Consider the following 71,756-nt stretch of genomic DNA (forward strand, 5'->3'; position numbering starts at 1 on the left):
GACACCACGCAACATCATGGAACCATGCGTCCATTGTGACACAGCGGGGCCTCATGGAAACAAGGGGACCATTGTGGCAAAGCAGGGCCTAATGGAAGCATGGAGAGCATTGTGACACTAAGGAAACTCCTGGAACCAAGATGACCACTGGCACATAATGGAACCTCATGGAAGCAAGCCTCCACAATGACTTTGGAGGGCCTCAGGGACCACAGGACCCATTGTGACACAGCAGGACCTGGTGGAACCAAGGAGCCTTTGTGATACTCCAGATCCACATGGAAGCCAGGGTGCACTGAGACACAGCGGGGCCTTGTTGGAACCAAAGACACCTCTGCAAAAAGCAGGCTAGCTCATAGAAGCAAGGAGTCCATTGTTACAACATCAAACCTATGGAAGCAAGGGACCATTGTGACACTGCGGGGCCTCATGGAACCAATTGTCCATGATGACAGTGCGGATCAAAGGAGACCATGGTGACACTGCGGAACCTGATGGAACCAAGGAGCCATTGTGACACAGTGGGGCCTCATGGAATCAAGGAGACCATTGTGACCCAGGTGTTGCATGGGAAGGCAAGGAGCCATTGTGACACTTTGGGCTTCTTCCCTTGAGCTCTGCAGCTGGCTGTCCCAGCCCAGCGCACCATGTGCCACCTGCTCTCCTCAGGGCTCTGCCTGCACACAGCCCCAGGAGAAGTTTTCCTGTTTGCAAGGAAAGAATGGAAAAGCCTGAGCAGGTTTCCTAAACAACAAACCCCACTCAGGAGCCACATGCTCAGTACAGGCTGCCTGGAACGATGTCCCCTTTCTACAAGGGTCAGTGTGAGCAGGAATGAATGATCTCTGGGAGCAGAATTCTCGGAGTCTTTCCACTGAATTCTCTGTCCCTGTGTCTTGGGGTGACTTTATTGTGTGTATCCCCTATTGCTGCTCTATGCCCAGAAGTGAACTTTGTGCGTTTCTGTGCCTTTCAACTGAGCCTGAGAGGGGGGAGAGGAAAAAAAACCGGACAAACTTCTCAGAGCGTTTGTTCAAGGACACACTTACACACTCCTCTGCATCCTGCTTGCAGCAAGAGCAGAGGAAGCAACTTTGTTTCTTTTTAGCCAGTTTTCAGCTCCTTTTCTCTGGGAGGAGATGGAGAGTTGAACTTTGTTTTCCTGGGACTTCGGGGGTTTTTTTTCCCTTCTTCTCTTCTTGACTCTTTCAACATCAGAGCACATTGGGAGAATTTTCTCCCGAGGTGGGGGCCCTGAATGTGGGCCCATGAGCCAGCTGCAAGGAGGAGGAGAGAGACTACACCTACGGAAGTGTTGGGGTTCCTCCCCCCTGCCATGAGGTCATGGGAGAGGGGACCCTGGGGTAGAGGCATGGCCTGGGCACGGGGGTCTCCCTGCTCCCTGCTCACATGTGCCCTAATCCTGTTCAGCACTGCTTATTTTGTGTTGCCTTGTGCGAGGAGGGCCCTGGTTGTGCTGTGATTGCTCAGTTCTTTGGCAGTGCCCCGCCCATGTGGCTGGAGAAGAAAGAGCTCTGAAACTTCTCTCAAGAATCGCTCCCTGTTTCTTTGCACGGGCCTCGCTGTCTATGGATGTTTCAGGAGACCCCACCGAAACACAGAAGGACTCTCAAATTATCCCAGCTTTCTCTGCACAGCGAGAGCTTTTAATATTTAGCATTGCTATCCTTTTCCTGTGTGTTTGTTAAAAAAATAGTTTTTATCTCTTTCACTTTCTTCCCAGGAAAGTTCTTTTTTCCAAAAACCTGGTGGGGGAGGGCTGGGTGTAACCTGCCTTCTATCAGAGGATATTTTCCTCCACATTTGTCCAAACCGGCACAGCCTGTCCTTTCCTGGGTCTCTGTTGCAGATGGAAGCTGCTGGTGCCATTGTCAGCTTGAAGCCCTCTTTTGATGCAAGCAGATGTTGCCAGGTGTGTTCAGCAGCTGTTGCTCAATGCTTATGCCAAGCTATTGTGTTCCTCATGGAACCAAGGAGCCATTGTGACACTGCAGGGGCTGATGGCATCAAGGAGGCAATTGTGACAGTACAGAACCTCCTAGAAACAAGGCTCCATTGTGACACCGTGGGGAATCATGGAATCAAGGAGCCCATTGTGACACGGCTGCATGGAACCAATGGTCCATGGTTACACTGCGGATTCAAGAAGAGCACGGTGACACCACGCAACATCATGGAACCATAGGTCCATTGTGACACAGCGGGGCCTCATGGAAACAAGGGGACCATTGTGGCAAAGCAGGGCCTAATGGAAGCATGGAGAGCATTGTGACACTAAGGAAACTCCTGGAACCAAGATGACCACTGGCACATAATGGAACCTCATGGAAGCAAGCCTCCACAATGACTTTGGAGGGCCTCAGGGACCACAGGACCCATTGTGACACAGCAGGACCTGGTGGAACCAAGGAGCCTTTGTGATACTCCACATCCACATGGAAGCCAGGGTGCACTGAGACACAGCGGGGCCTTGTTGGAACCAAAGACACCTCTGCAAAAAGCAGGCTAGCTCATAGAAGCAAGGAGTCCATTGTTACAACATTAAACCTATGGAAGCAAGGGACCATTGTGACACTGCGGGGCCTCATGGAACCAATTGTCCATGATGACAGTGCGGATCAAAGGAGACCATGGTGACACTGCGGAACCTGATGGAACCAAGGAGCCATTGTGACACAGTGGGGCCTCATGGAATCAAGGAGACCATTGTGACCCAGGTGTTGCATGGGAAGGCAAGGAGCCATTGTGACACTTTGGGCTTCTTCCCTTGAGCTCTGCAGCTGGCTGTCCCAGCCCAGCGCACCATGTGCCACCTGCTCTCCTCAGGGCTCTGCCTGCACACAGCCCCAGGAGAAGTTTTCCTGTTTGCAAGGAAAGAATGGAAAAGCCGGAGCAGGTTTCCTAAACAACAAACCCCACTCAGGAGCCACATGCTCAGTACAGGCTGCCTGGAACGATGTCCCCTTTCTACAAGGGTCAGTGTGAGCAGGAATGAATGATCTCTGGGAGCAGAATTCTCGGAGTCTTTCCACTGAATTCTCTGTCCCTGTGTCTTGGGGTGACTTTATTGTGTGTATCCCCTATTGCTGCTCTATGCCCAGAAGTGAACTTTGTGCGTTTCTGTGCCTTTCAACTGAGCCTGAGAGGGGGGAGAGGAAAAAAAACCGGACAAACTTCTCAGAGCGTTTGTTCAAGGACACACTTACACACTCCTCTGCATCCTGCTTGCAGCAAGAGCAGAGGAAGCAACTTTGTTTCTTTTTAGCCAGTTTTCAGCTCCTTTTCTCTGGGGGGAGATGGAGAGTTGAACTTTGTTTTCCTGGGACTTCGGGGGTTTTTTTTCCCTTCTTCTCTTCTTGACTCTTTCAACATCAGAGCACATTGGGAGAATTTTCTCCCGAGGTGGGGGCCCTGAATGTGGGCCCATGAGCCAGCTGCAAGGAGGAGGAGAGAGACTACACCTACGGAAGTGTTGGGGTTCCTCCCCCCTGCCATGCGGTCATGGGAGAGGGGACCCTGGGGTAGAGGCATGGCCTGGGCACGGGGGTCTCCCTGCTCCCTGCTCACATGTGCCCTAATCCTGTTCAGCACTGCTTATTTTGTGTTGCCCTGTGCGAGGAGGGCCCTGGTTGTGCTGTGATTGCTCAGTTCTTTGGCAGTGCCCCGCCCATGTGGCTGGAGAAGAAAGAGCTCTGAAACTTCTCTCAAGAATCGCTCCCTGTTTCTTTGCACGGGCCTCGCTGTCTATGGATGTTTCAGGAGACCCCACCGAAACACAGAAGGACTCTCAAATTATCCCAGCTTTCTCTGCACAGCGAGAGCTTTTAATATTTAGCATTGCTATCCTTTTCCTGTGTGTTTGTTAAAAAAATAGTTTTTATCTCTTTCACTTTCTTCCCAGGAAAGTTCTTTTTTCCAAAAACCTGGTGGGGGAGGGCTGGGTGTAACCTGCCTTCTATCAGAGGATATTTTCCTCCACATTTGTCCAAACCGGCACAGCCTGTCCTTTCCTGGGTCTCTGTTGCAGATGGAAGCTGCTGGTGCCATTGTCAGCTTGAAGCCCTCTTTTGATGCAAGCAGATGTTGCCAGGTGTGTTCAGCAGCTGTTGCTCAATGCTTATGCCAAGCTATTGTGTTCCTCATGGAACCAAGGAGCCATTGTGACACTGCAGGGGCTGATGGCATCAAGGAGGCAATTGTGACAGTACAGAACCTCCTAGAAACAAGGCTCCATTGTGACACCGTGGGGAATCATGGAATCAAGGAGCCCATTGTGACACAGCCAGGCCGCATGGAACCAATGGTCCATGGTTACACTGCGGATTCAAGAAGAGCACGGTGACACCACGCAACATCATGGAACCATAGGTCCATTGTGACACAGCGGGGCCTCATGGAAACAAGGGGACCATTGTGGCAAAGCAGGGCCTAATGGAAGCATGGAGAGCATTGTGACACTAAGGAAACTCCTGGAACCAAGATGACCACTGGCACATAATGGAACCTCATGGAAGCAAGCCTCCACAATGACTTTGGAGGGCCTCAGGGACCACAGGACCCATTGTGACACAGCAGGACCTGGTGGAACCAAGGAGCCTTTGTGATACTCCACATCCACATGGAAGCCAGGGTGCACTGAGACACAGCGGGGCCTTGTTGGAACCAAAGACACCTCTGCAAAAAGCAGGCTAGCTCATAGAAGCAAGGAGTCCATTGTTACAACGTAAAAGCTATGGAAGCAAGGGACCATTGTGACACTGCGGGGCCTCATGGAACCAATTGTCCATGATGACAGTGCGGATCAAAGGAGACCATGGTGACACTGCGGAACCTGATGGAACCAAGGAGCCATTGTGACACAGTGGGGCCTCATGGAATCAAGGAGACCATTGTGACCCAGGTGTTGCATGGGAAGGCAAGGAGCCATTGTGACACTTTGGGCTTCTTCCCTTGAGCTCTGCAGCTGGCTGTCCCAGCCCAGCGCACCATGTGCCACCTGCTCTCCTCAGGGCTCTGCCTGCACACAGCCCCAGGAGAAGTTTTCCTGTTTGCAAGGAAAGAATGGAAAAGCCTGAGCAGGTTTCCTAAACAACAAACCCCACTCAGGAGCCACATGCTCAGTACAGGCTGCCTGGAACGATGTCCCCTTTCTACAAGGGTCAGTGTGAGCAGGAATGAATGATCTCTGGGAGCAGAATTCTCGGAGTCTTTCCACTGAATTCTCTGTCCCTGTGTCTTGGGGTGACTTTATTGTGTGTATCCCCTATTGCTGCTCTATGCCCAGAAGTGAACTTTGTGCGTTTCTGTGCCTTTCAACTGAGCCTGAGAGGGGGGAGAGGAAAAAAAACCGGACAAACTTCTCAGAGCGTTTGTTCAAGGACACACATACACACTCCTCTGCATCCTGCTTGCAGCAAGAGCAGAGGAAGCAACTTTGTTTCTTTTTAGCCAGTTTTCAGCTCCTTTTCTCTGGGAGGAGATGGAGAGTTGAACTTTGTTTTCCTGGGACTTCGGGGGTTTTTTTTCCCTTCTTCTCTTCTTGACTCTTTCAACATCAGAGCACATTGGGAGAATTTTCTCCCGAGGTGGGGGCCCTGAATGTGGGCCCATGAGCCAGCTGCAAGGAGGAGGAGAGAGACTACACCTCCGGAAGTGTTGGGGTTCCTCCCCCCTGCCATGAGGTCATGGGAGAGGGGACCCTGGGGTAGAGGCATGGCCTGGGCACGGGGGTCTCCCTGCTCCCTGCTCACATGTGCCCTAACCCTGTTCAGCACTGCTTATTTTGTGTTGCCTTGTGCGAGGAGGGCCCTGGTTGTGCTGTGATTGCTCAGTTCTTTGGCAGTGCCCCGCCCGTGTGGCTGGAGAAGAAAGAGCTCTGAAACTTCTCTCAAGAATCGCTCCCTGTTTCTTTGCACGGGCCTCGCTGTCTATGGATGTTTCAGGAGACCCCACCGAAACACGGAAGGACTCTCAAATTATCCCAGCTTTCTCTGCACAGCGAGAGCTTTTAATATTTAGCATTGCTATCCTTTTCCTGTGTGTTTGTTAAAAAAATAGGTTTTATCTCTTTCACTTTCTTCCCAGGAAAGTTCTTTTTTCCAAAAACCTGGTGGGGGAGGGCTGGGTGTAACCTGCCTTCTATCAGAGGATATTTTCCTCCAAATTTGTCCAAACCGGCACAGCCTGTCCTTTCCTGGGTCTCTGTTGCAGATGGAAGCTGCTGGTGCCATTGTCAGCTTGAAGCCCTCTTTTGATGCAAGCAGATGTTGCCAGGTGTGTTCAGCAGCTGTTGCTCAATGCTTATGCCAAGCTATTGTGTTCCTCATGGAACCAAGGAGCCATTGTGACACTGCAGGGGCTGATGGCATCAAGGAGGCAATTGTGACAGTACAGAACCTCCTAGAAACAAGGCTCCATTGTGACACCGTGGGGAATCATGGAATCAAGGAGCCCATTGTGACACGGCTGCATGGAACCAATGGTCCATGGTTACACGGCGGATTCAAGAAGAGCACGGTGACACCACGCAACATCATGGAACCATAGGTCCATTGTGACACAGCGGGGCCTCATGGAAACAAGGGGACCATTGTGGCAAAGCAGGGCCTAATGGAAGCATGGAGAGCATTGTGACACTAAGGAAACTCCTGGAACCAAGATGACCACTGGCACATAATGGAACCTCATGGAACCAAGCCTCCACGGTGACTTTGGGGCGCCTCAGGGACCACAGGACCCATTGTGACACAGCAGGACCTGGTGGAACCAAGGAGCCTTTGTGATTCTCCAGATCCACATGGAAGCCAGGGTGCACTGAGACACAGCGGGGCCTTGTTGGAACCAAAGACACCTCTGCAAAAAGCAGGCTAGCTCATAGAAGCAAGGAGTCCATTGTTACAACATAAAATCTATGGAACCAAGGGACCATTGTGACACTGCGGGGCCTCATGGAACCAATTGTCCATGATGACAATGCGGATCAAAGGAGACCATGGTGACACTGCGGAACCTGATGGAACCAAGGAGCCATTGTGACACAGTGGGGCCTCATGGAATCAAGGAGACCATTGTGACCCAGGTGTTGCATGTGAAGGCAAGGAGCCATTGTGACACTTTGGGCTTCTTCCCTTGAGCTCTGCAGCTGGCTGTCCCAGCCCAGCGCACCATGTGCCACCTGCTCTCCTCAGGGCTCTGCCTGCACACAGCCCCAGGAGAAGTTTTCCTGTTTGCAAGGAAAGAATGGAAAAGCCGGAGCAGGTTTCCTAAACAACAAACCCCACTCAGGAGCCACATGCTCAGTACAGGCTGCCTGGAACGATGTCCCCTTTCTACAAGGGTCAGTGTGAGCAGGAATGAATGATCTCTGGGAGCAGAATTCTTGGAGTCTTTCCACTGAATTCTCTGTCCCTGTGTCTTGGGGTGACTTTATTGTGTGTATCCCCTATTGCTGCTCTATGCCCAGAAGTGAACTTTGTGCGTTTCTGTGCCTTTCAACTGAGCCTGAGAGGGGGGAGAGGAAAAAAAACCGGACAAACTTCTCAGAGCGTTTGTTCAAGGACACACATACACACTCCTCTGCATCCTGCTTGCAGCAAGAGCAGAGGAAGCAACTTTGTTTCTTTTTAGCCAGTTTTCAGCTCCTTTTCTCTGGGGGGAGATAGAGAGTTGAACTTTGTTTTCCTGGGACTTCGGGGGTTTTTTTTCCCTTCTTCTCTTCTTGACTCTTTCAACATCAGAGCACATTGGGAGAATTTTCTCCCGAGGTGGGGGCCCTGAATGTGGGCCCATGAGCCAGCTGCAAGGAGGAGGAGAGAGACTACACCTACGGAAGTGTTGGGGTTCCTCCCTCCTGCCATGCGGTCATGGGAGAGGGGACCCTGGGGTAGAGGCATGGCCTGGGCACGGGGGTCTCCCTGCTCCCTGCTCACATGTGCCCTAATCCTGTTCAGCACTGCTTATTTTGTGTTGCCCTGTGCGAGGAGGGCCCTGGTTGTGCTGTGATTGCTCAGTTCTTTGGCAGTGCCCCGCCCATGTGGCTGGAGAAGAAAGAGCTCTGAAACTTCTCTCAAGAATCGCTCCCTGTTTCTTTGCACGGGCCTCGCTGTCTATGGATGTTTCAGGAGACCCCACCGAAACACAGAAGGACTCTCAAATTATCCCAGCTTTCTCTGCACAGCGAGAGCTTTTAATATTTAGCATTGTTATCCTTTTCCTGTGTGTTTGTTAAAAAAATAGTTTTTATCTCTTTCACTTTCTTCCCAGGAAAGTTCTTTTTTCCAAAAACCTGGTGGGGGAGGGCTGGGTGTAACCTGCCTTCTATCAGAGGATATTTTCCTCCACATTTGTCCAAACCGGCACAGCCTGTCCTTTCCTGGGTCTCTGTTGCAGATGGAAGCTGCTGGTGCCATTGTCAGCTTGAAGCCCTCTTTTGATGCAAGCAGATGTTGCCAGGTGTGTTCAGCAGCTGTTGCTCAATGCTTATGCCAAGCTATTGTGTTCCTCATGGAACCAAGGAGCCATTGTGACACTGCAGGGGCTGATGGCATCAAGGAGGCAATTGTGACAGTACAGAACCTCCTAGAAACAAGGCTCCATTGTGACACCGTGGGGAATCATGGAATCAAGGAGCCCATTGTGACACAGCCAGGCCGCATGGAACCAATGGTCCATGGTTACACTGCGGATTCAAGAAGAGCACGGTGACACCACGCAACATCATGGAACCATAGGTCCATTGTGACACAGCGGGGCCTCATGGAAACAAGGGGACCATTGTGGCAAAGCAGGGCCTAATGGAAGCATGGAGAGCATTGTGACACTAAGGAAACTCCTGGAACCAAGATGACCACTGGCACATAATGGAACCTCATGGAAGCAAGCCTCCACAATGACTTTGGAGGGCCTCAGGGACCACAGGACCCATTGTGACACAGCAGGACCTGGTGGAACCAAGGAGCCTTTGTGATACTCCAGATCCACATGGAAGCCAGGGTGCACTGAGACACAGCGGGGCCTTGTTGGAACCAAAGACACCTCTGCAAAAAGCAGGCTAGCTCATAGAAGCAAGGAGTCCATTGTTACAACGTAAAAGCTATGGAAGCAAGGGACCATTGTGACACTGCGGGGCCTCATGGAACCAATTGTCCATGATGACAATGCGGATCAAAGGAGACCATGGTGACACTGCGGAACCTGATGGAACCAAGGAGCCATTGTGACACAGTGGGGCCTCATGGAATCAAGGAGACCATTGTGACCCAGGTGTTGCATGTGAAGGCAAGGAGCCATTGTGACACTTTGGGCTTCTTCCCTTGAGCTCTGCAGCTGGCTGTCCCAGCCCAGCGCACCATGTGCCACCTGCTCTCCTCAGGGCTCTGCCTGCACACAGCCCCAGGAGAAGTTTTCCTGTTTGCAAGGAAAGAATGGAAAAGCCGGAGCAGGTTTCCTAAACAACAAACCCCACTCAGGAGCCACATGCTCAGTACAGGCTGCCTGGAACGATGTCCCCTTTCTACAAGGGTCAGTGTGAGCAGGAATGAATGATCTCTGGGAGCAGAATTCTCGGAGTCTTTCCACTGAATTCTCTGTCCCTGTGTCTTGGGGTGACTTTATTGTGTGTATCCCCTATTGCTGCTCTATGCCCAGAAGTGAACTTTGTGCGTTTCTGTGCCTTTCAACTGAGCCTGAGAGGGGGGAGAGGAAAAAAAACCGGACAAACTTCTCAGAGCGTTTGTTCAAGGACACACATACACACTCCTCTGCATCCTGCTTGCAGCAAGAGCAGAGGAAGCAACTTTGTTTCTTTTTAGCCAGTTTTCAGCTCCTTTTCTCTGGGAGGAGATGGAGAGTTGAACTTTGTTTTCCTGGGACTTCGGGGGTTTTTTTTCCCTTCTTCTCTTCTTGACTCTTTCAACATCAGAGCACATTGGGAGAATTTTCTCCCGAGGTGGGGGCCCTGAATGTGGGCCCATGAGCCAGCTGCAAGGAGGAGGAGAGAGACTACACCTACGGAAGTGTTGGGGTTCCTCCCCCCTGCCATGAGGTCATGGGAGAGGGGACCCTGGGGTAGAGGCATGGCCTGGGCACGGGGGTCTCCCTGCTCCCTGCTCACATGTGCCCTAATCCTGTTCAGCACTGCTTATTTTGTGTTGCCTTGTGCGAGGAGGGCCCTGGTTGTGCCGTGATTGCTCAGTTCTTTGGCAGTGCCCCGCCCGTGTGGCTGGAGAAGAAAGAGCTCTGAAACTTCTCTCAAGAATCGCTCCCTGTTTCTTTGCACGGGCCTCGCTGTCTATGGATGTTTCAGGAGACCCCACCGAAACACGGAAGGACTCTCAAATTATCCCAGCTTTCTCTGCACAGCGAGAGCTTTTAATATTTAGCATTGCTATCCTTTTCCTGTGTGTTTGTTAAAAAAATAGTTTTTATCTCTTTCACTTTCTTCCCAGGAAAGTTCTTTTTTCCAAAAACCTGGTGGGGGAGGGCTGGGTGTAACCTGCCTTCTATCAGAGGATATTTTCCTCCAAATTTGTCCAAACCGGCACAGCCTGTCCTTTCCTGGGTCTCTGTTGCAGATGGAAGCTGCTGGTGCCATTGTCAGCTTGAAGCCCTCTTTTGATGCAAGCAGATGTTGCCAGGTGTGTTCAGCAGCTGTTGCTCAATGCTTATGCCAAGCTATTGTGTTCCTCATGGAACCAAGGAGCCATTGTGACACTGCAGGGGCTGATGGCATCAAGGAGGCAATTGTGACAGTACAGAACCTCCTAGAAACAAGGCTCCATTGTGACACCGTGGGGAATCGTGGAATCAAGGAGCCCATTGTGACACGGCCGCATGGAACCAATGGTCCATGGTTACACGGCGGATTCAAGAAGAGCACGGTGACACCACGCAACATCATGGAACCATAGGTCCATTGTGACACAGCGGGGCCTCATGGAAACAAGGGGACCATTGTGGCAAAGCAGGGCCTAATGGAAGCATGGAGAGCATTGTGACACTAAGGAAACTCCTGGAACCAAGATGACCACTGGCACATAATGGAACCTCATGGAAGCAAGCCTCCACAATGACTTTGGAGGGCCTCAGGGACCACAGGACCCATTGTGACACAGCAGGACCTGGTGGAACCAAGGAGCCTTTGTGATACTCCAGATCCACATGGAAGCCAGGGTGCACTGAGACACAGCGGGGCCTTGTTGGAACCAAAGACACCTCTGCAAAAAGCAGGCTAGCTCATAGAAGCAAGGAGTCCATTGTTACAACATCAAACCTATGGAAGCAAGGGACCATTGTGACACTGCGGGGCCTCATGGAACCAATTGTCCATGATGACAGTGCGGATCAAAGGAGACCATGGTGACACTGCGGAACCTGATGGAACCAAGGAGCCATTGTGACACAGTGGGGCCTCATGGAATCAAGGAGACCATTGTGACCCAGGTGTTGCATGGGAAGGCAAGGAGCCATTGTGACACTTTGGGCTTCTTCCCTTGAGCTCTGCAGCTGGCTGTCCCAGCCCAGCGCACCATGTGCCACCTGCTCTCCTCAGGGCTCTGCCTGCACACAGCCCCAGGAGAAGTTTTCCTGTTTGCAAGGAAAGAATGGAAAAGCCGGAGCAGGTTTCCTAAACAACAAACCCCACTCAGGAGCCACATGCTCAGTACAGGCTGCCTGGAACGATGTCCCCTTTCTACAAGGGTCAGTGTGAGCAGGAATGAATGATCTCTGGGAGCAGAATTCTCGGAGTCTTTCCACTGAATTCTCTGTCCCTGTGTCTTGGGGTGACTTTATTGTGTGTATCCCCTATTGCTGCTCTATGCCCAGAAGTGAACTTTGTGCGTTTCTGTGCCTTTCAACTGAGCCTGAGAGGGGGGAGAGGAAAAAAAAACCGGACAAACTTCTCAGAGCGTTTGTTCAAGGACACACATACACACTCCTCTGCATCCTGCTTGCAGCAAGAGCAGAGGAAGCAACTTTGTTTCTTTTTAGCCAGTTTTCAGCTCCTTTTCTCTGGGAGGAGATGGAGAGTTGAACTTTGTTTTCCTGGGACTTCGGGGGTTTTTTTTCCCTTCTTCTCTTCTTGACTCTTTCAACATCAGAGCACATTGGGAGAATTTTCTCCCGAGGTGGGGGCCCTGAATGTGGGCCCATGAGCCAGCTGCAAGGAGGAGGAGAGAGACTACACCTACGGAAGTGTTGGGGTTCCTCCCCCCTGCCATGCGGTCATGGGAGAGGGGACCCTGGGGTAGAGGCATGGCCTGGGCACGGGGGTCTCCCTGCTCCCTGCTCACATGTGCCCTAATCCTGTTCAGCACTGCTTATTTTGTGTTGCCCTGTGCGAGGAGGGCCCTGGTTGTGCTGTGATTGCTCAGTTCTTTGGCAGTGCCCCGCCCATGTGGCTGGAGAAGAAAGAGCTCTGAAACTTCTCTCAAGAATCGCTCCCTGTTTCTTTGCACGGGCCTCGCTGTCTATGGATGTTTCAGGAGACCCCACCGAAACACGGAAGGACTCTCAAATTATCCCAGCTTTCTCTGCACAGCGAGAGCTTTTAATATTTAGCATTGCTATCCTTTTCCTGTGTGTTTGTTAAAAAAATAGTTTTTATCTCTTTCACTTTCTTCCCAGGAAAGTTCTTTTTTCCAAAAACCTGGTGGGGGAGGGCTGGGTGTAACCTGCCTTCTATCAGAGGATATTTTCCTCCACATTTGTCCAAACCGGCACAGCCTGTCCTTTCCTGGGTCTCTGTTGCAGATGGAAGCTGCTGGTGCCATTGTCAGCTTGAAGCCCTCTTTTGATGCAAGCAGATGTTGCCAGGTGTGTTCAGCAGCTGTTGCTCAATGCTTATGCCAAGCTATTGTGTTCCTCATGGAACCAAGGAGCCATTGTGACACTGCAGGGGCTGATGGCATCAAGGAGGCAATTGTGACAGTACAGAACCTCCTAGAAACAAGGCTCCATTGTGACACCGTGGGGAATCGTGGAATCAAGGAGCCCATTGTGACACGGCCGCATGGAACCAATGGTCCATGGTTACACGGCGGATTCAAGAAGAGCACGGTGCCACCACGCAACATCATGGAACCATAGGTCCATTGTGACACAGCGGGGCCTCATGGAAACAAGGGGACCATTGTGGCAAAGCAGGGCCTAATGGAAGCATGGAGAGCATTGTGACACTAAGGAAACTCCTGGAACCAAGATGACCACTGGCACATAATGGAACCTCATGGAAGCAAGCCTCCACAATGACTTTGGAGGGCCTCAGGGACCACAGGACCCATTGTGACACAGCAGGACCTGGTGGAACCAAGGAGCCTTTGTGATACTCCAGATCCACATGGAAGCCAGGGTGCACTGAGACACAGCGGGGCCTTGTTGGAACCAAAGACACCTCTGCAAAAAGCAGGCTAGCTCATAGAAGCAAGGAGTCCATTGTTACAACATCAAACCTATGGAAGCAAGGGACCATTGTGACACTGCGGGGCCTCATGGAACCAATTGTCCATGATGACAGTGCGGATCAAAGGAGACCATGGTGACACTGCGGAACCTGATGGAACCAAGGAGCCATTGTGACACAGTGGGGCCTCATGGAATCAAGGAGACCATTGTGACCCAGGTGTTGCATGGGAAGGCAAGGAGCCATTGTGACACTTTGGGCTTCTTCCCTTGAGCTCTGCAGCTGGCTGTCCCAGCCCAGCGCACCATGTGCCACCTGCTCTCCTCAGGGCTCTGCCTGCACACAGCCCCAGGAGAAGTTTTCCTGTTTGCAAGGAAAGAATGGAAAAGCCTGAGCAGGTTTCCTAAACAACAAACCCCACTCAGGAGCCACATGCTCAGTACAGGCTGCCTGGAACGATGTCCCCTTTCTACAAGGGTCAGTGTGAGCAGGAATGAATGATCTCTGGGAGCAGAATTCTCGGAGTCTTTCCACTGAATTCTCTGTCCCTGTGTCTTGGGGTGACTTTATTGTGTGTATCCCCTATTGCTGCTCTATGCCCAGAAGTGAACTTTGTGCGTTTCTGTGCCTTTCAACTGAGCCTGAGAGGGGGGAGAGGAAAAAAAACCGGACAAACTTCTCAGAGCGTTTGTTCAAGGACACACATACACACTCCTCTGCATCCTGCTTGCAGCAAGAGCAGAGGAAGCAACTTTGTTTCTTTTTAGCCAGTTTTCAGCTCCTTTTCTCTGGGAGGAGATGGAGAGTTGAACTTTGTTTTCCTGGGACTTCGGGGGTTTTTTTTCCCTTCTTCTCTTCTTGACTCTTTCAACATCAGAGCACATTGGGAGAATTTTCTCCCGAGGTGGGGGCCCTGAATGTGGGCCCATGAGCCAGCTGCAAGGAGGAGGAGAGAGACTACACCTACGGAAGTGTTGGGGTTCCTCCCCCCTGCCATGAGGTCATGGGAGAGGGGACCCTGGGGTAGAGGCATGGCCTGGGCACGGGGGTCTCCCTGCTCCCTGCTCACATGTGCCCTAACCCTGTTCAGCACTGCTTATTTTGTGTTGCCTTGTGCGAGGAGGGCCCTGGTTGTGCTGTGATTGCTCAGTTCTTTGGCAGTGCCCCGCCCGTGTGGCTGGAGAAGAAAGAGCTCTGAAACTTCTCTCAAGAATCGCTCCCTGTTTCTTTGCACGGGCCTCGCTGTCTATGGATGTTTCAGGAGACCCCACCGAAACACGGAAGGACTCTCAAATTATCCCAGCTTTCTCTGCACAGCGAGAGCTTTTAATATTTAGCATTGCTATCCTTTTCCTGTGTGTTTGTTAAAAAAATAGTTTTTATCTCTTTCACTTTCTTCCCAGGAAAGTTCTTTTTTCCAAAAACCTGGTGGGGGAGGGCTGGGTGTAACCTGCCTTCTATCAGAGGATATTTTCCTCCAAATTTGTCCAAACCGGCACAGCCTGTCCTTTCCTGGGTCTCTGTTGCAGATGGAAGCTGCTGGTGCCATTGTCAGCTTGAAGCCCTCTTTTGATGCAAGCAGATGTTGCCAGGTGTGTTCAGCAGCTGTTGCTCAATGCTTATGCCAAGCTATTGTGTTCCTCATGGAACCAAGGAGCCATTGTGACACTGCAGGGGCTGATGGCATCAAGGAGGCAATTGTGACAGTACAGAACCTCCTAGAAACAAGGCTCCATTGTGACACCGTGGGGAATCGTGGAATCAAGGAGCCCATTGTGACACGGCCGCATGGAACCAATGGTCCATGGTTACACGGCGGATTCAAGAAGAGCACGGTGACACCACGCAACATCATGGAACCATAGGTCCATTGTGACACAGCGGGGCCTCATGGAAACAAGGGGACCATTGTGGCAAAGCAGGGCCTAATGGAAGCATGGAGAGCATTGTGACACTAAGGAAACTCCTGGAACCAAGATGACCACTGGCACATAATGGAACCTCATGGAAGCAAGCCTCCACAATGACTTTGGAGGGCCTCAGGGACCACAGGACCCATTGTGACACAGCAGGACCTGGTGGAACCAAGGAGCCTTTGTGATACTCCAGATCCACATGGAAGCCAGGGTGCACTGAGACACAGCGGGGCCTTGTTGGAACCAAAGACACCTCTGCAAAAAGCAGGCTAGCTCATAGAAGCAAGGAGTCCATTGTTACAACATCAAACCTATGGAAGCAAGGGACCATTGTGACACTGCGGGGCCTCATGGAACCAATTGTCCATGATGACAGTGCGGATCAAAGGAGACCATGGTGACACTGCGGAACCTGATGGAACCAAGGAGCCATTGTGACACAGTGGGGCCTCATGGAATCAAGGAGACCATTGTGACCCAGGTGTTGCATGGGAAGGCAAGGAGCCATTGTGACACTTTGGGCTTCTTCCCTTGAGCTCTGCAGCTGGCTGTCCCAGCCCAGCGCACCATGTGCCACCTGCTCTCCTCAGGGCTCTGCCTGCACACAGCCCCAGGAGAAGTTTTCCTGTTTGCAAGGAAAGAATGGAAAAGCCTGAGCAGGTTTCCTAAACAACAAACCCCACTCAGGAGCCACATGCTCAGTACAGGCTGCCTGGAACGATGTCCCCTTTCTACAAGGGTCAGTGTGAGCAGGAATGAATGATCTCTGGGAGCAGAATTCTCGGAGTCTTTCCACTGAATTCTCTGTCCCTGTGTCTTGGGGTGACTTTATTGTGTGTATCCCCTATTGCTGCTCTATGCCCAGAAGTGAACTTTGTGCGTTTCTGTGCCTTTCAACTGAGCCTGAGAGGGGGGAGAGGAAAAAAAAACCGGACAAACTTCTCAGAGCGTTTGTTCAAGGACACACATACACACTCCTCTGCATCCTGCTTGCAGCAAGAGCAGAGGAAGCAACTTTGTTTCTTTTTAGCCAGTTTTCAGCTCCTTTTCTCTGGGAGGAGATGGAGAGTTGAACTTTGTTTTCCTGGGACTTCGGGGGTTTTTTTTCCCTTCTTCTCTTCTTGACTCTTTCAACATCAGAGCACATTGGGAGAATTTTCTCCCGAGGTGGGGGCCCTGAATGTGGGCCCATGAGCCAGCTGCAAGGAGGAGGAGAGAGACTACACCTACGGAAGTGTTGGGGTTCCTCCCCCCTGCCATGCGGTCATGGGAGAGGGGACCCTGGGGTAGAGGCATGGCCTGGGCACGGGGGTCTCCCTGCTCCCTGCTCACATGTGCCCTAATCCTGTTCAGCACTGCTTATTTTGTGTTGCCCTGTGCGAGGAGGGCCCTGGTTGTGCTGTGATTGCTCAGTTCTTTGGCAGTGCCCCGCCCATGTGGCTGGAGAAGAAAGAGCTCTGAAACTTCTCTCAAGAATCGCTCCCTGTTTCTTTGCACGGGCCTCGCTGTCTATGGATGTTTCAGGAGACCCCACCGAAACACGGAAGGACTCTCAAATTATCCCAGCTTTCTCTGCACAGCGAGAGCTTTTAATATTTAGCATTGCTATCCTTTTCCTGTGTGTTTGTTAAAAAAATAGTTTTTATCTCTTTCACTTTCTTCCCAGGAAAGTTCTTTTTTCCAAAAACCTGGTGGGGGAGGGCTGGGTGTAACCTGCCTTCTATCAGAGGATATTTTCCTCCACATTTGTCCAAACCGGCACAGCCTGTCCTTTCCTGGGTCTCTGTTGCAGATGGAAGCTGCTGGTGCCATTGTCAGCTTGAAGCCCTCTTTTGATGCAAGCAGATGTTGCCAGGTGTGTTCAGCAGCTGTTGCTCAATGCTTATGCCAAGCTATTGTGTTCCTCATGGAACCAAGGAGCCATTGTGACACTGCAGGGGCTGATGGCATCAAGGAGGCAATTGTGACAGTACAGAACCTCCTAGAAACAAGGCTCCATTGTGACACCGTGGGGAATCGTGGAATCAAGGAGCCCATTGTGACACGGCCGCATGGAACCAATGGTCCATGGTTACACGGCGGATTCAAGAAGAGCACGGTGCCACCACGCAACATCATGGAACCATAGGTCCATTGTGACACAGCGGGGCCTCATGGAAACAAGGGGACCATTGTGGCAAAGCAGGGCCTAATGGAAGCATGGAGAGCATTGTGACACTAAGGAAACTCCTGGAACCAAGATGACCACTGGCACATAATGGAACCTCATGGAAGCAAGCCTCCACAATGACTTTGGAGGGCCTCAGGGACCACAGGACCCATTGTGACACAGCAGGACCTGGTGGAACCAAGGAGCCTTTGTGATACTCCAGATCCACATGGAAGCCAGGGTGCACTGAGACACAGCGGGGCCTTGTTGGAACCAAAGACACCTCTGCAAAAAGCAGGCTAGCTCATAGAAGCAAGGAGTCCATTGTTACAACATCAAACCTATGGAAGCAAGGGACCATTGTGACACTGCGGGGCCTCATGGAACCAATTGTCCATGATGACAGTGCGGATCAAAGGAGACCATGGTGACACTGCGGAACCTGATGGAACCAAGGAGCCATTGTGACACAGTGGGGCCTCATGGAATCAAGGAGACCATTGTGACCCAGGTGTTGCATGGGAAGGCAAGGAGCCATTGTGACACTTTGGGCTTCTTCCCTTGAGCTCTGCAGCTGGCTGTCCCAGCCCAGCGCACCATGTGCCACCTGCTCTCCTCAGGGCTCTGCCTGCACACAGCCCCAGGAGAAGTTTTCCTGTTTGCAAGGAAAGAATGGAAAAGCCTGAGCAGGTTTCCTAAACAACAAACCCCACTCAGGAGCCACATGCTCAGTACAGGCTGCCTGGAACGATGTCCCCTTTCTACAAGGGTCAGTGTGAGCAGGAATGAATGATCTCTGGGAGCAGAATTCTCGGAGTCTTTCCACTGAATTCTCTGTCCCTGTGTCTTGGGGTGACTTTATTGTGTGTATCCCCTATTGCTGCTCTATGCCCAGAAGTGAACTTTGTGCGTTTCTGTGCCTTTCAACTGAGCCTGAGAGGGGGGAGAGGAAAAAAAACCGGACAAACTTCTCAGAGCGTTTGTTCAAGGACACACATACACACTCCTCTGCATCCTGCTTGCAGCAAGAGCAGAGGAAGCAACTTTGTTTCTTTTTAGCCAGTTTTCAGCTCCTTTTCTCTGGGAGGAGATGGAGAGTTGAACTTTGTTTTCCTGGGACTTCGGGGGTTTTTTTTCCCTTCTTCTCTTCTTGACTCTTTCAACATCAGAGCACATTGGGAGAATTTTCTCCCGAGGTGGGGGCCCTGAATGTGGGCCCATGAGCCAGCTGCAAGGAGGAGGAGAGAGACTACACCTACGGAAGTGTTGGGGTTCCTCCCCCCTGCCATGAGGTCATGGGAGAGGGGACCCTGGGGTAGAGGCATGGCCTGGGCACGGGGGTCTCCCTGCTCCCTGCTCACATGTGCCCTAACCCTGTTCAGCACTGCTTATTTTGTGTTGCCTTGTGCGAGGAGGGCCCTGGTTGTGCTGTGATTGCTCAGTTCTTTGGCAGTGCCCCGCCCGTGTGGCTGGAGAAGAAAGAGCTCTGAAACTTCTCTCAAGAATCGCTCCCTGTTTCTTTGCACGGGCCTCGCTGTCTATGGATGTTTCAGGAGACCCCACCGAAACACGGAAGGACTCTCAAATTATCCCAGCTTTCTCTGCACAGCGAGAGCTTTTAATATTTAGCATTGCTATCCTTTTCCTGTGTGTTTGTTAAAAAAATAGTTTTTATCTCTTTCACTTTCTTCCCAGGAAAGTTCTTTTTTCCAAAAACCTGGTGGGGGAGGGCTGGGTGTAACCTGCCTTCTATCAGAGGATATTTTCCTCCAAATTTGTCCAAACCGGCACAGCCTGTCCTTTCCTGGGTCTCTGTTGCAGATGGAAGCTGCTGGTGCCATTGTCAGCTTGAAGCCCTCTTTTGATGCAAGCAGATGTTGCCAGGTGTGTTCAGCAGCTGTTGCTCAATGCTTATGCCAAGCTATTGTGTTCCTCATGGAACCAAGGAGCCATTGTGACACTGCAGGGGCTGATGGCATCAAGGAGGCAATTGTGACAGTACAGAACCTCCTAGAAACAAGGCTCCATTGTGACACCGTGGGGAATCATGGAATCAAGGAGCCCATTGTGACACGGCTGCATGGAACCAATGGTCCATGGTTACACGGCGGATTCAAGAAGAGCACGGTGACACCACGCAACATCATGGAACCATAGGTCCATTGTGACACAGCGGGGCCTCATGGAAACAAGGGGACCATTGTGGCAAAGCAGGGCCTAATGGAAGCATGGAGAGCATTGTGACACTAAGGAAACTCCTGGAACCAAGATGACCACTGGCACATAATGGAACCTCATGGAACCAAGCCTCCACGGTGACTTTGGGGCGCCTCAGGGACCACAGGACCCATTGTGACACAGCAGGACCTGGTGGAACCAAGGAGCCTTTGTGATTCTCCAGATCCACATGGAAGCCAGGGTGCACTGAGACACAGCGGGGCCTTGTTGGAACCAAAGACACCTCTGCAAAAAGCAGGCTAGCTCATAGAAGCAAGGAGTCCATTGTTACAACATAAAATCTATGGAACCAAGGGACCATTGTGACACTGCGGGGCCTCATGGAACCAATTGTCCATGATGACAATGCGGATCAAAGGAGACCATGGTGACACTGCGGAACCTGATGGAACCAAGGAGCCATTGTGACACAGTGGGGCCTCATGGAATCAAGGAGACCATTGTGACCCAGGTGTTGCATGTGAAGGCAAGGAGCCATTGTGACACTTTGGGCTTCTTCCCTTGAGCTCTGCAGCTGGCTGTCCCAGCCCAGCGCACCATGTGCCACCTGCTCTCCTCAGGGCTCTGCCTGCACACAGCCCCAGGAGAAGTTTTCCTGTTTGCAAGGAAAGAATGGAAAAGCCGGAGCAGGTTTCCTAAACAACAAACCCCACTCAGGAGCCACATGCTCAGTACAGGCTGCCTGGAACGATGTCCCCTTTCTACAAGGGTCAGTGTGAGCAGGAATGAATGATCTCTGGGAGCAGAATTCTTGGAGTCTTTCCACTGAATTCTCTGTCCCTGTGTCTTGGGGTGACTTTATTGTGTGTATCCCCTATTGCTGCTCTATGCCCAGAAGTGAACTTTGTGCGTTTCTGTGCCTTTCAACTGAGCCTGAGAGGGGGGAGAGGAAAAAAAACCGGACAAACTTCTCAGAGCGTTTGTTCAAGGACACACATACACAGTCCTCTGCATCCTGCTTGCAGCAAGAGCAGAGGAAGCAACTTTGTTTCTTTTTAGCCAGTTTTCAGCTCCTTTTCTCTGGGGGGAGATAGAGAGTTGAACTTTGTTTTCCTGGGACTTCGGGGGTTTTTTTTCCCTTCTTCTCTTCTTGACTCTTTCAACATCAGAGCACATTGGGAGAATTTTCTCCCGAGGTGGGGGCCCTGAATGTGGGCCCATGAGCCAGCTGCAAGGAGGAGGAGAGAGACTACACCTACGGAAGTGTTGGGGTTCCTCCCTCCTGCCATGCGGTCATGGGAGAGGGGACCCTGGGGTAGAGGCATGGCCTGGGCACGGGGGTCTCCCTGCTCCCTGCTCACATGTGCCCTAATCCTGTTCAGCACTGCTTATTTTGTGTTGCCCTGTGCGAGGAGGGCCCTGGTTGTGCTGTGATTGCTCAGTTCTTTGGCAGTGCCCCGCCCATGTGGCTGGAGAAGAAAGAGCTCTGAAACTTCTCTCAAGAATCGCTCCCTGTTTCTTTGCACGGGCCTCGCTGTCTATGGATGTTTCAGGAGACCCCACCGAAACACAGAAGGACTCTCAAATTATCCCAGCTTTCTCTGCACAGCGAGAGCTTTTAATATTTAGCATTGCTATCCTTTTCCTGTGTGTTTGTTAAAAAAATAGTTTTTATCTCTTTCACTTTCTTCCCAGGAAAGTTCTTTTTTCCAAAAACCTGGTGGGGGAGGGCTGGGTGTAACCTGCCTTCTATCAGAGGATATTTTCCTCCACATTTGTCCAAACCGGCACAGCCTGTCCTTTCCTGGGTCTCTGTTGCAGATGGAAGCTGCTGGTGCCATTGTCAGCTTGAAGCCCTCTTTTGATGCAAGCAGATGTTGCCAGGTGTGTTCAGCAGCTGTTGCTCAATGCTTATGCCAAGCTATTGTGTTCCTCATGGAACCAAGGAGCCATTGTGACACTGCAGGGGCTGATGGCATCAAGGAGGCAATTGTGACAGTACAGAACCTCCTAGAAACAAGGCTCCATTGTGACACCGTGGGGAATCATGGAATCAAGGAGCCCATTGTGACACAGCCAGGCCGCATGGAACCAATGGTCCATGGTTACACTGCGGATTCAAGAAGAGCACGGTGACACCACGCAACATCATGGAACCATAGGTCCATTGTGACACAGCGGGGCCTCATGGAAACAAGGGGACCATTGTGGCAAAGCAGGGCCTAATGGAAGCATGGAGAGCATTGTGACACTAAGGAAACTCCTGGAACCAAGATGACCACTGGCACATAATGGAACCTCATGGAAGCAAGCCTCCACAATGACTTTGGAGGGCCTCAGGGACCACAGGACCCATTGTGACACAGCAGGACCTGGTGGAACCAAGGAGCCTTTGTGATACTCCAGATCCACATGGAAGCCAGGGTGCACTGAGACACAGCGGGGCCTTGTTGGAACCAAAGACACCTCTGCAAAAAGCAGGCTAGCTCATAGAAGCAAGGAGTCCATTGTTACAACGTAAAAGCTATGGAAGCAAGGGACCATTGTGACACTGCGGGGCCTCATGGAACCAATTGTCCATGATGACAATGCGGATCAAAGGAGACCATGGTGACACTGCGGAACCTGATGGAACCAAGGAGCCATTGTGACACAGTGGGGCCTCATGGAATCAAGGAGACCATTGTGACCCAGGTGTTGCATGGGAAGGCAAGGAGCCATTGTGACACTTTGGGCTTCTTCCCTTGAGCTCTGCAGCTGGCTGTCCCAGCCCAGCGCACCATGTGCCACCTGCTCTCCTCAGGGCTCTGCCTGCACACAGCCCCAGGAGAAGTTTTCCTGTTTGCAAGGAAAGAATGGAAAAGCCTGAGCAGGTTTCCTAAACAACAAACCCCACTCAGGAGCCACATGCTCAGTACAGGCTGCCTGGAACGATGTCCCCTTTCTACAAGGGTCAGTGTGAGCAGGAATGAATGATCTCTGGGAGCAGAATTCTCGGAGTCTTTCCACTGAATTCTCTGTCCCTGTGTCTTGGGGTGACTTTATTGTGTGTATCCCCTATTGCTGCTCTATGCCCAGAAGTGAACTTTGTGCGTTTCTGTGCCTTTCAACTGAGCCTGAGAGGGGGGAGAGGAAAAAAAACCGGACAAACTTCTCAGAGCGTTTGTTCAAGGACACACATACACACTCCTCTGCATCCTGCTTGCAGCAAGAGCAGAGGAAGCAACTTTGTTTCTTTTTAGCCAGTTTTCAGCTCCTTTTCTCTGGGAGGAGATGGAGAGTTGAACTTTGTTTTCCTGGGACTTCGGGGGTTTTTTTTCCCTTCTTCTCTTCTTGACTCTTTCAACATCAGAGCACATTGGGAGAATTTTCTCCCGAGGTGGGGGCCCTGAATGTGGGCCCATGAGCCAGCTGCAAGGAGGAGGAGAGAGACTACACCTCCGGAAGTGTTGGGGTTCCTCCCCCCTGCCATGAGGTCATGGGAGAGGGGACCCTGGGGTAGAGGCATGGCCTGGGCACGGGGGTCTCCCTGCTCCCTGCTCACATGTGCCCTAATCCTGTTCAGCACTGCTTATTTTGTGTTGCCTTGTGCGAGGAGGGCCCTGGTTGTGCTGTGATTGCTCAGTTCTTTGGCAGTGCCCCGCCCGTGTGGCTGGAGAAGAAAGAGCTCTGAAACTTCTCTCAAGAATCGCTCCCTGTTTCTTTGCACGGGCCTCGCTGTCTATGGATGTTTCAGGAGACCCCACCGAAACACGGAAGGACTCTCAAATTATCCCAGCTTTCTCTGCACAGCGAGAGCTTTTAATATTTAGCATTGCTATCCTTTTCCTGTGTGTTTGTTAAAAAAATAGTTTTTATCTCTTTCACTTTCTTCCCAGGAAAGTTCTTTTTTCCAAAAACCTGGTGGGGGAGGGCTGGGTGTAACCTGCCTTCTATCAGAGGATATTTTCCTCCACATTTGTCCAAACCGGCACAGCCTGTCCTTTCCTGGGTCTCTGTTGCAGATGGAAGCTGCTGGTGCCATTGTCAGCTTGAAGCCCTCTTTTGATGCAAGCAGATGTTGCCAGGTGTGTTCAGCAGCTGTTGCTCAATGCTTATGCCAAGCTATTGTGTTCCTCATGGAACCAAGGAGCCATTGTGACACTGCAGGGGCTGATGGCATCAAGGAGGCAATTGTGACAGTACAGAACCTCCTAGAAACAAGGCTCCATTGTGACACCGTGGGGAATCATGGAATCAAGGAGCCCATTGTGACACGCCGCATGGAACCAATGGTCCATGGTTACACGGCGGATTCAAGAAGAGCACGGTGACACCACGCAACATCATGGAACCATAGGTCCATTGTGACACAGCGGGGCCTCATGGAAACAAGGGGACCATTGTGGCAAAGCAGGGCCTAATGGAAGCATGGAGAGCATTGTGACACTAAGGAAACTCCTGGAACCAAGATGACCACTGGCACATAATGGAACCTCATGGAAGCAAGCCTCCACAATGACTTTGGAGGGCCTCAGGGACCACAGGACCCATTGTGACACAGCAGGACCTGGTGGAACCAAGGAGCCTTTGTGATACTCCAGATCCACATGGAAGCCAGGGTGCACTGAGACACAGCGGGGCCTTGTTGGAACCAAAGACACCTCTGCAAAAAGCAGGCTAGCTCATAGAAGCAAGGAGTCCATTGTTACAACATCAAACCTATGGAAGCAAGGGACCATTGTGACACTGCGGGGCCTCATGGAACCAATTGTCCATGATGACAGTGCGGATCAAAGGAGACCATGGTGACACTGCGGAACCTGATGGAACCAAGGAGCCATTGTGACACAGTGGGGCCTCATGGAATCAAGGAGACCATTGTGACCCAGGTGTTGCATGGGAAGGCAAGGAGCCATTGTGACACTTTGGGCTTCTTCCCTTGAGCTCTGCAGCTGGCTGTCCCAGCCCAGCGCACCATGTGCCACCTGCTCTCCTCAGGGCTCTGCCTGCACACAGCCCCAGGAGAAGTTTTCCTGTTTGCAAGGAAAGAATGGAAAAGCCGGAGCAGGTTTCCTAAACAACAAACCCCACTCAGGAGCCACATGCTCAGTACAGGCTGCCTGGAACGATGTCCCCTTTCTACAAGGGTCAGTGTGAGCAGGAATGAATGATCTCTGGGAGCAGAATTCTCGGAGTCTTTCCACTGAATTCTCTGTCCCTGTGTCTTGGGGTGACTTTATTGTGTGTATCCCCTATTGCTGCTCTATGCCCAGAAGTGAACTTTGTGCGTTTCTGTGCCTTTCAACTGAGCCTGAGAGGGGGGAGAGGAAAAAAAAACCGGACAAACTTCTCAGAGCGTTTGTTCAAGGACACACATACACACTCCTCTGCATCCTGCTTGCAGCAAGAGCAGAGGAAGCAACTTTGTTTCTTTTTAGCCAGTTTTCAGCTCCTTTTCTCTGGGAGGAGATGGAGAGTTGAACTTTGTTTTCCTGGGACTTCGGGGGTTTTTTTTCCCTTCTTCTCTTCTTGACTCTTTCAACATCAGAGCACATTGGGAGAATTTTCTCCCGAGGTGGGGGCCCTGAATGTGGGCCCATGAGCCAGCTGCAAGGAGGAGGAGAGAGACTACACCTACGGAAGTGTTGGGGTTCCTCCCCCCTGCCATGCGGTCATGGGAGAGGGGACCCTGGGGTAGAGGCATGGCCTGGGCACGGGGGTCTCCCTGCTCCCTGCTCACATGTGCCCTAATCCTGTTCAGCACTGCTTATTTTGTGTTGCCCTGTGCGAGGAGGGCCCTGGTTGTGGTGTGATTGCTCAGTTCTTTGGCAGTGCCCCGCCCATGTGGCTGGAGAAGAAAGAGCTCTGAAACTTCTCTCAAGAATCGCTCCCTGTTTCTTTGCACGGGCCTCGCTGTCTATGGATGTTTCAGGAGACCCCACCGAAACACGGAAGGACTCTCAAATTATCCCAGGTTTCTCTGCACAGCGAGAGCTTTTAATATTTAGCATTGCTATCCTTTTCCTGTGTGTTTGTTAAAAAAATAGGTTTTATCTCTTTCACTTTCTTCCCAGGAAAGTTCTTTTTTCCAAAAACCTGGTGGGGGAGGGCTGGGTGTAACCTGCCTTCTATCAGAGGATATTTTCCTCCACATTTGTCCAAACCGGCACAGCCTGTCCTTTCCTGGGTCTCTGTTGCAGATGGAAGCTGCTGGTGCCATTGTCAGCTTGAAGCCCTCTTTTGATGCAAGCAGATGTTGCCAGGTGTGTTCAGCAGCTGTTGCTCAATGCTTATGCCAAGCTATTGTGTTCCTCATGGAACCAAGGAGCCATTGTGACACTGCAGGGGCTGATGGCATCAAGGAGGCAATTGTGACAGTACAGAACCTCCTAGAAACAAGGCTCCATTGTGACACCGTGGGGAATCATGGAATCAAGGAGCCCATTGTGACACGCCGCATGGAACCAATGGTCCATGGTTACACGGCGGATTCAAGAAGAGCACGGTGACACCACGCAACATCATGGAACCATAGGTCCATTGTGACACAGCGGGGCCTCATGGAAACAAGGGGACCATTGTGGCAAAGCAGGGCCTAATGGAAGCATGGAGAGCATTGTGACACTAAGGAAACTCCTGGAACCAAGATGACCACTGGCACATAATGGAACCTCATGGAAGCAAGCCTCCACAATGACTTTGGAGGGCCTCAGGGACCACAGGACCCATTGTGACACAGCAGGACCTGGTGGAACCAAGGAGCCTTTGTGATACTCCACATCCACATGGAAGCCAGGGTGCACTGAGACACAGCGGGGCCTTGTTGGAACCAAAGACACCTCTGCAAAAAGCAGGCTAGCTCATAGAAGCAAGGAGTCCATTGTTACAACATCAAACCTATGGAAGCAAGGGACCATTGTGACACTGCGGGGCCTCATGGAACCAATTGTCCATGATGACAGTGCGGATCAAAGGAGACCATGGTGACACTGCGGAACCTGATGGAACCAAGGAGCCATTGTGACACAGTGGGGCCTCATGGAATCAAGGAGACCATTGTGACCCAGGTGTTGCATGGGAAGGCAAGGAGCCATTGTGACACTTTGGGCTTCTTCCCTTGAGCTCTGCAGCTGGCTGTCCCAGCCCAGCGCACCATGTGCCACCTGCTCTCCTCAGGGCTCTGCCTGCACACAGCCCCAGGAGAAGTTTTCCTGTTTGCAAGGAAAGAATGGAAAAGCCGGAGCAGGTTTCCTAAACAACAAACCCCACTCAGGAGCCACATGCTCAGTACAGGCTGCCTGGAACGATGTCCCCTTTCTACAAGGGTCAGTGTGAGCAGGAATGAATGATCTCTGGGAGCAGAATTCTCGGAGTCTTTCCACTGAATTCTCTGTCCCTGTGTCTTGGGGTGACTTTATTGTGTGTATCCCCTATTGCTGCTCTATGCCCAGAAGTGAACTTTGTGCGTTTCTGTGCCTTTCAACTGAGCCTGAGAGGGGGGAGAGGAAAAAAAAACCGGACAAACTTCTCAGAGCGTTTGTTCAAGGACACACATACACACTCCTCTGCATCCTGCTTGCAGCAAGAGCAGAGGAAGCAACTTTGTTTCTTTTTAGCCAGTTTTCAGCTCCTTTTCTCTGGGAGGAGATGGAGAGTTGAACTTTGTTTTCCTGGGACTTCGGGGGTTTTTTTTCCCTTCTTCTCTTCTTGACTCTTTCAACATCAGAGCACATTGGGAGAATTTTCTCCCGAGGTGGGGGCCCTGAATGTGGGCCCATGAGCCAGCTGCAAGGAGGAGGAGAGAGACTACACCTACGGAAGTGTTGGGGTTCCTCCCCCCTGCCATGCGGTCATGGGAGAGGGGACCCTGGGGTAGAGGCATGGCCTGGGCACGGGGGTCTCCCTGCTCCCTGCTCACATGTGCCCTAATCCTGTTCAGCACTGCTTATTTTGTGTTGCCCTGTGCGAGGAGGGCCCTGGTTGTGCTGTGATTGCTCAGTTCTTTGGCAGTGCCCCGCCCATGTGGCTGGAGAAGAAAGAGCTCTGAAACTTCTCTCAAGAATCGCTCCCTGTTTCTTTGCACGGGCCTCGCTGTCTATGGATGTTTCAGGAGACCCCACCGAAACACGGAAGGACTCTCAAATTATCCCAGCTTTCTCTGCACAGCGAGAGCTTTTAATATTTAGCATTGCTATCCTTTTCCTGTGTGTTTGTTAAAAAAATAGTTTTTATCTCTTTCACTTTCTTCCCAGGAAAGTTCTTTTTTCCAAAAACCTGGTGGGGGAGGGCTGGGTGTAACCTGCCTTCTATCAGAGGATATTTTCCTCCACATTTGTCCAAACCGGCACAGCCTGTCCTTTCCTGGGTCTCTGTTGCAGATGGAAGCTGCTGGTGCCATTGTCAGCTTGAAGCCCTCTTTTGATGCAAGCAGATGTTGCCAGGTGTGTTCAGCAGCTGTTGCTCAATGCTTATGCCAAGCTATTGTGTTCCTCATGGAACCAAGGAGCCATTGTGACACTGCAGGGGCTGATGGCATCAAGGAGGCAATTGTGACAGTACAGAACCTCCTAGAAACAAGGCTCCATTGTGACACCGTGGGGAATCATGGAATCAAGGAGCCCATTGTGACACGGCTGCATGGAACCAATGGTCCATGGTTACACGGCGGATTCAAGAAGAGCACGGTGACACCACGCAACATCATGGAACCATAGGTCCATTGTGACACAGCGGGGCCTCATGGAAACAAGGGGACCATTGTGGCAAAGCAGGGCCTAATGGAAGCATGGAGAGCATTGTGACACTAAGGAAACTCCTGGAACCAAGATGACCACTGGCACATAATGGAACCTCATGGAAGCAAGCCTCCACAATGACTTTGGAGGGCCTCAGGGACCACAGGACCCATTGTGACACAGCAGGACCTGGTGGAACCAAGGAGCCTTTGTGATACTCCACATCCACATGGAAGCCAGGGTGCACTGAGACACAGCGGGGCCTTGTTGGAACCAAAGACACCTCTGCAAAAAGCAGGCTAGCTCATAGAAGCAAGGAGTCCATTGTTACAACATCAAACCTATGGAAGCAAGGGACCATTGTGACACTGCGGGGCCTCATGGAACCAATTGTCCATGATGACAGTGCGGATCAAAGGAGACCATGGTGACACTGCGGAACCTGATGGAACCAAGGAGCCATTGTGACACAGTGGGGCCTCATGGAATCAAGGAGACCATTGTGACCCAGGTGTTGCATGGGAAGGCAAGGAGCCATTGTGACACTTTGGGCTTCTTCCCTTGAGCTCTGCAGCTGGCTGTCCCAGCCCAGCGCACCATGTGCCACCTGCTCTCCTCAGGGCTCTGCCTGCACACAGCCCCAGGAGAAGTTTTCCTGTTTGCAAGGAAAGAATGGAAAAGCCGGAGCAGGTTTCCTAAACAACAAACCCCACTCAGGAGCCACATGCTCAGTACAGGCTGCCTGGAACGATGTCCCCTTTCTACAAGGGTCAGTGTGAGCAGGAATGAATGATCTCTGGGAGCAGAATTCTCGGAGTCTTTCCACTGAATTCTCTGTCCCTGTGTCTTGGGGTGACTTTATTGTGTGTATCCCCTATTGCTGCTCTATGCCCAGAAGTGAACTTTGTGCGTTTCTGTGCCTTTCAACTGAGCCTGAGAGGGGGGAGAGGAAAAAAAAACCGGACAAACTTCTCAGAGCGTTTGTTCAAGGACACACATACACACTCCTCTGCATCCTGCTTGCAGCAAGAGCAGAGGAAGCAACTTTGTTTCTTTTTAGCCAGTTTTCAGCTCCTTTTCTCTGGGAGGAGATGGAGAGTTGAACTTTGTTTTCCTGGGACTTCGGGGGTTTTTTTTCCCTTCTTCTCTTCTTGACTCTTTCAACATCAGAGCACATTGGGAGAATTTTCTCCCGAGGTGGGGGCCCTGAATGTGGGCCCATGAGCCAGCTGCAAGGAGGAGGAGAGAGACTACACCTACGGAAGTGTTGGGGTTCCTCCCCCCTGCCATGCGGTCATGGGAGAGGGGACCCTGGGGTAGAGGCATGGCCTGGGCACGGGGGTCTCCCTGCTCCCTGCTCACATGTGCCCTAATCCTGTTCAGCACTGCTTATTTTGTGTTGCCCTGTGCGAGGAGGGCCCTGGTTGTGCTGTGATTGCTCAGTTCTTTGGCAGTGCCCCGCCCATGTGGCTGGAGAAGAAAGAGCTCTGAAACTTCTCTCAAGAATCGCTCCCTGTTTCTTTGCACGGGCCTCGCTGTCTATGGATGTTTCAGGAGACCCCACCGAAACACGGAAGGACTCTCAAATTATCCCAGGTTTCTCTGCACAGCGAGAGCTTTTAATATTTAGCATTGCTATCCTTTTCCTGTGTGTTTGTTAAAAAAATAGTTTTTATCTCTTTCACTTTCTTCCCAGGAAAGTTCTTTTTTCCAAAAACCTGGTGGGGGAGGGCTGGGTGTAACCTGCCTTCTATCAGAGGATATTTTCCTCCACATTTGTCCAAACCGGCACAGCCTGTCCTTTCCTGGGTCTCTGTTGCAGATGGAAGCTGCTGGTGCCATTGTCAGCTTGAAGCCCTCTTTTGATGCAAGCAGATGTTGCCAGGTGTGTTCAGCAGCTGTTGCTCAATGCTTATGCCAAGCTATTGTGTTCCTCATGGAACCAAGGAGCCATTGTGACACTGCAGGGGCTGATGGCATCAAGGAGGCAATTGTGACAGTACAGAACCTCCTAGAAACAAGGCTCCATTGTGACACCGTGGGGAATCATGGAATCAAGGAGCCCATTGTGACACGGCTGCATGGAACCAATGGTCCATGGTTACACGGCGGATTCAAGAAGAGCACGGTGACACCACGCAACATCATGGAACCATAGGTCCATTGTGACACAGCGGGGCCTCATGGAAACAAGGGGACCATTGTGGCAAAGCAGGGCCTAATGGAAGCATGGAGAGCATTGTGACACTAAGGAAACTCCTGGAACCAAGATGACCACTGGCACATAATGGAACCTCATGGAAGCAAGCCTCCACAATGACTTTGGAGGGCCTCAGGGACCACAGGACCCATTGTGACACAGCAGGACCTGGTGGAACCAAGGAGCCTTTGTGATACTCCACATCCACATGGAAGCCAGGGTGCACTGAGACACAGCGGGGCCTTGTTGGAACCAAAGACACCTCTGCAAAAAGCAGGCTAGCTCATAGAAGCAAGGAGTCCATTGTTACAACATCAAACCTATGGAAGCAAGGGACCATTGTGACACTGCGGGGCCTCATGGAACCAATTGTCCATGATGACAGTGCGGATCAAAGGAGACCATGGTGACACTGCGGAACCTGATGGAACCAAGGAGCCATTGTGACACAGTGGGGCCTCATGGAATCAAGGAGACCATTGTGACCCAGGTGTTGCATGGGAAGGCAAGGAGCCATTGTGACACTTTGGGCTTCTTCCCTTGAGCTCTGCAGCTGGCTGTCCCAGCCCAGCGCACCATGTGCCACCTGCTCTCCTCAGGGCTCTGCCTGCACACAGCCCCAGGAGAAGTTTTCCTGTTTGCAAGGAAAGAATGGAAAAGCCGGAGCAGGTTTCCTAAACAACAAACCCCACTCAGGAGCCACATGCTCAGTACAGGCTGCCTGGAACGATGTCCCCTTTCTACAAGGGTCAGTGTGAGCAGGAATGAATGATCTCTGGGAGCAGAATTCTCGGAGTCTTTCCACTGAATTCTCTGTCCCTGTGTCTTGGGGTGACTTTATTGTGTGTATCCCCTATTGCTGCTCTATGCCCAGAAGTGAACTTTGTGCGTTTCTGTGCCTTTCAACTGAGCCTGAGAGGGGGGAGAGGAAAAAAAAACCGGACAAACTTCTCAGAGCGTTTGTTCAAGGACACACATACACACTCCTCTGCATCCTGCTTGCAGCAAGAGCAGAGGAAGCAACTTTGTTTCTTTTTAGCCAGTTTTCAGCTCCTTTTCTCTGGGAGGAGATGGAGAGTTGAACTTTGTTTTCCTGGGACTTCGGGGGTTTTTTTTCCCTTCTTCTCTTCTTGACTCTTTCAACATCAGAGCACATTGGGAGAATTTTCTCCCGAGGTGGGGGCCCTGAATGTGGGCCCATGAGCCAGCTGCAAGGAGGAGGAGAGAGACTACACCTACGGAAGTGTTGGGGTTCCTCCCCCCTGCCATGCGGTCATGGGAGAGGGGACCCTGGGGTAGAGGCATGGCCTGGGCACGGGGGTCTCCCTGCTCCCTGCTCACATGTGCCCTAATCCTGTTCAGCACTGCTTATTTTGTGTTGCCCTGTGCGAGGAGGGCCCTGGTTGTGCTGTGATTGCTCAGTTCTTTGGCAGTGCCCCGCCCATGTGGCTGGAGAAGAAAGAGCTCTGAAACTTCTCTCAAGAATCGCTCCCTGTTTCTTTGCACGGGCCTCGCTGTCTATGGATGTTTCAGGAGACCCCACCGAAACACGGAAGGACTCTCAAATTATCCCAGGTTTCTCTGCACAGCGAGAGCTTTTAATATTTAGCATTGCTATCCTTTTCCTGTGTGTTTGTTAAAAAAATAGTTTTTATCTCTTTCACTTTCTTCCCAGGAAAGTTCTTTTTTCCAAAAACCTGGTGGGGGAGGGCTGGGTGTAACCTGCCTTCTATCAGAGGATATTTTCCTCCACATTTGTCCAAACCGGCACAGCCTGTCCTTTCCTGGGTCTCTGTTGCAGATGGAAGCTGCTGGTGCCATTGTCAGCTTGAAGCCCTCTTTTGATGCAAGCAGATGTTGCCAGGTGTGTTCAGCAGCTGTTGCTCAATGCTTATGCCAAGCTATTGTGTTCCTCATGGAACCAAGGAGCCATTGTGACACTGCAGGGGCTGATGGCATCAAGGAGGCAATTGTGACAGTACAGAACCTCCTAGAAACAAGGCTCCATTGTGACACCGTGGGGAATCATGGAATCAAGGAGCCCATTGTGACACGGCTGCATGGAACCAATGGTCCATGGTTACACGGCGGATTCAAGAAGAGCACGGTGACACCACGCAACATCATGGAACCATAGGTCCATTGTGACACAGCGGGGCCTCATGGAAACAAGGGGACCATTGTGGCAAAGCAGGGCCTAATGGAAGCATGGAGAGCATTGTGACACTAAGGAAACTCCTGGAACCAAGATGACCACTGGCACATAATGGAACCTCATGGAAGCAAGCCTCCACAATGACTTTGGAGGGCCTCAGGGACCACAGGACCCATTGTGACACAGCAGGACCTGGTGGAACCAAGGAGCCTTTGTGATACTCCACATCCACATGGAAGCCAGGGTGCACTGAGACACAGCGGGGCCTTGTTGGAACCAAAGACACCTCTGCAAAAAGCAGGCTAGCTCATAGAAGCAAGGAGTCCATTGTTACAACATCAAACCTATGGAAGCAAGGGACCATTGTGACACTGCGGGGCCTCATGGAACCAATTGTCCATGATGACAGTGCGGATCAAAGGAGACCATGGTGACACTGCGGAACCTGATGGAACCAAGGAGCCATTGTGACACAGTGGGGCCTCATGGAATCAAGGAGACCATTGTGACCCAGGTGTTGCATGTGAAGGCAAGGAGCCATTGTGACACTTTGGGCTTCTTCCCTTGAGCTCTGCAGCGGGCTGTCCCAGCCCAGCGCACCATGTGCCACCTGCTCTCCTCAGGGCTCTGCCTGCACACAGCCCCAGGAGAAGTTTTCCTGTTTGCAAGGAAAGAATGGAAAAGCCGGAGCAGGTTTCCTAAACAACAAACCCCACTCAGGAGCCACATGCTCAGTACAGGCTGCCTGGAACGATGTCCCCTTTCTACAAGGGTCAGTGTGAGCAGGAATGAATGATCTCTGGGAGCAGAATTCTTGGAGTCTTTCCACTGAATTCTCTGTCCCTGTGTCTTGGGGTGACTTTATTGTGTGTATCCCCTATTGCTGCTCTATGCCCAGAAGTGAACTTTGTGCGTTTCTGTGCCTTTCAACTGAGCCTGAGAGGGGGGAGAGGAAAAAAAACCGGACAAACTTCTCAGAGCGTTTGTTCAAGGACACACATACACACTCCTCTGCATCCTGCTTGCAGCAAGAGCAGAGGAAGCAACTTTGTTTCTTTTTAGCCAGTTTTCAGCTCCTTTTCTCTGGGGGGAGATGGAGAGTTGAACTTTGTTTTCCTGGGACTTCGGGGGTTTTTTTTCCCTTCTTCTCTTCTTGACTCTTTCAACATCAGAGCACATTGGGAGAATTTTCTCCCGAGGTGGGGGCCCTGAATGTGGGCCCATGAGCCAGCTGCAAGGAGGAGGAGAGAGACTACACCTACGGAAGTGTTGGGGTTCCTCCCTCCTGCCATGCGGTCATGGGAGAGGGGACCCTGGAGTAGAGGCATGGCCTGGGCACGGGGGTCTCCCTGCTCCCTGCTCACATGTGCCCTAACCCTGTTCAGCACTGCTTATTTTGTGTTGCCTTGTGCGAGGAGGGCCCTGGTTGTGCTGTGATTGCTCAGTTCTTTGGCAGTGCCCCGCCCGTGTGGCTGGAGAAGAAAGAGCTCTGAAACTTCTCTCAAGAATCGCTCCCTGTTTCTTTGCACGGGCCTCGCTGTCTATGGATGTTTCAGGAGACCCCACCGAAACACGGAAGGACTCTCAAATTATCCCAGCTTTCTCTGCACAGCGAGAGCTTTTAATATTTAGCATTGCTATCCTTTTCCTGTGTGTTTGTTAAAAAAATAGTTTTTATCTCTTTCACTTTCTTCCCAGGAAAGTTCTTTTTTCCAAAAACCTGGTGGGGGAGGGCTGGGTGTAACCTGCCTTCTATCAGAGGATATTTTCCTCCACATTTGTCCAAACCGGCACAGCCTGTCCTTTCCTGGGTCTCTGTTGCAGATGGAAGCTGCTGGTGCCATTGTCAGCTTGAAGCCCTCTTTTGATGCAAGCAGATGTTGCCAGGTGTGTTCAGCAGCTGTTGCTCAATGCTTATGCCAAGCTATTGTGTTCCTCATGGAACCAAGGAGCCATTGTGACACTGCAGGGGCTGATGGCATCAAGGAGGCAATTGTGACAGTACAGAACCTCCTAGAAACAAGGCTCCATTGTGACACCGTGGGGAATCATGGAATCAAGGAGCCCATTGTGACACGCCGCATGGAACCAATGGTCCATGGTTACACGGCGGATTCAAGAAGAGCACGGTGACACCACGCAACATCATGGAACCATAGGTCCATTGTGACACAGCGGGGCCTCATGGAAACAAGGGGACCATTGTGGCAAAGCAGGGCCTAATGGAAGCATGGAGAGCATTGTGACACTAAGGAAACTCCTGGAACCAAGATGACCACTGGCACATAATGGAACCTCATGGAAGCAAGCCTCCACAATGACTTTGGAGGGCCTCAGGGACCACAGGACCCATTGTGACACAGCAGGACCTGGTGGAACCAAGGAGCCTTTGTGATACTCCACATCCACATGGAAGCCAGGGTGCACTGAGACACAGCGGGGCCTTGTTGGAACCAAAGACACCTCTGCAAAAAGCAGGCTAGCTCATAGAAGCAAGGAGTCCATTGTTACAACATCAAACCTATGGAAGCAAGGGACCATTGTGACACTGCGGGGCCTCATGGAACCAATTGTCCATGATGACAGTGCGGATCAAAGGAGACCATGGTGACACTGCGGAACCTGATGGAACCAAGGAGCCATTGTGACACAGTGGGGCCTCATGGAATCAAGGAGACCATTGTGACCCAGGTGTTGCATGGGAAGGCAAGGAGCCATTGTGACACTTTGGGCTTCTTCCCTTGAGCTCTGCAGCTGGCTGTCCCAGCCCAGCGCACCATGTGCCACCTGCTCTCCTCAGGGCTCTGCCTGCACACAGCCCCAGGAGAAGTTTTCCTGTTTGCAAGGAAAGAATGGAAAAGCCGGAGCAGGTTTCCTAAACAACAAACCCCACTCAGGAGCCACATGCTCAGTACAGGCTGCCTGGAACGATGTCCCCTTTCTACAAGGGTCAGTGTGAGCAGGAATGAATGATCTCTGGGAGCAGAATTCTCGGAGTCTTTCCACTGAATTCTCTGTCCCTGTGTCTTGGGGTGACTTTATTGTGTGTATCCCCTATTGCTGCTCTATGCCCAGAAGTGAACTTTGTGCGTTTCTGTGCCTTTCAACTGAGCCTGAGAGGGGGGAGAGGAAAAAAAAACCGGACAAACTTCTCAGAGCGTTTGTTCAAGGACACACATACACACTCCTCTGCATCCTGCTTGCAGCAAGAGCAGAGGAAGCAACTTTGTTTCTTTTTAGCCAGTTTTCAGCTCCTTTTCTCTGGGAGGAGATGGAGAGTTGAACTTTGTTTTCCTGGGACTTCGGGGGTTTTTTTTCCCTTCTTCTCTTCTTGACTCTTTCAACATCAGAGCACATTGGGAGAATTTTCTCCCGAGGTGGGGGCCCTGAATGTGGGCCCATGAGCCAGCTGCAAGGAGGAGGAGAGAGACTACACCTACGGAAGTGTTGGGGTTCCTCCCCCCTGCCATGCGGTCATGGGAGAGGGGACCCTGGGGTAGAGGCATGGCCTGGGCACGGGGGTCTCCCTGCTCCCTGCTCACATGTGCCCTAATCCTGTTCAGCACTGCTTATTTTGTGTTGCCCTGTGCGAGGAGGGCCCTGGTTGTGCTGTGATTGCTCAGTTCTTTGGCAGTGCCCCGCCCATGTGGCTGGAGAAGAAAGAGCTCTGAAACTTCTCTCAAGAATCGCTCCCTGTTTCTTTGCACGGGCCTCGCTGTCTATGGATGTTTCAGGAGACCCCACCGAAACACGGAAGGACTCTCAAATTATCCCAGCTTTCTCTGCACAGCGAGAGCTTTTAATATTTAGCATTGCTATCCTTTTCCTGTGTGTTTGTTAAAAAAATAGTTTTTATCTCTTTCACTTTCTTCCCAGGAAAGTTCTTTTTTCCAAAAACCTGGTGGGGGAGGGCTGGGTGTAACCTGCCTTCTATCAGAGGATATTTTCCTCCACATTTGTCCAAACCGGCACAGCCTGTCCTTTCCTGGGTCTCTGTTGCAGATGGAAGCTGCTGGTGCCATTGTCAGCTTGAAGCCCTCTTTTGATGCAAGCAGATGTTGCCAGGTGTGTTCAGCAGCTGTTGCTCAATGCTTATGCCAAGCTATTGTGTTCCTCATGGAACCAAGGAGCCATTGTGACACTGCAGGGGCTGATGGCATCAAGGAGGCAATTGTGACAGTACAGAACCTCCTAGAAACAAGGCTCCATTGTGACACCGTGGGGAATCATGGAATCAAGGAGCCCATTGTGACACGGCTGCATGGAACCAATGGTCCATGGTTACACGGCGGATTCAAGAAGAGCACGGTGACACCACGCAACATCATGGAACCATAGGTCCATTGTGACACAGCGGGGCCTCATGGAAACAAGGGGACCATTGTGGCAAAGCAGGGCCTAATGGAAGCATGGAGAGCATTGTGACACTAAGGAAACTCCTGGAACCAAGATGACCACTGGCACATAATGGAACCTCATGGAAGCAAGCCTCCACAATGACTTTGGAGGGCCTCAGGGACCACAGGACCCATTGTGACACAGCAGGACCTGGTGGAACCAAGGAGCCTTTGTGATACTCCACATCCACATGGAAGCCAGGGTGCACTGAGACACAGCGGGGCCTTGTTGGAACCAAAGACACCTCTGCAAAAAGCAGGCTAGCTCATAGAAGCAAGGAGTCCATTGTTACAACATCAAACCTATGGAAGCAAGGGACCATTGTGACACTGCGGGGCCTCATGGAACCAATTGTCCATGATGACAGTGCGGATCAAAGGAGACCATGGTGACACTGCGGAACCTGATGGAACCAAGGAGCCATTGTGACACAGTGGGGCCTCATGGAATCAAGGAGACCATTGTGACCCAGGTGTTGCATGGGAAGGCAAGGAGCCATTGTGACACTTTGGGCTTCTTCCCTTGAGCTCTGCAGCTGGCTGTCCCAGCCCAGCGCACCATGTGCCACCTGCTCTCCTCAGGGCTCTGCCTGCACACAGCCCCAGGAGAAGTTTTCCTGTTTGCAAGGAAAGAATGGAAAAGCCGGAGCAGGTTTCCTAAACAACAAACCCCACTCAGGAGCCACATGCTCAGTACAGGCTGCCTGGAACGATGTCCCCTTTCTACAAGGGTCAGTGTGAGCAGGAATGAATGATCTCTGGGAGCAGAATTCTCGGAGTCTTTCCACTGAATTCTCTGTCCCTGTGTCTTGGGGTGACTTTATTGTGTGTATCCCCTATTGCTGCTCTATGCCCAGAAGTGAACTTTGTGCGTTTCTGTGCCTTTCAACTGAGCCTGAGAGGGGGGAGAGGAAAAAAAAACCGGACAAACTTCTCAGAGCGTTTGTTCAAGGACACACATACACACTCCTCTGCATCCTGCTTGCAGCAAGAGCAGAGGAAGCAACTTTGTTTCTTTTTAGCCAGTTTTCAGCTCCTTTTCTCTGGGAGGAGATGGAGAGTTGAACTTTGTTTTCCTGGGACTTCGGGGGTTTTTTTTCCCTTCTTCTCTTCTTGACTCTTTCAACATCAGAGCACATTGGGAGAATTTTCTCCCGAGGTGGGGGCCCTGAATGTGGGCCCATGAGCCAGCTGCAAGGAGGAGGAGAGAGACTACACCTACGGAAGTGTTGGGGTTCCTCCCCCCTGCCATGCGGTCATGGGAGAGGGGACCCTGGGGTAGAGGCATGGCCTGGGCACGGGGGTCTCCCTGCTCCCTGCTCACATGTGCCCTAATCCTGTTCAGCACTGCTTATTTTGTGTTGCCCTGTGCGAGGAGGGCCCTGGTTGTGGTGTGATTGCTCAGTTCTTTGGCAGTGCCCCGCCCATGTGGCTGGAGAAGAAAGAGCTCTGAAACTTCTCTCAAGAATCGCTCCCTGTTTCTTTGCACGGGCCTCGCTGTCTATGGATGTTTCAGGAGACCCCACCGAAACACGGAAGGACTCTCAAATTATCCCAGGTTTCTCTGCACAGCGAGAGCTTTTAATATTTAGCATTGCTATCCTTTTCCTGTGTGTTTGTTAAAAAAATAGGTTTTATCTCTTTCACTTTCTTCCCAGGAAAGTTCTTTTTTCCAAAAACCTGGTGGGGGAGGGCTGGGTGTAACCTGCCTTCTATCAGAGGATATTTTCCTCCACATTTGTCCAAACCGGCACAGCCTGTCCTTTCCTGGGTCTCTGTTGCAGATGGAAGCTGCTGGTGCCATTGTCAGCTTGAAGCCCTCTTTTGATGCAAGCAGATGTTGCCAGGTGTGTTCAGCAGCTGTTGCTCAATGCTTATGCCAAGCTATTGTGTTCCTCATGGAACCAAGGAGCCATTGTGACACTGCAGGGGCTGATGGCATCAAGGAGGCAATTGTGACAGTACAGAACCTCCTAGAAACAAGGCTCCATTGTGACACCGTGGGGAATCATGGAATCAAGGAGCCCATTGTGACACGCCGCATGGAACCAATGGTCCATGGTTACACGGCGGATTCAAGAAGAGCACGGTGACACCACGCAACATCATGGAACCATAGGTCCATTGTGACACAGCGGGGCCTCATGGAAACAAGGGGACCATTGTGGCAAAGCAGGGCCTAATGGAAGCATGGAGAGCATTGTGACACTAAGGAAACTCCTGGAACCAAGATGACCACTGGCACATAATGGAACCTCATGGAAGCAAGCCTCCACAATGACTTTGGAGGGCCTCAGGGACCACAGGACCCATTGTGACACAGCAGGACCTGGTGGAACCAAGGAGCCTTTGTGATACTCCAGATCCACATGGAAGCCAGGGTGCACTGAGACACAGCGGGGCCTTGTTGGAACCAAAGACACCTCTGCAAAAAGCAGGCTAGCTCATAGAAGCAAGGAGTCCATTGTTACAACATCAAACCTATGGAAGCAAGGGACCATTGTGACACTGCGGGGCCTCATGGAACCAATTGTCCATGATGACAGTGCGGATCAAAGGAGACCATGGTGACACTGCGGAACCTGATGGAACCAAGGAGCCATTGTGACACAGTGGGGCCTCATGGAATCAAGGAGACCATTGTGACCCAGGTGTTGCATGGGAAGGCAAGGAGCCATTGTGACACTTTGGGCTTCTTCCCTTGAGCTCTGCAGCTGGCTGTCCCAGCCCAGCGCACCATGTGCCACCTGCTCTCCTCAGGGCTCTGCCTGCACACAGCCCCAGGAGAAGTTTTCCTGTTTGCAAGGAAAGAATGGAAAAGCCGGAGCAGGTTTCCTAAACAACAAACCCCACTCAGGAGCCACATGCTCAGTACAGGCTGCCTGGAACGATGTCCCCTTTCTACAAGGGTCAGTGTGAGCAGGAATGAATGATCTCTGGGAGCAGAATTCTCGGAGTCTTTCCACTGAATTCTCTGTCCCTGTGTCTTGGGGTGACTTTATTGTGTGTATCCCCTATTGCTGCTCTATGCCCAGAAGTGAACTTTGTGCGTTTCTGTGCCTTTCAACTGAGCCTGAGAGGGGGGAGAGGAAAAAAAAACCGGACAAACTTCTCAGAGCGTTTGTTCAAGGACACACATACACACTCCTCTGCATCCTGCTTGCAGCAAGAGCAGAGGAAGCAACTTTGTTTCTTTTTAGCCAGTTTTCAGCTCCTTTTCTCTGGGAGGAGATGGAGAGTTGAACTTTGTTTTCCTGGGACTTCGGGGGTTTTTTTTCCCTTCTTCTCTTCTTGACTCTTTCAACATCAGAGCACATTGGGAGAATTTTCTCCCGAGGTGGGGGCCCTGAATGTGGGCCCATGAGCCAGCTGCAAGGAGGAGGAGAGAGACTACACCTACGGAAGTGTTGGGGTTCCTCCCCCCTGCCATGCGGTCATGGGAGAGGGGACCCTGGGGTAGAGGCATGGCCTGGGCACGGGGGTCTCCCTGCTCCCTGCTCACATGTGCCCTAATCCTGTTCAGCACTGCTTATTTTGTGTTGCCCTGTGCGAGGAGGGCCCTGGTTGTGCTGTGATTGCTCAGTTCTTTGGCAGTGCCCCGCCCATGTGGCTGGAGAAGAAAGAGCTCTGAAACTTCTCTCAAGAATCGCTCCCTGTTTCTTTGCACGGGCCTCGCTGTCTATGGATGTTTCAGGAGACCCCACCGAAACACGGAAGGACTCTCAAATTATCCCAGCTTTCTCTGCACAGCGAGAGCTTTTAATATTTAGCATTGCTATCCTTTTCCTGTGTGTTTGTTAAAAAAATAGTTTTTATCTCTTTCACTTTCTTCCCAGGAAAGTTCTTTTTTCCAAAAACCTGGTGGGGGAGGGCTGGGTGTAACCTGCCTTCTATCAGAGGATATTTTCCTCCACATTTGTCCAAACCGGCACAGCCTGTCCTTTCCTGGGTCTCTGTTGCAGATGGAAGCTGCTGGTGCCATTGTCAGCTTGAAGCCCTCTTTTGATGCAAGCAGATGTTGCCAGGTGTGTTCAGCAGCTGTTGCTCAATGCTTATGCCAAGCTATTGTGTTCCTCATGGAACCAAGGAGCCATTGTGACACTGCAGGGGCTGATGGCATCAAGGAGGCAATTGTGACAGTACAGAACCTCCTAGAAACAAGGCTCCATTGTGACACCGTGGGGAATCATGGAATCAAGGAGCCCATTGTGACACGGCTGCATGGAACCAATGGTCCATGGTTACACGGCGGATTCAAGAAGAGCACGGTGACACCACGCAACATCATGGAACCATAGGTCCATTGTGACACAGCGGGGCCTCATGGAAACAAGGGGACCATTGTGGCAAAGCAGGGCCTAATGGAAGCATGGAGAGCATTGTGACACTAAGGAAACTCCTGGAACCAAGATGACCACTGGCACATAATGGAACCTCATGGAAGCAAGCCTCCACAATGACTTTGGAGGGCCTCAGGGACCACAGGACCCATTGTGACACAGCAGGACCTGGTGGAACCAAGGAGCCTTTGTGATACTCCACATCCACATGGAAGCCAGGGTGCACTGAGACACAGCGGGGCCTTGTTGGAACCAAAGACACCTCTGCAAAAAGCAGGCTAGCTCATAGAAGCAAGGAGTCCATTGTTACAACATCAAACCTATGGAAGCAAGGGACCATTGTGACACTGCGGGGCCTCATGGAACCAATTGTCCATGATGACAGTGCGGATCAAAGGAGACCATGGTGACACTGCGGAACCTGATGGAACCAAGGAGCCATTGTGACACAGTGGGGCCTCATGGAATCAAGGAGACCATTGTGACCCAGGTGTTGCATGGGAAGGCAAGGAGCCATTGTGACACTTTGGGCTTCTTCCCTTGAGCTCTGCAGCTGGCTGTCCCAGCCCAGCGCACCATGTGCCACCTGCTCTCCTCAGGGCTCTGCCTGCACACAGCCCCAGGAGAAGTTTTCCTGTTTGCAAGGAAAGAATGGAAAAGCCGGAGCAGGTTTCCTAAACAACAAACCCCACTCAGGAGCCACATGCTCAGTACAGGCTGCCTGGAACGATGTCCCCTTTCTACAAGGGTCAGTGTGAGCAGGAATGAATGATCTCTGGGAGCAGAATTCTCGGAGTCTTTCCACTGAATTCTCTGTCCCTGTGTCTTGGGGTGACTTTATTGTGTGTATCCCCTATTGCTGCTCTATGCCCAGAAGTGAACTTTGTGCGTTTCTGTGCCTTTCAACTGAGCCTGAGAGGGGGGAGAGGAAAAAAAAACCGGACAAACTTCTCAGAGCGTTTGTTCAAGGACACACATACACACTCCTCTGCATCCTGCTTGCAGCAAGAGCAGAGGAAGCAACTTTGTTTCTTTTTAGCCAGTTTTCAGCTCCTTTTCTCTGGGAGGAGATGGAGAGTTGAACTTTGTTTTCCTGGGACTTCGGGGGTTTTTTTTCCCTTCTTCTCTTCTTGACTCTTTCAACATCAGAGCACATTGGGAGAATTTTCTCCCGAGGTGGGGGCCCTGAATGTGGGCCCATGAGCCAGCTGCAAGGAGGAGGAGAGAGACTACACCTACGGAAGTGTTGGGGTTCCTCCCCCCTGCCATGCGGTCATGGGAGAGGGGACCCTGGGGTAGAGGCATGGCCTGGGCACGGGGGTCTCCCTGCTCCCTGCTCACATGTGCCCTAATCCTGTTCAGCACTGCTTATTTTGTGTTGCCCTGTGCGAGGAGGGCCCTGGTTGTGGTGTGATTGCTCAGTTCTTTGGCAGTGCCCCGCCCATGTGGCTGGAGAAGAAAGAGCTCTGAAACTTCTCTCAAGAATCGCTCCCTGTTTCTTTGCACGGGCCTCGCTGTCTATGGATGTTTCAGGAGACCCCACCGAAACACGGAAGGACTCTCAAATTATCCCAGGTTTCTCTGCACAGCGAGAGCTTTTAATATTTAGCATTGCTATCCTTTTCCTGTGTGTTTGTTAAAAAAATAGGTTTTATCTCTTTCACTTTCTTCCCAGGAAAGTTCTTTTTTCCAAAAACCTGGTGGGGGAGGGCTGGGTGTAACCTGCCTTCTATCAGAGGATATTTTCCTCCACATTTGTCCAAACCGGCACAGCCTGTCCTTTCCTGGGTCTCTGTTGCAGATGGAAGCTGCTGGTGCCATTGTCAGCTTGAAGCCCTCTTTTGATGCAAGCAGATGTTGCCAGGTGTGTTCAGCAGCTGTTGCTCAATGCTTATGCCAAGCTATTGTGTTCCTCATGGAACCAAGGAGCCATTGTGACACTGCAGGGGCTGATGGCATCAAGGAGGCAATTGTGACAGTACAGAACCTCCTAGAAACAAGGCTCCATTGTGACACCGTGGGGAATCATGGAATCAAGGAGCCCATTGTGACACGCCGCATGGAACCAATGGTCCATGGTTACACGGCGGATTCAAGAAGAGCACGGTGACACCACGCAACATCATGGAACCATAGGTCCATTGTGACACAGCGGGGCCTCATGGAAACAAGGGGACCATTGTGGCAAAGCAGGGCCTAATGGAAGCATGGAGAGCATTGTGACACTAAGGAAACTCCTGGAACCAAGATGACCACTGGCACATAATGGAACCTCATGGAAGCAAGCCTCCACAATGACTTTGGAGGGCCTCAGGGACCACAGGACCCATTGTGACACAGCAGGACCTGGTGGAACCAAGGAGCCTTTGTGATACTCCAGATCCACATGGAAGCCAGGGTGCACTGAGACACAGCGGGGCCTTGTTGGAACCAAAGACACCTCTGCAAAAAGCAGGCTAGCTCATAGAAGCAAGGAGTCCATTGTTACAACATCAAACCTATGGAAGCAAGGGACCATTGTGACACTGCGGGGCCTCATGGAACCAATTGTCCATGATGACAGTGCGGATCAAAGGAGACCATGGTGACACTGCGGAACCTGATGGAACCAAGGAGCCATTGTGACACAGTGGGGCCTCATGGAATCAAGGAGACCATTGTGACCCAGGTGTTGCATGGGAAGGCAAGGAGCCATTGTGACACTTTGGGCTTCTTCCCTTGAGCTCTGCAGCTGGCTGTCCCAGCCCAGCGCACCATGTGCCACCTGCTCTCCTCAGGGCTCTGCCTGCACACAGCCCCAGGAGAAGTTTTCCTGTTTGCAAGGAAAGAATGGAAAAGCCGGAGCAGGTTTCCTAAACAACAAACCCCACTCAGGAGCCACATGCTCAGTACAGGCTGCCTGGAACGATGTCCCCTTTCTACAAGGGTCAGTGTGAGCAGGAATGAATGATCTCTGGGAGCAGAATTCTCGGAGTCTTTCCACTGAATTCTCTGTCCCTGTGTCTTGGGGTGACTTTATTGTGTGTATCCCCTATTGCTGCTCTATGCCCAGAAGTGAACTTTGTGCGTTTCTGTGCCTTTCAACTGAGCCTGAGAGGGGGGAGAGGAAAAAAAAACCGGACAAACTTCTCAGAGCGTTTGTTCAAGGACACACATACACACTCCTCTGCATCCTGCTTGCAGCAAGAGCAGAGGAAGCAACTTTGTTTCTTTTTAGCCAGTTTTCAGCTCCTTTTCTCTGGGAGGAGATGGAGAGTTGAACTTTGTTTTCCTGGGACTTCGGGGGTTTTTTTTCCCTTCTTCTCTTCTTGACTCTTTCAACATCAGAGCACATTGGGAGAATTTTCTCCCGAGGTGGGGGCCCTGAATGTGGGCCCATGAGCCAGCTGCAAGGAGGAGGAGAGAGACTACACCTACGGAAGTGTTGGGGTTCCTCCCCCCTGCCATGCGGTCATGGGAGAGGGGACCCTGGGGTAGAGGCATGGCCTGGGCACGGGGGTCTCCCTGCTCCCTGCTCACATGTGCCCTAATCCTGTTCAGCACTGCTTATTTTGTGTTGCCCTGTGCGAGGAGGGCCCTGGTTGTGCTGTGATTGCTCAGTTCTTTGGCAGTGCCCCGCCCATGTGGCTGGAGAAGAAAGAGCTCTGAAACTTCTCTCAAGAATCGCTCCCTGTTTCTTTGCACGGGCCTCGCTGTCTATGGATGTTTCAGGAGACCCCACCGAAACACGGAAGGACTCTCAAATTATCCCAGCTTTCTCTGCACAGCGAGAGCTTTTAATATTTAGCATTGCTATCCTTTTCCTGTGTGTTTGTTAAAAAAATAGTTTTTATCTCTTTCACTTTCTTCCCAGGAAAGTTCTTTTTTCCAAAAACCTGGTGGGGGAGGGCTGGGTGTAACCTGCCTTCTATCAGAGGATATTTTCCTCCACATTTGTCCAAACCGGCACAGCCTGTCCTTTCCTGGGTCTCTGTTGCAGATGGAAGCTGCTGGTGCCATTGTCAGCTTGAAGCCCTCTTTTGATGCAAGCAGATGTTGCCAGGTGTGTTCAGCAGCTGTTGCTCAATGCTTATGCCAAGCTATTGTGTTCCTCATGGAACCAAGGAGCCATTGTGACACTGCAGGGGCTGATGGCATCAAGGAGGCAATTGTGACAGTACAGAACCTCCTAGAAACAAGGCTCCATTGTGACACCGTGGGGAATCATGGAATCAAGGAGCCCATTGTGACACGGCTGCATGGAACCAATGGTCCATGGTTACACGGCGGATTCAAGAAGAGCACGGTGACACCACGCAACATCATGGAACCATAGGTCCATTGTGACACAGCGGGGCCTCATGGAAACAAGGGGACCATTGTGGCAAAGCAGGGCCTAATGGAAGCATGGAGAGCATTGTGACACTAAGGAAACTCCTGGAACCAAGATGACCACTGGCACATAATGGAACCTCATGGAAGCAAGCCTCCACAATGACTTTGGAGGGCCTCAGGGACCACAGGACCCATTGTGACACAGCAGGACCTGGTGGAACCAAGGAGCCTTTGTGATACTCCACATCCACATGGAAGCCAGGGTGCACTGAGACACAGCGGGGCCTTGTTGGAACCAAAGACACCTCTGCAAAAAGCAGGCTAGCTCATAGAAGCAAGGAGTCCATTGTTACAACATCAAACCTATGGAAGCAAGGGACCATTGTGACACTGCGGGGCCTCATGGAACCAATTGTCCATGATGACAGTGCGGATCAAAGGAGACCATGGTGACACTGCGGAACCTGATGGAACCAAGGAGCCATTGTGACACAGTGGGGCCTCATGGAATCAAGGAGACCATTGTGACCCAGGTGTTGCATGGGAAGGCAAGGAGCCATTGTGACACTTTGGGCTTCTTCCCTTGAGCTCTGCAGCTGGCTGTCCCAGCCCAGCGCACCATGTGCCACCTGCTCTCCTCAGGGCTCTGCCTGCACACAGCCCCAGGAGAAGTTTTCCTGTTTGCAAGGAAAGAATGGAAAAGCCGGAGCAGGTTTCCTAAACAACAAACCCCACTCAGGAGCCACATGCTCAGTACAGGCTGCCTGGAACGATGTCCCCTTTCTACAAGGGTCAGTGTGAGCAGGAATGAATGATCTCTGGGAGCAGAATTCTCGGAGTCTTTCCACTGAATTCTCTGTCCCTGTGTCTTGGGGTGACTTTATTGTGTGTATCCCCTATTGCTGCTCTATGCCCAGAAGTGAACTTTGTGCGTTTCTGTGCCTTTCAACTGAGCCTGAGAGGGGGGAGAGGAAAAAAAAACCGGACAAACTTCTCAGAGCGTTTGTTCAAGGACACACATACACACTCCTCTGCATCCTGCTTGCAGCAAGAGCAGAGGAAGCAACTTTGTTTCTTTTTAGCCAGTTTTCAGCTCCTTTTCTCTGGGAGGAGATGGAGAGTTGAACTTTGTTTTCCTGGGACTTCGGGGGTTTTTTTTCCCTTCTTCTCTTCTTGACTCTTTCAACATCAGAGCACATTGGGAGAATTTTCTCCCGAGGTGGGGGCCCTGAATGTGGGCCCATGAGCCAGCTGCAAGGAGGAGGAGAGAGACTACACCTACGGAAGTGTTGGGGTTCCTCCCCCCTGCCATGCGGTCATGGGAGAGGGGACCCTGGGGTAGAGGCATGGCCTGGGCACGGGGGTCTCCCTGCTCCCTGCTCACATGTGCCCTAATCCTGTTCAGCACTGCTTATTTTGTGTTGCCCTGTGCGAGGAGGGCCCTGGTTGTGCTGTGATTGCTCAGTTCTTTGGCAGTGCCCCGCCCATGTGGCTGGAGAAGAAAGAGCTCTGAAACTTCTCTCAAGAATCGCTCCCTGTTTCTTTGCACGGGCCTCGCTGTCTATGGATGTTTCAGGAGACCCCACCGAAACACGGAAGGACTCTCAAATTATCCCAGCTTTCTCTGCACAGCGAGAGCTTTTAATATTTAGCATTGCTATCCTTTTCCTGTGTGTTTGTTAAAAAAATAGTTTTTATCTCTTTCACTTTCTTCCCAGGAAAGTTCTTTTTTCCAAAAACCTGGTGGGGGAGGGCTGGGTGTAACCTGCCTTCTATCAGAGGATATTTTCCTCCACATTTGTCCAAACCGGCACAGCCTGTCCTTTCCTGGGTCTCTGTTGCAGATGGAAGCTGCTGGTGCCATTGTCAGCTTGAAGCCCTCTTTTGATGCAAGCAGATGTTGCCAGGTGTGTTCAGCAGCTGTTGCTCAATGCTTATGCCAAGCTATTGTGTTCCTCATGGAACCAAGGAGCCATTGTGACACTGCAGGGGCTGATGGCATCAAGGAGGCAATTGTGACAGTACAGAACCTCCTAGAAACAAGGCTCCATTGTGACACCGTGGGGAATCATGGAATCAAGGAGCCCATTGTGACACGGCTGCATGGAACCAATGGTCCATGGTTACACGGCGGATTCAAGAAGAGCACGGTGACACCACGCAACATCATGGAACCATAGGTCCATTGTGACACAGCGGGGCCTCATGGAAACAAGGGGACCATTGTGGCAAAGCAGGGCCTAATGGAAGCATGGAGAGCATTGTGACACTAAGGAAACTCCTGGAACCAAGATGACCACTGGCACATAATGGAACCTCATGGAAGCAAGCCTCCACAATGACTTTGGAGGGCCTCAGGGACCACAGGACCCATTGTGACACAGCAGGACCTGGTGGAACCAAGGAGCCTTTGTGATACTCCACATCCACATGGAAGCCAGGGTGCACTGAGACACAGCGGGGCCTTGTTGGAACCAAAGACACCTCTGCAAAAAGCAGGCTAGCTCATAGAAGCAAGGAGTCCATTGTTACAACATCAAACCTATGGAAGCAAGGGACCATTGTGACACTGCGGGGCCTCATGGAACCAATTGTCCATGATGACAGTGCGGATCAAAGGAGACCATGGTGACACTGCGGAACCTGATGGAACCAAGGAGCCATTGTGACACAGTGGGGCCTCATGGAATCAAGGAGACCATTGTGACCCAGGTGTTGCATGGGAAGGCAAGGAGCCATTGTGACACTTTGGGCTTCTTCCCTTGAGCTCTGCAGCTGGCTGTCCCAGCCCAGCGCACCATGTGCCACCTGCTCTCCTCAGGGCTCTGCCTGCACACAGCCCCAGGAGAAGTTTTCCTGTTTGCAAGGAAAGAATGGAAAAGCCGGAGCAGGTTTCCTAAACAACAAACCCCACTCAGGAGCCACATGCTCAGTACAGGCTGCCTGGAACGATGTCCCCTTTCTACAAGGGTCAGTGTGAGCAGGAATGAATGATCTCTGGGAGCAGAATTCTCGGAGTCTTTCCACTGAATTCTCTGTCCCTGTGTCTTGGGGTGACTTTATTGTGTGTATCCCCTATTGCTGCTCTATGCCCAGAAGTGAACTTTGTGCGTTTCTGTGCCTTTCAACTGAGCCTGAGAGGGGGGAGAGGAAAAAAAACCGGACAAACTTCTCAGAGCGTTTGTTCAAGGACACACATACACACTCCTCTGCATCCTGCTTGCAGCAAGAGCAGAGGAAGCAACTTTGTTTCTTTTTAGCCAGTTTTCAGCTCCTTTTCTCTGGGGGGAGATGGAGAGTTGAACTTTGTTTTCCTGGGACTTCGGGGGTTTTTTTTCCCTTCTTCTCTTCTTGACTCTTTCAACATCAGAGCACATTGGGAGAACTTTCTCCCGAGGTGGGGGCCCTGAATGTGGGCCCATGAGCCAGCTGCAAGGAGGAGGAGAGAGACTACACCTACGGAAGTGTTGGGGTTCCTCCCTCCTGCCATGCGGTCATGGGAGAGGGGACCCTGGAGTAGAGGCATGGCCTGGGCACGGGGGTCTCCCTGCTCCCTGCTTACATGTGCCCTAATCCTGTTCAGCACTGCTTATTTTGTGTTGCCTTGTGCGAGGAGGGCCCTGGTTGTGCTGTGATTGCTCAGTTCTTTGGCAGTGCCCCGCCCGTGTGGCTGGAGAAGAAAGAGCTCTGAAACTTCTCTCAAGAATCGCTCCCTGTTTCTTTGCACGGGCCTCGCTGTCTATGGATGTTTCAGGAGACCCCACCGAAACACGGAAGGACTCTCAAATTATCCCAGCTTTCTCTGCACAGCGAGAGCTTTTAATATTTAGCATTGCTATCCTTTTCCTGTGTGTTTGTTAAAAAAATAGTTTTTATCTCTTTCACTTTCTTCCCAGGAAAGTTCTTTTTTCCAAAAACCTGGTGGGGGAGGGCTGGGTGTAACCTGCCTTCTATCAGAGGATATTTTCCTCCACATTTGTCAAAACCGGCACAGCCTGTCCTTTCCTGGGTCTCTGTTGCAGATGGAAGCTGCTGGTGCCATTGTCAGCTTGAAGCCCTCTTTTGATGCAAGCAGATGTTGCCAGGTGTGTTCAGCAGCTGTTGCTCAATGCTTATGCCAAGCTATTGTGTTCCTCATGGAACCAAGGAGCCATTGTGACACTGCAGGGGCTGATGGCATCAAGGAGGCAATTGTGACAGTACAGAACCTCCTAGAAACAAGGCTCCATTGTGACACCGTGGGGAATCATGGAATCAAGGAGCCCATTGTGACACGCCGCATGGAACCAATGGTCCATGGTTACACGGCGGATTCAAGAAGAGCACGGTGATACCACGCAACATCATGGAACCATAGGTCCATTGTGACACAGCGGGGCCTCATGGAAACAAGGGGACCATTGTGGCAAAGCAGGGCCTAATGGAAGCATGGAGAGCATTGTGACACTAAGGAAACTCCTGGAACCAAGATGACCACTGGCACATAATGGAACCTCATGGAAGCAAGCCTCCACAATGACTTTGGAGGGCCTCAGGGACCACAGGACCCATTGTGACACAGCAGGACCTGGTGGAACCAAGGAGCCTTTGTGATACTCCAGATCCACATGGAAGCCAGGGTGCACTGAGACACAGCGGGGCCTTGTTGGAACCAAAGACACCTCTGCAAAAAGCAGGCTAGCTCATAGAAGCAAGGAGTCCATTGTTACAACATCAAACCTATGGAAGCAAGGGACCATTGTGACACTGCGGGGCCTCATGGAACCAATTGTCCATGATGACAGTGCGGATCAAAGGAGACCATGGTGACACTGCGGAACCTGATGGAACCAAGGAGCCATTGTGACACAGTGGGGCCTCATGGAATCAAGGAGACCATTGTGACCCAGGTGTTGCATGGGAAGGCAAGGAGCCATTGTGACACTTTGGGCTTCTTCCCTTGAGCTCTGCAGCTGGCTGTCCCAGCCCAGCGCACCATGTGCCACCTGCTCTCCTCAGGGCTCTGCCTGCACACCGCCCCAGGAGAAGTTTTCCTGTTTGCAAGGAAAGAATGGAAAAGCCGGAGCAGGTTTCCTAAACAACAAACCCCACTCAGGAGGCCACATGCTCAGTACAGGCTGCCTGGAACGATGTCCCCTTTCTACAAGGGTCAGTGTGAGCAGGAATGAATGATCTCTGGGAGCAGAATTCTCGGAGTCTTTCCACTGAATTCTCTGTCCCTGTGTCTTGGGGTGACTTTATTGTGTGTATCCCCTATTGCTGCTCTATGCCCAGAAGTGAACTTTGTGCGTTTCTGTGCCTTTCAACTGAGCCTGAGAGGGGGGGAGAGGAAAAAAAAACCGGACAAACTTCTCAGAGCGTTTGTTCAAGGACACACATACACACTCCTCTGCATCCTGCTTGCAGCAAGAGCAGAGGAAGCAACTTTGTTTCTTTTTAGCCAGTTTTCAGCTCCTTTTCTCTGGGAGGAGATGGAGAGTTGAACTTTGTTTTCCTGGGACTTCGGGGGTTTTTTTTCCCTTCTTCTCTTCTTGGACTCTTTCAACATCAGAGCACATTGGGAGAATTTTCTCCCGAGGTGGGGGCCCTGAATGTGGGCCCATGAGCCAGCTGCAAGGAGGAGGAGAGAGACTACACCTACGGAAGTGTTGGGGTTCCTCCCCCCTGCCATGAGGTCATGGGAGAGGGGACCCTGGGGTAGAGGCATGGCCTGGGCACGGGGGTCTCCCTGCTCCCTGCTCACATGTGCCCTAATCCTGTTCAGCACTGCTTATTTTGTGTTGCCCTGTGCGAGGAGGGCCCTGGTTGTGCTGTGATTGCTCAGTTCTTTGGCAGTGCCCCGCCCATGTGCTGGAGAAGAAAGAGCTCTGAAACTTCTCTCAAGAATCGCTCCCTGTTTCTTTGCACGGGCCTCGCTGTCTATGGATGTTTCAGGAGACCCCACCGAAACACGGAAGGACTCTCAAATTATCCCAGCTTTCTCTGCACAGCGAGAGCTTTTTAATATTTAGCAATTGCTATCCTTTTCCTGTGTGTTTGTTAAAAAAATAGTTTTTATCTCTTCACTTTCTTCCCAGGAAAGTTCTTTTTTCCAAAAACCTGGTGGGGGAGGGCTGGGTGTAACCTGCCTTCTATCAGAGGATATTTTCCTCCAAATTTGTCCAAACCGGCACAGCCTGTCCTTTCCTGGGTCTCTGTTGCAGATGGAAGCTGCTGGTGCCATTGTCAGCTTGAAGCCCTCTTTTGATGCAAGCAGATGTTGCCAGGTGTGTTCAGCAGCTGTTGCTCAATGCTTATGCCAAGCTATTGTGTTCCTCATGGAACCAAGGAGCCATTGTGACACTGCAGGGGCTGATGGCATCAAGGAGGCAATTGTGACAGTACAAGAACCTCCTAGAAACAAGGCTCCATTGTGACACCGTGGGGAATCATGGAATCAAGGAGCCCATTGTGACACGGCTGCATGGAACCAATGGTCCATGGTTACACGGCGGATTCAAGAAGAGCACGGTGACACCACGCAACATCATGGAACCATAGGTCCAATTGTGACACAGCGGGGCCTCATGGAAACAAGGGGACACATTGTGGCAAAGCAGGGCCTAATGGAAGCATGGAGAGCATTGTGACACTAAGGAAACTCCTGGAACCAAGATGACCACTGGCACATAATGGAACCTCATGGAAGCAAGCCTCCACAATGACTTAGGAGGGCCTCAGGGACCACAGGACCCATTGTGACACAGCAGGACCTGGGCAGGACCTGGTGGAACCAAGGAGCCTTTGTGATACTCCACATCCACATGGAAGCCAGGGTGCACTGAGACACAGCGGGGCCTTGTTGGAACCAAAGACACCTCTGCAAAAAGCAGGCTAGCTCATAGAAGCAAGGAGTCCATTGTTACAACATCAAACCTATGGAAGCAAGGGACCATTGTGACACTGCGGGGCCTCATGGAACCAATTGTCCATGATGACAGTGCGGATCAAAGGAGACCATGGTGACACTGCGGAACCTGATGGAACCAAGGAGCCATTGTGACACAGTGGGGCCTCATGGAATCAAGGAGACCATTGTGACCCAGGTGTTGCATGGGAAGGCAAGGAGCCATTGTGACACTTTGGGCTTCTTCCCTTGAGCTCTGCAGCTGGCTGTCCCAGCCCAGCGCACCATGTGCCACCTGCTCTCCTCAGGGCTCTGCCTGCACACAGCCCCAGGAGAAGTTTTCCTGTTTGCAAGGAAAGAATGGAAAAGCCGGAGCAGGTTTCCTAAACAACAAACCCCACTCAGGAGCCACATGCTCAGTACAGGCTGCCTGGAACGATGTCCCCTTTCTACAAGGGTCAGTGTGAGCAGGAATGAATGATCTCTGGGAGCAGAATTCTCGGAGTCTTTCCACTGAATTCTCTGTCCCTGTGTCTTGGGGTGACTTTATTGTGTGTATCCCCTATTGCTGCTCTATGCCCAGAAGTGAACTTTGTGCGTTTCTGTGCCTTTCAACTGAGCCTGAGAGGGGGGAGAGGAAAAAAAAACCGGACAAACTTCTCAGAGCGTTTGTTCAAGGACACACATACACACTCCTCTGCATCCTGCTTGCAGCAAGAGCAGAGGAAGCAACTTTGTTTCTTTTTAGCCAGTTTTCAGCTCCTTTTCTCTGGGAGGAGATGGAGAGTTGAACTTTGTTTTCCTGGGACTTCGGGGGTTTTTTTTCCCTTCTTCTCTTCTTGACTCTTTCAACATCAGAGCACATTGGGAGAATTTTCTCCCGAGGTGGGGGCCCTGAATGTGGGCCCATGAGCCAGCTGCAAGGAGGAGGAGAGAGACTACACCTACGGAAGTGTTGGGGTTCCTCCCCCCTGCCATGCGGTCATGGGAGAGGGGACCCTGGGGTAGAGGCATGGCCTGGGCACGGGGGTCTCCCTGCTCCCTGCTCACATGTGCCCTAATCCTGTTCAGCACTGCTTATTTTGTGTTGCCCTGTGCGAGGAGGGCCCTGGTTGTGCTGTGATTGCTCAGTTCTTTGGCAGTGCCCCGCCCATGTGGCTGGAGAAGAAAGAGCTCTGAAACTTCTCTCAAGAATCGCTCCCTGTTTCTTTGCACGGGCCTCGCTGTCTATGGATGTTTCAGGAGACCCCACCGAAACACGGAAGGACTCTCAAATTATCCCAGCTTTCTCTGCACAGCGAGAGCTTTTAATATTTAGCATTGCTATCCTTTTCCTGTGTGTTTGTTAAAAAAATAGTTTTTATCTCTTTCACTTTCTTCCCAGGAAAGTTCTTTTTTCCAAAAACCTGGTGGGGGAGGGCTGGGTGTAACCTGCCTTCTATCAGAGGATATTTTCCTCCACATTTGTCCAAACCGGCACAGCCTGTCCTTTCCTGGGTCTCTGTTGCAGATGGAAGCTGCTGGTGCCATTGTCAGCTTGAAGCCCTCTTTTGATGCAAGCAGATGTTGCCAGGTGTGTTCAGCAGCTGTTGCTCAATGCTTATGCCAAGCTATTGTGTTCCTCATGGAACCAAGGAGCCATTGTGACACTGCAGGGGCTGATGGCATCAAGGAGGCAATTGTGACAGTACAGAACCTCCTAGAAACAAGGCTCCATTGTGACACCGTGGGGAATCATGGAATCAAGGAGCCCATTGTGACACGGCTGCATGGAACCAATGGTCCATGGTTACACGGCGGATTCAAGAAGAGCACGGTGACACCACGCAACATCATGGAACCATAGGTCCATTGTGACACAGCGGGGCCTCATGGAAACAAGGGGACCATTGTGGCAAAGCAGGGCCTAATGGAAGCATGGAGAGCATTGTGACACTAAGGAAACTCCTGGAACCAAGATGACCACTGGCACATAATGGAACCTCATGGAAGCAAGCCTCCACAATGACTTTGGAGGGCCTCAGGGACCACAGGACCCATTGTGACACAGCAGGACCTGGTGGAACCAAGGAGCCTTTGTGATACTCCACATCCACATGGAAGCCAGGGTGCACTGAGACACAGCGGGGCCTTGTTGGAACCAAAGACACCTCTGCAAAAAGCAGGCTAGCTCATAGAAGCAAGGAGTCCATTGTTACAACATCAAACCTATGGAAGCAAGGGACCATTGTGACACTGCGGGGCCTCATGGAACCAATTGTCCATGATGACAGTGCGGATCAAAGGAGACCATGGTGACACTGCGGAACCTGATGGAACCAAGGAGCCATTGTGACACAGTGGGGCCTCATGGAATCAAGGAGACCATTGTGACCCAGGTGTTGCATGTGAAGGCAAGGAGCCATTGTGACACTTTGGGCTTCTTCCCTTGAGCTCTGCAGCGGGCTGTCCCAGCCCAGCGCACCATGTGCCACCTGCTCTCCTCAGGGCTCTGCCTGCACACAGCCCCAGGAGAAGTTTTCCTGTTTGGAAGGAAAGAATGGAAAAGCCGGAGCAGGTTTCCTAAACAACAAACCCCACTCAGGAGCCACATGCTCAGTACAGGCTGCCTGGAACGATGTCCCCTTTCTACAAGGGTCAGTGTGAGCAGGAATGAATGATCTCTGGGAGCAGAATTCTTGGAGTCTTTCCACTGAATTCTCTGTCCCTGTGTCTTGGGGTGACTTTATTGTGTGTATCCCCTATTGCTGCTCTATGCCCAGAAGTGAACTTTGTGCGTTTCTGTGCCTTTCAACTGAGCCTGAGAGGGGGGAGAGGAAAAAAAACCGGACAAACTTCTCAGAGCGTTTGTTCAAGGACACACATACACACTCCTCTGCATCCTGCTTGCAGCAAGAGCAGAGGAAGCAACTTTGTTTCTTTTTAGCCAGTTTTCAGCTCCTTTTCTCTGGAGGGAGATGGAGAGTTGAACTTTGTTTTCCTGGGACTTCGGGGTTTTTTTTTCCCTTCTTCTCTTCTTGACTCTTTCAACATCAGAGCACATTGGGAGAATTTTCTCCCGAGGTGGGGGCCCTGAATGTGGGCCCATGAGCCAGCTGCAAGGAGGAGGAGAGAGACTACACCTACGGAAGTGTTGGGGTTCCTCCCCCCTGCCATGCGGTCATGGGAGAGGGGACCCTGGGGTAGAGGCATGGCCTGGGCACGGGGGTCTCCCTGCTCCCTGCTCACATGTGCCCTAATCCTGTTCAGCACTGCTTATTTTGTGTTGCCTTGTGCGAGGAGGGCCCTGGTTGTGCTGTGATTGCTCAGTTCTTTGGCAGTGCCCCGCCCGTGTGGCTGGAGAAGAAAGAGCTCTGAAACTTCTCTCAAGAATCGCTCCCTGTTTCTTTGCACGGGCCTCGCTGTCTATGGATGTTTCAGGAGACCCCACCGAAACACGGAAGGACTCTCAAATTATCCCAGCTTTCTCTGCACAGCGAGAGCTTTTAATATTTAGCATTGCTATCCTTTTCCTGTGTGTTTGTTAAAAAAATAGTTTTTATCTCTTTCACTTTCTTCCCAGGAAAGTTCTTTTTTCCAAAAACCTGGTGGGGGAGGGCTGGGTGTAACCTGCCTTCTATCAGAGGATATTTTCCTCCACATTTGTCCAAACCGGCACAGCCTGTCCTTTCCTGGGTCTCTGTTGCAGATGGAAGCTGCTGGTGCCATTGTCAGCTTGAAGCCCTCTTTTGATGCAAGCAGATGTTGCCAGGTGTGTTCAGCAGCTGTTGCTCAATGCTTATGCCAAGCTATTGTGTTCCTCATGGAACCAAGGAGCCATTGTGACACTGCAGGGGCTGATGGCATCAAGGAGGCAATTGTGACAGTACAGAACCTCCTAGAAACAAGGCTCCATTGTGACACCGTGGGGAATCATGGAATCAAGGAGCCCATTGTGACACGCCGCATGGAACCAATGGTCCATGGTTACACGGCGGATTCAAGAAGAGCACGGTGACACCACGCAACATCATGGAACCATAGGTCCATTGTGACACAGCGGGGCCTCATGGAAACAAGGGGACCATTGTGGCAAAGCAGGGCCTAATGGAAGCATGGAGAGCATTGTGACACTAAGGAAACTCCTGGAACCAAGATGACCACTGGCACATAATGGAACCTCATGGAAGCAAGCCTCCACAATGACTTTGGAGGGCCTCAGGGACCACAGGACCCATTGTGACACAGCAGGACCTGGTGGAACCAAGGAGCCTTTGTGATACTCCACATCCACATGGAAGCCAGGGTGCACTGAGACACAGCGGGGCCTTGTTGGAACCAAAGACACCTCTGCAAAAAGCAGGCTAGCTCATAGAAGCAAGGAGTCCATTGTTACAACATCAAACCTATGGAAGCAAGGGACCATTGTGACACTGCGGGGCCTCATGGAACCAATTGTCCATGATGACAGTGCGGATCAAAGGAGACCATGGTGACACTGCGGAACCTGATGGAACCAAGGAGCCATTGTGACACAGTGGGGCCTCATGGAATCAAGGAGACCATTGTGACCCAGGTGTTGCATGGGAAGGCAAGGAGCCATTGTGACACTTTGGGCTTCTTCCCTTGAGCTCTGCAGCTGGCTGTCCCAGCCCAGCGCACCATGTGCCACCTGCTCTCCTCAGGGCTCTGCCTGCACACAGCCCCAGGAGAAGTTTTCCTGTTTGCAAGGAAAGAATGGAAAAGCCTGAGCAGGTTTCCTAAACAACAAACCCCACTCAGGAGCCACATGCTCAGTACAGGCTGCCTGGAACGATGTCCCCTTTCTACAAGGGTCAGTGTGAGCAGGAATGAATGATCTCTGGGAGCAGAATTCTCGGAGTCTTTCCACTGAATTCTCTGTCCCTGTGTCTTGGGGTGACTTTATTGTGTGTATCCCCTATTGCTGCTCTATGCCCAGAAGTGAACTTTGTGCGTTTCTGTGCCTTTCAACTGAGCCTGAGAGGGGGGAGAGGAAAAAAAACCGGACAAACTTCTCAGAGCGTTTGTTCAAGGACACACATACACACTCCTCTGCATCCTGCTTGCAGCAAGAGCAGAGGAAGCAACTTTGTTTCTTTTTAGCCAGTTTTCAGCTCCTTTTCTCTGGGAGGAGATGGAGAGTTGAACTTTGTTTTCCTGGGACTTCGGGGGTTTTTTTTCCCTTCTTCTCTTCTTGACTCTTTCAACATCAGAGCACATTGGGAGAATTTTCTCCCGAGGTGGGGGCCCTGAATGTGGGCCCATGAGCCAGCTGCAAGGAGGAGGAGAGAGACTACACCTACGGAAGTGTTGGGGTTCCTCCCCCCTGCCATGAGGTCATGGGAGAGGGGACCCTGGGGTAGAGGCATGGCCTGGGCACGGGGGTCTCCCTGCTCCCTGCTCACATGTGCCCTAATCCTGTTCAGCACTGCTTATTTTGTGTTGCCTTGTGCGAGGAGGGCCCTGGTTGTGCTGTGATTGCTCAGTTCTTTGGCAGTGCCCCGCCCATGTGGCTGGAGAAGAAAGAGCTCTGAAACTTCTCTCAAGAATCGCTCCCTGTTTCTTTGCACGGGCCTCGCTGTCTATGGATGTTTCAGGAGACCCCACCGAAACACAGAAGGACTCTCAAATTATCCCAGCTTTCTCTGCACAGCGAGAGCTTTTAATATTTAGCATTGCTATCCTTTTCCTGTGTGTTTGTTAAAAAAATAGTTTTTATCTCTTTCACTTTCTTCCCAGGAAAGTTCTTTTTTCCAAAAACCTGGTGGGGGAGGGCTGGGTGTAACCTGCCTTCTATCAGAGGATATTTTCCTCCACATTTGTCCAAACCGGCACAGCCTGTCCTTTCCTGGGTCTCTGTTGCAGATGGAAGCTGCTGGTGCCATTGTCAGCTTGAAGCCCTCTTTTGATGCAAGCAGATGTTGCCAGGTGTGTTCAGCAGCTGTTGCTCAATGCTTATGCCAAGCTATTGTGTTCCTCATGGAACCAAGGAGCCATTGTGACACTGCAGGGGCTGATGGCATCAAGGAGGCAATTGTGACAGTACAGAACCTCCTAGAAACAAGGCTCCATTGTGACACCGTGGGGAATCATGGAATCAAGGAGCCCATTGTGACACGGCTGCATGGAACCAATGGTCCATGGTTACACTGCGGATTCAAGAAGAGCACGGTGACACCACGCAACATCATGGAACCATAGGTCCATTGTGACACAGCGGGGCCTCATGGAAACAAGGGGACCATTGTGGCAAAGCAGGGCCTAATGGAAGCATGGAGAGCATTGTGACACTAAGGAAACTCCTGGAACCAAGATGACCACTGGCACATAATGGAACCTCATGGAAGCAAGCCTCCACAATGACTTTGGAGGGCCTCAGGGACCACAGGACCCATTGTGACACAGCAGGACCTGGTGGAACCAAGGAGCCTTTGTGATACTCCACATCCACATGGAAGCCAGGGTGCACTGAGACACAGCGGGGCCTTGTTGGAACCAAAGACACCTCTGCAAAAAGCAGGCTAGCTCATAGAAGCAAGGAGTCCATTGTTACAACGTAAAAGCTATGGAACCAAGGGACCATTGTGACACTGCGGGGCCTCATGGAACCAATTGTCCATGATGACAATGCGGATCAAAGGAGACCATGGTGACACTGCGGAACCTGATGGAACCAAGGAGCCATTGTGACACAGTGGGGCCTCATGGAATCAAGGAGACCATTGTGACCCAGGTGTTGCATGGGAAGGCAAGGAGCCATTGTGACACTTTGGGCTTCTTCCCTTGAGCTCTGCAGCTGGCTGTCCCAGCCCAGCGCACCATGTGCCACCTGCTCTCCTCAGGGCTCTGCCTGCACACAGCCCCAGGAGAAGTTTTCCTGTTTGCAAGGAAAGAATGGAAAAGCCGGAGCAGGTTTCCTAAACAACAAACCCCACTCAGGAGCCACATGCTCAGTACAGGCTGCCTGGAACGATGTCCCCTTTCTACAAGGGTCAGTGTGAGCAGGAATGAATGATCTCTGGGAGCAGAATTCTCGGAGTCTTTCCACTGAATTCTCTGTCCCTGTGTCTTGGGGTGACTTTATTGTGTGTATCCCCTATTGCTGCTCTATGCCCAGAAGTGAACTTTGTGCGTTTCTGTGCCTTTCAACTGAGCCTGAGAGGGGGGAGAGGAAAAAAAACCGGACAAACTTCTCAGAGCGTTTGTTCAAGGACACACATACACACTCCTCTGCATCCTGCTTGCAGCAAGAGCAGAGGAAGCAACTTTGTTTCTTTTTAGCCAGTTTTCAGCTCCTTTTCTCTGGGGGGAGATGGAGAGTTGAACTTTGTTTTCCTGGGACTTCGGGGGTTTTTTTTCCCTTCTTCTCTTCTTGACTCTTTCAACATCAGAGCACATTGGGAGAATTTTCTCCCGAGGTGGGGGCCCTGAATGTGGGCCCATGAGCCAGCTGCAAGGAGGAGGAGAGAGACTACACCTACGGAAGTGTTGGGGTTCCTCCCCCCTGCCATGCGGTCATGGGAGAGGGGACCCTGGGGTAGAGGCATGGCCTGGGCACGGGGGTCTCCCTGCTCCCTGCTCACATGTGCCCTAATCCTGTTCAGCACTGCTTATTTTGTGTTGCCCTGTGCGAGGAGGGCCCTGGTTGTGCTGTGATTGCTCAGTTCTTTGGCAGTGCCCCGCCCATGTGGCTGGAGAAGAAAGAGCTCTGAAACTTCTCTCAAGAATCGCTCCCTGTTTCTTTGCACGGGCCTCGCTGTCTATGGATGTTTCAGGAGACCCCACCGAAACACAGAAGGACTCTCAAATTATCCCAGCTTTCTCTGCACAGCGAGAGCTTTTAATATTTAGCATTGCTATCCTTTTCCTGTGTGTTTGTTAAAAAAATAGTTTTTATCTCTTTCACTTTCTTCCCAGGAAAGTTCTTTTTTCCAAAAACCTGGTGGGGGAGGGCTGGGTGTAACCTGCCTTCTATCAGAGGATATTTTCCTCCACATTTGTCCAAACCGGCACAGCCTGTCCTTTCCTGGGTCTCTGTTGCAGATGGAAGCTGCTGGTGCCATTGTCAGCTTGAAGCCCTCTTTTGATGCAAGCAGATGTTGCCAGGTGTGTTCAGCAGCTGTTGCTCAATGCTTATGCCAAGCTATTGTGTTCCTCATGGAACCAAGGAGCCATTGTGACACTGCAGGGGCTGATGGCATCAAGGAGGCAATTGTGACAGTACAGAACCTCCTAGAAACAAGGCTCCATTGTGACACCGTGGGGAATCATGGAATCAAGGAGCCCATTGTGACACAGCCAGGCCGCATGGAACCAATGGTCCATGGTTACACGGCGGATTCAAGAAGAGCACGGTGACACCACGCAACATCATGGAACCATAGGTCCATTGTGACACAGCGGGGCCTCATGGAAACAAGGGGACCATTGTGGCAAAGCAGGGCCTAATGGAAGCATGGAGAGCATTGTGACACTAAGGAAACTCCTGGAACCAAGATGACCACTGGCACATAATGGAACCTCATGGAAGCAAGCCTCCACAATGACTTTGGAGGGCCTCAGGGACCACAGGACCCATTGTGACACAGCAGGACCTGGTGGAACCAAGGAGCCTTTGTGATACTCCACATCCACATGGAAGCCAGGGTGCACTGAGACACAGCGGGGCCTTGTTGGAACCAAAGACACCTCTGCAAAAAGCAGGCTAGCTCATAGAAGCAAGGAGTCCATTGTTACAACGTAAAAGCTATGGAAGCAAGGGACCATTGTGACACTGCGGGGCCTCATGGAACCAATTGTCCATGATGACAGTGCGGATCAAAGGAGACCATGGTGACACTGCGGAACCTGATGGAACCAAGGAGCCATTGTGACACAGTGGGGCCTCATGGAATCAAGGAGACCATTGTGACCCAGGTGTTGCATGGGAAGGCAAGGAGCCATTGTGACACTTTGGGCTTCTTCCCTTGAGCTCTGCAGCTGGCTGTCCCAGCCCAGCGCACCATGTGCCACCTGCTCTCCTCAGGGCTCTGCCTGCACACAGCCCCAGGAGAAGTTTTCCTGTTTGGAAGGAAAGAATGGAAAAGCCGGAGCAGGTTTCCTAAACAACAAACCCCACTCAGGAGCCACATGCTCAGTACAGGCTGCCTGGAACGATGTCCCCTTTCTACAAGGGTCAGTGTGAGCAGGAATGAATGATCTCTGGGAGCAGAATTCTCGGAGTCTTTCCACTGAATTCTCTGTCCCTGTGTCTTGGGGTGACTTTATTGTGTGTATCCCCTATTGCTGCTCTATGCCCAGAAGTGAACTTTGTGCGTTTCTGTGCCTTTCAACTGAGCCTGAGAGGGGGGAGAGGAAAAAAAACCGGACAAACTTCTCAGAGCGTTTGTTCAAGGACACACATACACACTCCTCTGCATCCTGCTTGCAGCAAGAGCAGAGGAAGCAACTTTGTTTCTTTTTAGCCAGTTTTCAGCTCCTTTTCTCTGGGAGGAGATGGAGAGTTGAACTTTGTTTTCCTGGGACTTCGGGGGTTTTTTTTCCCTTCTTCTCTTCTTGACTCTTTCAACATCAGAGCACATTGGGAGAATTTTCTCCCGAGGTGGGGGCCCTGAATGTGGGCCCATGAGCCAGCTGCAAGGAGGAGGAGAGAGACTACACCTCCGGAAGTGTTGGGGTTCCTCCCCCCTGCCATGAGGTCATGGGAGAGGGGACCCTGGGGTAGAGGCATGGCCTGGGCACGGGGGTCTCCCTGCTCCCTGCTCACATGTGCCCTAACCCTGTTCAGCACTGCTTATTTTGTGTTGCCTTGTGCGAGGAGGGCCCTGGTTGTGCTGTGATTGCTCAGTTCTTTGGCAGTGCCCCGCCCGTGTGGCTGGAGAAGAAAGAGCTCTGAAACTTCTCTCAAGAATCGCTCCCTGTTTCTTTGCACGGGCCTCGCTGTCTATGGATGTTTCAGGAGACCCCACCGAAACACGGAAGGACTCTCAAATTATCCCAGCTTTCTCTGCACAGCGAGAGCTTTTAATATTTAGCATTGCTATCCTTTTCCTGTGTGTTTGTTAAAAAAATAGTTTTTATCTCTTTCACTTTCTTCCCAGGAAAGTTCTTTTTTCCAAAAACCTGGTGGGGGAGGGCTGGGTGTAACCTGCCTTCTATCAGAGGATATTTTCCTCCAAATTTGTCCAAACCGGCACAGCCTGTCCTTTCCTGGGTCTCTGTTGCAGATGGAAGCTGCTGGTGCCATTGTCAGCTTGAAGCCCTCTTTTGATGCAAGCAGATGTTGCCAGGTGTGTTCAGCAGCTGTTGCTCAATGCTTATGCCAAGCTATTGTGTTCCTCATGGAACCAAGGAGCCATTGTGACACTGCAGGGGCTGATGGCATCAAGGAGGCAATTGTGACAGTACAGAACCTCCTAGAAACAAGGCTCCATTGTGACACCGTGGGGAATCATGGAATCAAGGAGCCCATTGTGACACGGCTGCATGGAACCAATGGTCCATGGTTACACGGCGGATTCAAGAAGAGCACGGTGACACCACGCAACATCATGGAACCATAGGTCCATTGTGACACAGCGGGGCCTCATGGAAACAAGGGGACCATTGTGGCAAAGCAGGGCCTAATGGAAGCATGGAGAGCATTGTGACACTAAGGAAACTCCTGGAACCAAGATGACCACTGGCACATAATGGAACCTCATGGAACCAAGCCTCCACGGTGACTTTGGGGCGCCTCAGGGACCACAGGACCCATTGTGACACAGCAGGACCTGGTGGAACCAAGGAGCCTTTGTGATTCTCCAGATCCACATGGAAGCCAGGGTGCACTGAGACACAGCGGGGCCTTGTTGGAACCAAAGACACCTCTGCAAAAAGCAGGCTAGCTCATAGAAGCAAGGAGTCCATTGTTACAACATAAAATCTATGGAACCAAGGGACCATTGTGACACTGCGGGGCCTCATGGAACCAATTGTCCATGATGACAATGCGGATCAAAGGAGACCATGGTGACACTGCGGAACCTGATGGAACCAAGGAGCCATTGTGACACAGTGGGGCCTCATGGAATCAAGGAGACCATTGTGACCCAGGTGTTGCATGTGAAGGCAAGGAGCCATTGTGACACTTTGGGCTTCTTCCCTTGAGCTCTGCAGCTGGCTGTCCCAGCCCAGCGCACCATGTGCCACCTGCTCTCCTCAGGGCTCTGCCTGCACACAGCCCCAGGAGAAGTTTTCCTGTTTGGAAGGAAAGAATGGAAAAGCCGGAGCAGGTTTCCTAAACAACAAACCCCACTCAGGAGCCACATGCTCAGTACAGGCTGCCTGGAACGATGTCCCCTTTCTACAAGGGTCAGTGTGAGCAGGAATGAATGATCTCTGGGAGCAGAATTCTTGGAGTCTTTCCACTGAATTCTCTGTCCCTGTGTCTTGGGGTGACTTTATTGTGTGTATCCCCTATTGCTGCTCTATGCCCAGAAGTGAACTTTGTGCGTTTCTGTGCCTTTCAACTGAGCCTGAGAGGGGGGAGAGGAAAAAAAACCGGACAAACTTCTCAGAGCGTTTGTTCAAGGACACACATACACACTCCTCTGCATCCTGCTTGCAGCAAGAGCAGAGGAAGCAACTTTGTTTCTTTTTAGCCAGTTTTCAGCTCCTTTTCTCTGGGGGGAGATAGAGAGTTGAACTTTGTTTTCCTGGGACTTCGGGGGTTTTTTTTCCCTTCTTCTCTTCTTGACTCTTTCAACATCAGAGCACATTGGGAGAATTTTCTCCCGAGGTGGGGGCCCTGAATGTGGGCCCATGAGCCAGCTGCAAGGAGGAGGAGAGAGACTACACCTACGGAAGTGTTGGGGTTCCTCCCTCCTGCCATGCGGTCATGGGAGAGGGGACCCTGGGGTAGAGGCATGGCCTGGGCACGGGGGTCTCCCTGCTCCCTGCTCACATGTGCCCTAATCCTGTTCAGCACTGCTTATTTTGTGTTGCCCTGTGCGAGGAGGGCCCTGGTTGTGCTGTGATTGCTCAGTTCTTTGGCAGTGCCCCGCCCATGTGGCTGGAGAAGAAAGAGCTCTGAAACTTCTCTCAAGAATCGCTCCCTGTTTCTTTGCACGGGCCTCGCTGTCTATGGATGTTTCAGGAGACCCCACCGAAACACAGAAGGACTCTCAAATTATCCCAGCTTTCTCTGCACAGCGAGAGCTTTTAATATTTAGCATTGTTATCCTTTTCCTGTGTGTTTGTTAAAAAAATAGTTTTTATCTCTTTCACTTTCTTCCCAGGAAAGTTCTTTTTTCCAAAAACCTGGTGGGGGAGGGCTGGGTGTAACCTGCCTTCTATCAGAGGATATTTTCCTCCACATTTGTCCAAACCGGCACAGCCTGTCCTTTCCTGGGTCTCTGTTGCAGATGGAAGCTGCTGGTGCCATTGTCAGCTTGAAGCCCTCTTTTGATGCAAGCAGATGTTGCCAGGTGTGTTCAGCAGCTGTTGCTCAATGCTTATGCCAAGCTATTGTGTTCCTCATGGAACCAAGGAGCCATTGTGACACTGCAGGGGCTGATGGCATCAAGGAGGCAATTGTGACAGTACAGAACCTCCTAGAAACAAGGCTCCATTGTGACACCGTGGGGAATCATGGAATCAAGGAGCCCATTGTGACACAGCCAGGCCGCATGGAACCAATGGTCCATGGTTACACTGCGGATTCAAGAAGAGCACGGTGACACCACGCAACATCATGGAACCATAGGTCCATTGTGACACAGCGGGGCCTCATGGAAACAAGGGGACCATTGTGGCAAAGCAGGGCCTAATGGAAGCATGGAGAGCATTGTGACACTAAGGAAACTCCTGGAACCAAGATGACCACTGGCACATAATGGAACCTCATGGAAGCAAGCCTCCACAATGACTTTGGAGGGCCTCAGGGACCACAGGACCCATTGTGACACAGCAGGACCTGGTGGAACCAAGGAGCCTTTGTGATACTCCAGATCCACATGGAAGCCAGGGTGCACTGAGACACAGCGGGGCCTTGTTGGAACCAAAGACACCTCTGCAAAAAGCAGGCTAGCTCATAGAAGCAAGGAGTCCATTGTTACAACGTAAAAGCTATGGAAGCAAGGGACCATTGTGACACTGCGGGGCCTCATGGAACCAATTGTCCATGATGACAATGCGGATCAAAGGAGACCATGGTGACACTGCGGAACCTGATGGAACCAAGGAGCCATTGTGACACAGTGGGGCCTCATGGAATCAAGGAGACCATTGTGACCCAGGTGTTGCATGTGAAGGCAAGGAGCCATTGTGACACTTTGGGCTTCTTCCCTTGAGCTCTGCAGCTGGCTGTCCCAGCCCAGCGCACCATGTGCCACCTGCTCTCCTCAGGGCTCTGCCTGCACACAGCCCCAGGAGAAGTTTTCCTGTTTGCAAGGAAAGAATGGAAAAGCCGGAGCAGGTTTCCTAAACAACAAACCCCACTCAGGAGCCACATGCTCAGTACAGGCTGCCTGGAACGATGTCCCCTTTCTACAAGGGTCAGTGTGAGCAGGAATGAATGATCTCTGGGAGCAGAATTCTCGGAGTCTTTCCACTGAATTCTCTGTCCCTGTGTCTTGGGGTGACTTTATTGTGTGTATCCCCTATTGCTGCTCTATGCCCAGAAGTGAACTTTGTGCGTTTCTGTGCCTTTCAACTGAGCCTGAGAGGGGGGAGAGGAAAAAAAACCGGACAAACTTCTCAGAGCGTTTGTTCAAGGACACACATACACACTCCTCTGCATCCTGCTTGCAGCAAGAGCAGAGGAAGCAACTTTGTTTCTTTTTAGCCAGTTTTCAGCTCCTTTTCTCTGGGAGGAGATGGAGAGTTGAACTTTGTTTTCCTGGGACTTCGGGGGTTTTTTTTCCCTTCTTCTCTTCTTGACTCTTTCAACATCAGAGCACATTGGGAGAATTTTCTCCCGAGGTGGGGGCCCTGAATGTGGGCCCATGAGCCAGCTGCAAGGAGGAGGAGAGAGACTACACCTACGGAAGTGTTGGGGTTCCTCCCCCCTGCCATGCGGTCATGGGAGAGGGGACCCTGGGGTAGAGGCATGGCCTGGGCACGGGGGTCTCCCTGCTCCCTGCTCACATGTGCCCTAATCCTGTTCAGCACTGCTTATTTTGTGTTGCCTTGTGCGAGGAGGGCCCTGGTTGTGCCGTGATTGCTCAGTTCTTTGGCAGTGCCCCGCCCGTGTGGCTGGAGAAGAAAGAGCTCTGAAACTTCTCTCAAGAATCGCTCCCTGTTTCTTTGCACGGGCCTCGCTGTCTATGGATGTTTCAGGAGACCCCACCGAAACACGGAAGGACTCTCAAATTATCCCAGCTTTCTCTGCACAGCGAGAGCTTTTAATATTTAGCATTGCTATCCTTTTCCTGTGTGTTTGTTAAAAAAATAGTTTTTATCTCTTTCACTTTCTTCCCAGGAAAGTTCTTTTTTCCAAAAACCTGGTGGGGGAGGGCTGGGTGTAACCTGCCTTCTATCAGAGGATATTTTCCTCCAAATTTGTCCAAACCGGCACAGCCTGTCCTTTCCTGGGTCTCTGTTGCAGATGGAAGCTGCTGGTGCCATTGTCAGCTTGAAGCCCTCTTTTGATGCAAGCAGATGTTGCCAGGTGTGTTCAGCAGCTGTTGCTCAATGCTTATGCCAAGCTATTGTGTTCCTCATGGAACCAAGGAGCCATTGTGACACTGCAGGGGCTGATGGCATCAAGGAGGCAATTGTGACAGTACAGAACCTCCTAGAAACAAGGCTCCATTGTGACACCGTGGGGAATCGTGGAATCAAGGAGCCCATTGTGACACGGCCGCATGGAACCAATGGTCCATGGTTACACGGCGGATTCAAGAAGAGCACGGTGACACCACGCAACATCATGGAACCATAGGTCCATTGTGACACAGCGGGGCCTCATGGAAACAAGGGGACCATTGTGGCAAAGCAGGGCCTAATGGAAGCATGGAGAGCATTGTGACACTAAGGAAACTCCTGGAACCAAGATGACCACTGGCACATAATGGAACCTCATGGAAGCAAGCCTCCACAATGACTTTGGAGGGCCTCAGGGACCACAGGACCCATTGTGACACAGCAGGACCTGGTGGAACCAAGGAGCCTTTGTGATACTCCAGATCCACATGGAAGCCAGGGTGCACTGAGACACAGCGGGGCCTTGTTGGAACCAAAGACACCTCTGCAAAAAGCAGGCTAGCTCATAGAAGCAAGGAGTCCATTGTTACAACATCAAACCTATGGAAGCAAGGGACCATTGTGACACTGCGGGGCCTCATGGAACCAATTGTCCATGATGACAATGCGGATCAAAAGAGACCATGGTGACACTGCGGAACCTGATGGAACCAAGGAGCCATTGTGACACAGTGGGGCCTCATGGAATCAAGGAGACCATTGTGACCCAGGTGTTGCATGGGAAGGCAAGGAGCCATTGTGACACTTTGGGCTTCTTCCCTTGAGCTCTGCAGCTGGCTGTCCCAGCCCAGCGCACCATGTGCCACCTGCTCTCCTCAGGGCTCTGCCTGCACACAGCCCCAGGAGAAGTTTTCCTGTTTGCAAGGAAAGAATGGAAAAGCCTGAGCAGGTTTCCTAAACAACAAACCCCACTCAGGAGCCACATGCTCAGTACAGGCTGCCTGGAACGATGTCCCCTTTCTACAAGGGTCAGTGTGAGCAGGAATGAATGATCTCTGGGAGCAGAATTCTCGGAGTCTTTCCACTGAATTCTCTGTCCCTGTGTCTTGGGGTGACTTTATTGTGTGTATCCCCTATTGCTGCTCTATGCCCAGAAGTGAACTTTGTGCGTTTCTGTGCCTTTCAACTGAGCCTGAGAGGGGGGAGAGGAAAAAAAAACCGGACAAACTTCTCAGAGCGTTTGTTCAAGGACACACATACACACTCCTCTGCATCCTGCTTGCAGCAAGAGCAGAGGAAGCAACTTTGTTTCTTTTTAGCCAGTTTTCAGCTCCTTTTCTCTGGGAGGAGATGGAGAGTTGAACTTTGTTTTCCTGGGACTTCGGGGGTTTTTTTTCCCTTCTTCTCTTCTTGACTCTTTCAACATCAGAGCACATTGGGAGAATTTTCTCCCGAGGTGGGGGCCCTGAATGTGGGCCCATGAGCCAGCTGCAAGGAGGAGGAGAGAGACTACACCTACGGAAGTGTTGGGGTTCCTCCCCCCTGCCATGCGGTCATGGGAGAGGGGACCCTGGGGTAGAGGCATGGCCTGGGCACGGGGGTCTCCCTGCTCCCTGCTCACATGTGCCCTAATCCTGTTCAGCACTGCTTATTTTGTGTTGCCCTGTGCGAGGAGGGCCCTGGTTGTGCTGTGATTGCTCAGTTCTTTGGCAGTGCCCCGCCCATGTGGCTGGAGAAGAAAGAGCTCTGAAACTTCTCTCAAGAATCGCTCCCTGTTTCTTTGCACGGGCCTCGCTGTCTATGGATGTTTCAGGAGACCCCACCGAAACACGGAAGGACTCTCAAATTATCCCAGCTTTCTCTGCACAGCGAGAGCTTTTAATATTTAGCATTGCTATCCTTTTCCTGTGTGTTTGTTAAAAAAATAGTTTTTATCTCTTTCACTTTCTTCCCAGGAAAGTTCTTTTTTCCAAAAACCTGGTGGGGGAGGGCTGGGTGTAACCTGCCTTCTATCAGAGGATATTTTCCTCCAAATTTGTCCAAACCGGCACAGCCTGTCCTTTCCTGGGTCTCTGTTGCAGATGGAAGCTGCTGGTGCCATTGTCAGCTTGAAGCCCTCTTTTGATGCAAGCAGATGTTGCCAGGTGTGTTCAGCAGCTGTTGCTCAATGCTTATGCCAAGCTATTGTGTTCCTCATGGAACCAAGGAGCCATTGTGACACTGCAGGGGCTGATGGCATCAAGGAGGCAATTGTGACAGTACAGAACCTCCTAGAAACAAGGCTCCATTGTGACACCGTGGGGAATCGTGGAATCAAGGAGCCCATTGTGACACGGCCGCATGGAACCAATGGTCCATGGTTACACGGCGGATTCAAGAAGAGCACGGTGCCACCACGCAACATCATGGAACCATAGGTCCATTGTGACACAGCGGGGCCTCATGGAAACAAGGGGACCATTGTGGCAAAGCAGGGCCTAATGGAAGCATGGAGAGCATTGTGACACTAAGGAAACTCCTGGAACCAAGATGACCACTGGCACATAATGGAACCTCATGGAAGCAAGCCTCCACAATGACTTTGGAGGGCCTCAGGGACCACAGGACCCATTGTGACACAGCAGGACCTGGTGGAACCAAGGAGCCTTTGTGATACTCCAGATCCACATGGAAGCCAGGGTGCACTGAGACACAGCGGGGCCTTGTTGGAACCAAAGACACCTCTGCAAAAAGCAGGCTAGCTCATAGAAGCAAGGAGTCCATTGTTACAACATCAAACCTATGGAAGCAAGGGACCATTGTGACACTGCGGGGCCTCATGGAACCAATTGTCCATGATGACAGTGCGGATCAAAGGAGACCATGGTGACACTGCGGAACCTGATGGAACCAAGGAGCCATTGTGACACAGTGGGGCCTCATGGAATCAAGGAGACCATTGTGACCCAGGTGTTGCATGGGAAGGCAAGGAGCCATTGTGACACTTTGGGCTTCTTCCCTTGAGCTCTGCAGCTGGCTGTCCCAGCCCAGCGCACCATGTGCCACCTGCTCTCCTCAGGGCTCTGCCTGCACACAGCCCCAGGAGAAGTTTTCCTGTTTGCAAGGAAAGAATGGAAAAGCCTGAGCAGGTTTCCTAAACAACAAACCCCACTCAGGAGCCACATGCTCAGTACAGGCTGCCTGGAACGATGTCCCCTTTCTACAAGGGTCAGTGTGAGCAGGAATGAATGATCTCTGGGAGCAGAATTCTCGGAGTCTTTCCACTGAATTCTCTGTCCCTGTGTCTTGGGGTGACTTTATTGTGTGTATCCCCTATTGCTGCTCTATGCCCAGAAGTGAACTTTGTGCGTTTCTGTGCCTTTCAACTGAGCCTGAGAGGGGGGAGAGGAAAAAAAACCGGACAAACTTCTCAGAGCGTTTGTTCAAGGACACACATACACACTCCTCTGCATCCTGCTTGCAGCAAGAGCAGAGGAAGCAACTTTGTTTCTTTTTAGCCAGTTTTCAGCTCCTTTTCTCTGGGAGGAGATGGAGAGTTGAACTTTGTTTTCCTGGGACTTCGGGGGTTTTTTTTCCCTTCTTCTCTTCTTGACTCTTTCAACATCAGAGCACATTGGGAGAATTTTCTCCCGAGGTGGGGGCCCTGAATGTGGGCCCATGAGCCAGCTGCAAGGAGGAGGAGAGAGACTACACCTACGGAAGTGTTGGGGTTCCTCCCCCCTGCCATGAGGTCATGGGAGAGGGGACCCTGGGGTAGAGGCATGGCCTGGGCACGGGGGTCTCCCTGCTCCCTGCTCACATGTGCCCTAACCCTGTTCAGCACTGCTTATTTTGTGTTGCCTTGTGCGAGGAGGGCCCTGGTTGTGCTGTGATTGCTCAGTTCTTTGGCAGTGCCCCGCCCGTGTGGCTGGAGAAGAAAGAGCTCTGAAACTTCTCTCAAGAATCGCTCCCTGTTTCTTTGCACGGGCCTCGCTGTCTATGGATGTTTCAGGAGACCCCACCGAAACACGGAAGGACTCTCAAATTATCCCAGCTTTCTCTGCACAGCGAGAGCTTTTAATATTTAGCATTGCTATCCTTTTCCTGTGTGTTTGTTAAAAAAATAGTTTTTATCTCTTTCACTTTCTTCCCAGGAAAGTTCTTTTTTCCAAAAACCTGGTGGGGGAGGGCTGGGTGTAACCTGCCTTCTATCAGAGGATATTTTCCTCCAAATTTGTCCAAACCGGCACAGCCTGTCCTTTCCTGGGTCTCTGTTGCAGATGGAAGCTGCTGGTGCCATTGTCAGCTTGAAGCCCTCTTTTGATGCAAGCAGATGTTGCCAGGTGTGTTCAGCAGCTGTTGCTCAATGCTTATGCCAAGCTATTGTGTTCCTCATGGAACCAAGGAGCCATTGTGACAC

This window comes from Aphelocoma coerulescens, unplaced genomic scaffold (assembly GCF_041296385.1).
Source record: "Aphelocoma coerulescens isolate FSJ_1873_10779 unplaced genomic scaffold, UR_Acoe_1.0 HiC_scaffold_39, whole genome shotgun sequence".
NCBI classification, from domain to species: Eukaryota; Metazoa; Chordata; class Aves; order Passeriformes; family Corvidae; genus Aphelocoma; species Aphelocoma coerulescens.